The following is a 72089-nucleotide window of genomic DNA, read 5'->3' as shown; positions in this document are numbered from 1 at the left end:
TCCAGTCTTCTATCTGAGAGTTTTAATAATTTTAATTAATTCATCAAGCGGTTGTAATTTATGGTTTCTATAGGTAGAACATTGAAATCGGATTGGACTTTAAAGTGAAAGAACCAGATAGAAGAATTATGTTACATTATTATTATGTGTAAAATCCTAAAGGCATTACTGATATTGATAAATACACAAATCACATAATACTATACTAAAAGAAACCAAACACTATAAGCGAATACTCAGAAAAAGATCAGGTATTCCGGAATACATTAAAAAAATAAATAAATTGGATACCAAATCTCCTTTGGCACGGCTATTTGTATAAAAATTGCTACAAGTCCTATACAATAGTCCTAATACACCGCTTCCACGTGATTTATGTTCGGTATATTTCATGGAGCGTTTTTTTATTCATTTTGATAAATAACACATGACAACTTTTTTGACGTCACCTTTCTTTGCTGTTTCCACTCCCCGCACTCGTGCCTACTCGGGAACGAAAATCCTACTTTTTCGTTTTAAATTCGGGGGTGAGTCCGGGGGAGTGAAATGGAACGCATATATCATTTTAAATGAAAGATTAAGGGTAGTATTCGGTGCTGGCATTGGAGAAAAGGCAAAACGCTAACTGTGCATATGGGCATGATAGATTGTTTGGGATGTTCTCTTGTTCGGGGTACTTTATTTCTACTGTTCTTCTGGGGAAAGATAGTTTGTAAATCGAATTTGTAAGATGTTGTGTTTAGAATTTATTACCACATTTTTTTGGTTTTATACGGATATCTTGATATTGTTGACGTAGGTAAGTTGTTTTTGCATTATATTGATTTATAGTTCTACTGTGCAATTATTGCTAAGCGTAACAGCAGTTTTGCGTTCTAATGCCTTCGCCTATGTTGCTTTTTGTGCTATTGCCAAATAAACTACGAGTTACACATTCGTGGGTGTTCTTTTCAGTAAAAACTTACATAGGTACGTTCATTAATCACCAAATTTGAATCGTTAAATTCTTGCTAAATATAACAGAAATTATATATTATTCTATATTATCACTAATTTTGGTACCATAAAGATAAATTATACGAACTGATAGGTAAACAAAAAGATTGTATCCAAAAAATATCAATTATTTTTAAAATCTGTTAAATTACGCTAAGAATTCTGAATCGCATGCATTCTCTCATTCTTTTATAATCATCTTGAGTTATTTTACTATCCATTATTATGATACGCCCCGACCTATGATAAACTATTACTGTCAAATCAATTCCGGCGAATCCATCTTGTGTTCCGCCAGAGTCACTTCCATTTAGACCACCTATCTCAGTTCACAGTGGAACCGCGTGGAACGGAACGGAGCAGTGTGGAACGGAATGAAATACTGTGGAATTTTAGAATAGTGTGATCTAAGAGGGTGAAGCACACGTGAAACATGATATTATGAATCCAGCTACAGGCATGATTCATTTTCACAGAGCTTTATACCAACCAGGGGATCATATTTCACAATCGGCTTTGAAAGCTCGGCTTGTTACCGACACAGAAGCTGCCAGCCTGCTCCAAAGTGAATCGTGAACTAATCGCTATAGACATATCACGTTGAACGTAGTCGAGCTTCAAGCTTCGAGCTTTCGCAGAGACAGGCTTTGACGAGTTTATTAGTGAAGGATCAGTACCTATCGGTCAAGGAGAGGCTTCTGATTGAAGGCACAAAGGATATTGTAACCTAAGTAGTTTTGTTGTTTTTTATTATCTTATTTTATGTGGAATACGGGAGGCGTGACATTCAAAACAACAAATACAAATAAACAAGTTCTTAACAGAGTCAGCAATTCTTTGTAGCCGTCTTCATCGAACAGAGTTAGTTGTAATATAAAGTAAGTATTTTTATTTTTGACAAAGATGGTTAACTAAATGCTGACTTGATAATCTTGATATGGCTCTTGATATCTACAAAATATATTTATCCTTTAGAATCATTAGTTATAATTAAATTTCTAATAATTGTAAACATATGTAAATGGTTAATTAATTTACATTTATTTTTTTAGTACAAGGTGGATTTCACATTCACTATGCTTATATATGTAATACCTGAACTTTAATGGAATTTTTGAGACACTATCTCTTATTTTTCTCGTGCATTAATTTAAATCCTACTCACCTCAAATCTTTTGTTCTTTATTTTGGTAAGTTTTCAAAGAGATGAACGCAATTAATAACCCTGAAAAGTCGGCATGAAGGTGGTTGGTTATCTACAGTAGGTTCAGAACCTGAGAGCTTATTTCGTTCCCAGCCAAAGCAAAGGAGTTCACAAAGCCTTCAAAACTTTGGCTTTATTATTAAAATATCTATATATTTCAAGAAGATGTTATCGTAATATTTTACATACGAGTACAGTAATGGGGCAAGGAATATCTAAAAACAAACAGCATTTATGAAATAACTGCAAAAATTGGAAAAATAACAATAATATTTGATTGTAATATAATTGAACGCTTCGATAACGTTTGTCAAAGTTTACCCAAATCTCTGTTCTGAAATAAACAAGGTTAGGTTGTGTCTTCTTCTTTTTATGGTGCCCTCCTCACCTATCCGAAGGTTTGCTATCATCAGGGCAATCTTCACACTGCAGAATGAATCCAGAAACACCTCAAAATTCTCTTGTACCAAAAGTATAGGAAACGACGAAGTCTTTATAACGTCATCCATCAATCTTTCTCCGAATTTTCAGATAAGTATTCTTATTATCGTCGCTTCTCTTTTTTAAGTGCAACACACTCATTTATGTATTTACTATAAGCCCGCAGAGTTTTGTTAGAACCAAGATATTAAGGGCCAGTTGTTTCACAGATTTTTTCTTTATTCAGTGAAATGGTTATTACAGATATAAGGAATGTTTAGACCACCAAACTAAATTCGTGCCCGTGTTGCATTGGTTGATTATATATAAAGTACATTAAAAAATATATCAAGTATGAAATATAGAAGAAATTGAACAATTCAAACTAAACAAATCGTCAATTCATCAAATTTCAAAGTTAATATTCAAGTCCTGTGAATGTTCTATTCAAGTTCTATTATTATTTCAGTTACATGAAACAACTCAAAAATTAATATACCTAATAACAGAACTTGAATAGAGCAGTTACCCAAGTTGAATAGAACTTAGAGTTTTTTGTATTCAAATACAGTGGCGTATATAAATTTTGCTTTTACTTGCATTTTTTGATTTTTATTTCGTTCATACAAAGTTCTACCAAGTATGTCACTTAAATTGCGCGCCGCCAAACAGGAGGGTTTGTCAGTTAACCGCCAGCTTCCCAACATTTGTATACGGGGATATGAAATATGGCCCATGTATTATTCAGAGGAATTGCCGCATATTTCATCTGTGAAATAACAGAAAGTCGAAATGAGTGCGGGCATGCCATTCCTCAGCGGATTATAAGATAGATGTACCCTTTCAGGGAGGGTGGCTTTTATTATTTTCTCCTAGTCTTGTAATACATGAAATCTTGCACTATTCGAGTACGTTGGAACAGACTACCACATTTTACATACCCTTCTTTTAAGAAACGATCTCCTGTATGTATGTCGTAATGATTCAAAGAGACTTCTTCGTAGCCCCCTTTCCGCCCAACGTCAAACCATTAAGATATATTTATGTATGCGACATAAAAATAATAATGTCTCCGAAATTTTTTCAATGAGAAATATTTGCTAAGCCAAGTATTTTGGAATGTTATCACTTGACATACATTTTCATTGGTTCTCATTGTTTATGAGTTTTGGTCTCAATATTATTAGCTCATAGTGGGGAGTATTTTCTTTCAATTATTTACAGAATAAGAAAAAAGTAGAATATACAAGCTACAGATTATGTTTAACAATAATTACACATTTGTATTGCTTGAGGATAAATTGCCCGTAGAAGGGACAGCCTGATGTCTCAAAGAGAATTGCCGGTTTCAGGTGGTTTGAAAACTGGACACATTTTGACGGCGTTTTGTGTTCGAAAGTGGATGCCGAGGAAAATGAAAAAGAAGAAGAAATGTTTATCATCATTTATTTTATACTAGGCATCTGGGGGTAAAGTTCACTAACTTGGGTAGAAGAATCTACATAGTAGTACCTACCTACAAATATATAAGAATAACAATTATAAGGTAGTTTTCAGGATGAAAAATTGAATTGTTTGCGCGGAAAAAAATTCTGGCGGTAAAAAAAACAATAAATTTATAAAAAAGAAATACTTTTTCACTTCTACCATAATGTAAAAACCTTCCGATTTTAGTATGCACCCTACTAGGTATAGGTACGGTGCGTTATACGTACCCTACTACGTTAGTGAAATTAGTAATAAGATGGTAGCAGAAGTCGGGGACGCCCGGGGAAGACATGGCACGACCAAGTGAATCAAATACTGAGTCGGGCCATGTCAAGAGTCAGAACAATAGAAGAGTATGTATGAGACGATGTATGAATGTGAATGAGGCAAGGAGTGTGTGCCAAGACCGAGTTGTTTGGCGGTCCGTCCTCTCTGCCTACCCCTGCAGGGAAACGGCGTGATGGTTAGTTAGTTAGTTAGTAATAAGACCGCAGAGGTGGCGGATCTATTTAACTGCATAGAAGGTAGGTAAAAGAATACTGTACTATCATATATTTTAAATCATTATTATTTTACCCTATTTTCTGTTGTCACCGTACGATAATATAAAACAACATCAAATTATTTTTTCTAAACCATTTTCAGAATTTTTTTATGCCATCATTGTTTATGGTACGTTTATTCCATTCACAATATAACCAAATAATTAGGTGAACAGTTCAAACAAAATAAACTTCCTTTAATGTTTATTGTGTCAGGTATCCTTCCAAAATATATTCACGAACCCCAAATTCAATAATTAATAAAAATCAACCCAACAAGTCATGCAAGAATCATGCTCCATAAAAGCATGCAGACAATTCGAGAATCTCACAGTAAAATAATATCGAAACTCGTGACGCCCAAAGTTCAAAATTCCATCCAAAAATTTATTACTTGGAATAAATAAAGCTCGCCGCTAACAGCGCGGACAACCTTATAATTTTGTGATATAAACTCGGCAGTATTTCAATGGAATTATTGGGAGCTTTAAGCTACATTCTGCCGCCATTTGTAAGAATGGCGAAGCCTCAAATTTATTGGCGAGAATAAATTTTATTCGCCTTCACGAGTCCGGACGTTTACGGCGAAATATGATGTTCGGAAAGTAAGGTACGCTTTATTATTAGGTGCTATTAAAAATCTTGAAAGCATATTGTGTCTCGAATTGTGAGCTTTCATTTCATAATTTGTATGGGAATTGGTTTCGATGAAATTTTAATGAAAGTTTCGAATGTATTCGGATAGCTACTTATGTGTACATTATATACCCATGCTGTTGTCCTACCGCCAAGTGTTACATTGTAATCTCTTTCTTTTCACGCGTTGTTTGTGAGAAAGAGGTACAGGTTTCATCTAAATTGTACATCTATATGATATTTTTGATTACACAACATAATACATTTTCGGCGGAATGCTTTTATAGTATAAGAGTTTGAATCTGTGGGAGAGTTATTTTTCTTCTGGTTCCGTCCTGAGGATTGCAATTGTGAGCAAGCCAAAACGTCCGTCGATATGTCGGGTACACTAAAACCCCGTAAATAAATTCAGCTTATGTGAGAATATGAACTTTCGAAATACTGTTTAAATTCACCTGTGGCTTGCGAAAAGAGCAGAAACCAGACTAGGTACTTAGACTACCTAATCAAAAAATTCAACCATATCGAAAAATGTTCTCTTTATTTGGTATATACCTAACTCAGTCAGTAAAAAAAATATAAAATCGCAATAGCTTTGGGTGAGCTATGGCGACATGGATTTAATAAGCGCTTCATTTTAATTCATCCTACTAACTTCATTTTTGAACACCATTTCCATCATGAGTTATGATATTATTAATTTAACATTCAATAAATATTATTATTCCTCTTTCATATATATCAATAAATTATCCAACAACAAATAGACTCCAGACTATAAAACTGATGCAGTGGATTTTATGTAAATTTAACTTGCATGCCCAATGGCGAACTAAAGGTGATTTTTTTTTTCAAAAACGGCGCAATACAAGTAATCTAATTATTATTATAACGTAAACTACTATGGAAACAATTTTTAATAGCCAGTACGAAGGCAACGATATAATCAAAACAAAAAAGGGTTTATCTTTTTAGAATTTTGACTCCCCTAACATTAACCGCTGGATCTCCACGTGATAAATTAATTCATATGACATATCCATCCACTTTCCTTCCAATCGAAAACAATAAAGTCATTTCCCGACCCTGATTCGACGTGCGGGCATTACTGCCACTTCCGAGCCGTGTCAGCTAGGTGGGAAGGGGAGCGGTGCGCCGGGGGGCGGTAAGGCTGTACGAAGAAGGAGTGCGGCGGTGGATGGCAGGGGTAGGGGGTGGGGGCTCGCGTGATAAATCCGCCAGCTGTCAAAAGTGGTTGAACGTTACTTTCCGTGTCAGATGCTGTCATGGCGGCGGGCGGGGGGCGCACCCGGAGACGTGTGTTGCGCCATGACAAAAAGATGCTCCACTGTATTATGATAATTACCAATTTTTAATAATGAATTCTTAGTAAATACTTTGAGAACCCTTTGCTGACCGAAATTCAACAATTATTCCGTGAAATCTTTAGTCTTACAGAACAAATTTGGAATACAAAATGGCGTTGAATCTAATTTTGCCTTTAACGGCAATATAAAGTTAAGTAAAAATGATACAATATTAAATAAAAAATATATAAAGTGATGTAGTTTGTTCTCAGTCCTTCTCACTGGGTATTTCTGTTCCGAGGCGGACTGTAGTTTGTTGTATTTGTGTTGATCATGATTTCCTCATCTTCTAATTTGTTGGTTCCCACCAAATATAAAATAAATTAAGCAAAAAGTATTTATGTTTGTTGACTGTAAGTTGTGTTGGGGTTACTTCATAAATTTAATGATTTCCTCTCTTCATGTTTAGTTAGCCATAATTTGATGTCTTTTTTAAACTTTTCTATATCCATGGTGTTTTTAATTTCAATAGGAAGGACATTATATAATTGTATAGCATGGAAATAATGATTATTCTGGCCAAAAGATGTATTTAATTTTGGAATGTTTAGTAGATTTGAGAATTTCGTTCTTGTAGTGTAGGTGTTTTGTTCAGCAAGGTGTTCATATTTTTCTTTAAAATTGATTAGTGCATTTTTTTAGTACAGTTTTATAATGCTGAACACGTTAAATTTTTTAAAAATTTCTTTTGATGAAGTCCTTATGGGTAATTTTAGGATTATTTTTATTATTACTTTTTGTGTTTTAACGAGCTCCTTCATGTGAATGTTTGAGGCAGATCCCCATCCAATAATTCCATATTCTAAGCGTTATTGGTAAAGAACATAGTAGACTTTATAAAGATCATTTTTATTTAGTATATTGCTTACGTTTCTAAAGTAGTAGGTACATGAGCTTTGTAAGTTTCTTTGTAATGCTATTTATGTGAGTGTTCTATTGAAGATTTTCATCGATTTCAATTCGAAGTTTCGATGATCTTTAAATTTCTCACAGTATGCATTTTTTCATATTGTTTTGAAAGTGTTTTCTGCTTCAGAAAACAGATTTCGAACGTACACGAGAACTTGACTAACTACGAATACATGAGACCGCAGCCTGGATCGTTCAATCCATTTGGGATCTGTCTTTTACCCCAGAATTATTTTACTTTTATATTACAGAGATTATATATTGAATGACCTCCCTGTAACTAAAAATCTTGTATTAAATAACCACAATAATAATGAAACGAAAATAATCGAGATATTCGCATTATTTTCATATCACCTCTCGATTTGATTCTCTACACAAAGCTGTATATTTTAAAACCTAATAAGTTTTGTTTTTGGAGAAAAAATATTATAATGTACTAATGCAGAGCCGTGAAGAATCACGGGATAGATTGAACTCTTGCCAAATCAGCTCCATTTTTGAAAATGACCATTAAAATCATTATATCGTAGGTGCCTAAAGTACTGGTTAAATAGGTTTGATAAATGAAAAAATTCTTTCATTTTATTTATACTGTTAAGATGAATTTTAGACCAAAGTTATATAAATTAACGATTTTCCATTTATTTTTTGCATTTTGATACTATTTTACCTGTACTGTGAGGTACTTTATTGCTTTCATGTAACCAGTTCCAATTTAGAAAACGATACTTAAATTGAAAGCAAATCCGTTTTCCAGAGTTCATCAAAACAGAATTACACAAAACACACAAAAAACCTAAATAATAAGTATTTTTGTGATAGAATATATAATTGTGCACAATCCATTTTCATATTTAACTTGATCTGGAATCGCGGCACTTATTTATCCAAGAGTCAATTATCACATAGAACTTATATTGCCAATTTAAAAATTGATAATAATTAAATACCTTTTTCAGGCAGTCTGACTGTACATGTATCCACCTTTCAGTGAAAACATTTAGAGTCACTGTGCCGAGTGATAACCGTTCCTGACGTTGACTTATTATATTCATTATCAAACTTGAGAACTTATGACATGTTACCTCTATTTATTGCACGAATCATTATTTGTTCATACTTAGAAGTCTCCCGTAGAGTTCTACTCGTATATCTGTATTCCGCTGCCTTCGTGTGGAGGAAATGATAGAATAATATTATAATCGATTCGTTAGGAAGATACGAAAGGATAAAATTCTAAAAGGAAGGGGCGTATTAATATGGATTGATTCTGGGAGAAGAATTTAAAATGGATAAGAATCGTTGAAAAATGTTTTGACAGTTAAACAAGTTCTTTTTTTCGTCTTATTTATAGTAAGTTTGCAGAAAGGAGTGTTTGGAGAACTAAATATAGGTATCTGGACGTTGTGGAGTGAACATCGCATCCTTAGAAACTGGTGGATATCGGCAGGAGACCGTCCGGAGTGAACGGAGAAAAATCTCTTGGTAATCCGGTTGAAAACAGATATTATTGAAAACGTTGTAGATAGATATTTAATTTTCTAGTAATCGTCAAGATTTTATTCAGATTCTAATTACTTGCTACAACAACAAAATGAATACAACGAAAATCCCACTCTCAGGTCCAGAGAAGGGGAAGTAAGAAATAATATATAAACCGAGTCTTAATAAATTTATCTTCAAAAGAGAAAGGGCAATAAGTGCGGACAATCAAGCAATATAACGGATAAATTATCTGCGTTATGGCGCGTCATTTGTAAAGAAAAGTATGATATTAAGTACGGCGCTAAGACCACAGCGCCTGTTAATCTTTACTCTGCCACAATGGACCACTGATTTATGATAATCTCCCTCGCACTCGGTTCAAAAAATATATAGCCATATCCCATTCTGTAAACGTCTGGCCATTACTCAGTGGAGGGGGTGGATGGTTGGATGGTCGGGGAAGGAGTGAAGCGAAAGAGAAACCTTGTGAGAGACTGCGAGGCTGCGAGACGAGGTATCATAATGACAGATGAAGAGACAGAGAAGAATGAAGCGGAGATAAAAGATTCAGGGTGATTTATAAGCAATGTTAATTAAGGTGATTTCATTTATGAAATATGGCGATCTACGTGATTGAGAGTGAAGCTGGGATGGTGGTTGGTGTGATTTGCTCTGAAAGTGTTGGAATTTTTTCAATCTGTTGGTGAAAGTAAGGAGCGTTAATAATTTTGTTATTAAGTATTTTATTTTGCAATGAAAAGTTCATTCAACAGTTAAAAGTAGTAAGTGATGTACAAGGATTCATATTTTGACGACTGCAAAATATTGAAAAAAACTTATTAAAATGGCTTTCATATAAATGATTCAATTATTTAGGTTAGGACATTGCAAATCTCGCCAACCAGCGATAAGATTTGAAATAACTTAATGAATAAAACCTCAGATTCTAATATTTATTCATTAAAATAATAAACTATCGGTCTTATCGACAAATTGAACCCAGGACCTTAGCCTTGCCGGGGCTTTGCTCTACAAATCCCTGGCAAGTCTGAGGTCCTGGGCTCAATTCCAACATGCGACTGAATCTTTTTTTGATTTTTCTGTTTCCAATTTTTGTTTGGAAATTTCATTTAAAATATTCAATTATCAAGTAAAAAAAACGCTGCGTAGCTTGACATAATATTGAGAGAGAAAATAAGTTTTTATCCATTCTATATAACTTTTGTACATTCAATGTTTCGTGATTAGTTCTATTCAATGTAAAATATTCCTTTATATATATCCTGCGATTGGGATGCATTCAAATCATAAGTAATTATCTGTACTGATTTAAGAGCGATCATTTATCATTATGGAAATGTTTAATCTAGTAGACAGATATTAACTAACTAACTAACCATCACGCCATTTCCCCGCTGTTGTGGGCAGAGATGAAGGACCGACAAACAACTCGGTCTTACACACACTCCTTGCTTCATTCACATTCATACACCGTCTCATACATACTCTTCTATCATTCCGACTCTTGAAATGGCCCGAAGCATATATCTGATTCACTTCATCGTGTCATGTCTTTCTCGGGCGTCCCCGACTTCTGCTACCATTCGCATGTGCGTCTAATATTAAATATTATACATAAACGAGTGATGTAGATAAAAAATCTTACTTTATCCGTGTATCAGCCGTAAAAACATATTTTGCAGTGCGTTGTAACGTCACCTAAAGAAATATATTAATTATTGGTGTCGATTTAACAAATATCACAATCGCAAATTACCGTCGATTCATCGCAGTGATACAAATCTCCGTCATCAAACATCCACACTAACCTCAAATACTCGATTTATATCCTCCGCTTCCTTTCAGGGTGGGCGATTAGGGGTGAGATGGATTTACGGTAGGTCCTACTTTACCACCCCCACTCCTCACGCACACACCCTTCTCCGTGTGTGAGTGTGTAGGTATAACAATATATCATCCTGAGTGACAGGGTTTACCCAACACCTATCGCGTTTCTACGGCAAACTTTTATCCCAAACTTCTGATGTGTGTGAAGTAGTAGTTATGATGTTTAACCGTCTGATTGCCAGCCGTGAACTTCGTACTGACAATTTTACTATAAAATGGAAATATTTCAAATAACAATACCTATATACTTAATGGATGTAATGAACTCTTGAAAAGAAAACCTACTCTGTTATCCATATATTGATAATGAATTAACAGGTTTCTTGATAAACTTTTTGTGAAAATGTATTCGAAATGTACTCAAAGTTTATCAGGAAACCCAAAATCCCGTTTTTGAACGGTTTACCAAAAATTTGAAGAGATTCTTATGATGTATTGGGAAAGCCTTTTCGGACCAAAACATTATTTTTCTCAACCTAAGATAATAATGTTCAGTATGTGGTTGATAGGAAAAAGGGGTTAAGTCAAAAAAGTTTTAGCTAATGAAACACTTCTTTCTAAATTCAGAGTCATATTTTGTAATTCAATGTCCTATAGGATATATATTATATATTTGTATTTTGACCTGACCCGACTAGGATTTCCTATCGAGACAGGCAGTGTAGGTACAACACAGTAATGTAAGCATCTACTCTATAAAGTTGAAAAATTAAAAAAAATTATTCTGGAAAATCGATTTCTTACTGCAATATCCTGGGGCGTCACTGATTTCTTCTTACAACCACCTGTATTTTAATCTTGCTTTTTTAAATTATTTCAGCTTTTTATTTCTATTTTCTTTGAAATGTCATGTTTTGAAAGTTTTGATGATTACATATATTTTTTTTAAATATTTTTTTTATTAGACTATTTATAATTATTGTTATTACATTGTAATATAGCCTATATATGACATGATCCTAGAATGGTGGTCGATGAAAATGAATTGTAATGTAATTTTTTTATTATTATTATATTTTTACTCATTTCGCTATCCATAACTACGCCCTACATATCGAACCCATAAATATACTATATTCAAACCCTTCTTGAAAAAAATGTATGGTACCTACTTTAGACAAGACACCATTCAGAAAAATATATTATAAAGCGTTAAAAGCTACGAAATGAATAACTATATGTAAGTTTTTGAGGTTTCTCTACCACCTAAACAAGTTTTATCGCTGATTAGTAGTTAATATACATACATACAATATGACAGTCAGTTACTAATCTCTGATTAGTGTTTTGTAGGTTCCTCTAACAGGCAGTGACAAATCTCTAATTAAAAAGCATACCCATCGCATTTGAGCACACTTAATAAAAGTTTTTTAAAAAAGTCGAGGTTGTAGCAAGTAGCAAAAGTAGCAACAATGCGAGTCGTGTTCGCACTTCACTGGCCTGGCCCTCCTCTAACAATGAATTATTACGGCAATTAATACTCACAAAACGCGGGGCCCCCCACCGCCCGCGCCGCCACTGCGCGCCCTCATACCCGGCTAATGGCGGTGATTCGACAAATACAAATGGCACCGGTGACAAATGGGCCGATTCCCTTGGGAGACGCGCAGGGGCGTAACGAGAAGAGGTCAATGTTATTTGTTGTATCATTACTATTGTTTCGTTTTTTCAAAACAATAACCATATTTATATTTTTCTTCGATACTTTATAAACAAAATAGGCACGGGTAGGTACATTGTATTGCATATTTATAACTCCGATAGAAAAAAAATCACCTGCACCTATCAACATATTTTATAGATTTTCCTCATTTTAGAACGAATAATCAGTTATTTTTTTTAAATAATTGTGAGTAAGTACCTCATAAGACCCAACTATACGAACCGTCTGAAGCCAGTGAGAAATCGCATCACTAATTGGAGTATGTTGTGTAGTGGGGAGAGGATGGGGATAGAAAAGGAAGGTTGGCAAGTACCTGGTATAATATCTGATCACCAAATACGGCTAAAGCCATTTTAATCAAAGTCTCAATCAAATATGCATACTAGGTTCATACACGTTATTTCTAATTAATATGTTATGAAGTTACACAAATTAATCAAATAAAATCTTCTTGAATATTTAAATCGTGGCCTAACACTGCTTGTTGACAGTGCATCCTGAAAGATTATAAATATTTTAAAAGAATTTTATTTCATCTTTTACAAGAATCACTTTAAGGCGAAGCTTAATGCCAAACCACTATTTTGATTGATCTTAATAACGAATTGGTGTACATTTTTAATATAAAAAAAAAGTTTTAGATAAATTGAAGGTTTTTCTATCGTTTCGCTTGAGTAGAATACAAATTAAAAACAAATTACTCAATAAAAAATATAAATGTAAACTACTAAAAAAAAATATTTGAAAAGTATGAACGCACAAAGGAAACAACTTAAAAAAAGAGCTAAGATTATCTGTGACAGTTTCACTTTATTAACTTTTTTGGTTTCTTCTAAAATTATTTACAAAATAAATAAAAACCAGTTTTGTGTTTGAAATCGAACGTTTCTAGACTCCGTTTGTCAAGTGATTTTAATGCCTATTACCTACGATATAAGGTATACAAAGAATATATACATTTTTGCTTGTAGCTTCCTCTTAATAAATAGTTGATTCTTCGAGTGTCTACCCATTTCAATACTTGTTGTTATATGCATCCCCACTTGAGATCAATTAAATTCACTGCAATAAATTATAAATTCACATTAAAATGAACATCTAAACATCCCGTCAGCGCCGAATATAATATTCATGTCAAAGTGTACATCCGGCCAACAATAAACGGTGATAAATAATACTGATTTACATGTCACCGAGGGGTAGGTAGCCGAAAACAAATGTGCTACCCCAATCAATGCTAGATTTATGTGCACACATTTTGACGAGGGTTCTGTCGGGGGTAAGGGTCCCCGTTTTGTACAATTTCATCGGGCGGAGTGAACACGAAAACTGGTGACACGACCCTTTGGCCGGGTGACGTTACTGACGTATGTACCGCCTGGGGAGAGGGTCGAAGGTGACGCGCGGCACAGTTCTCAAGACAAATTGGATGGGAAATTGAGAAGAGCTTTTCTAAATCTCGGTGTAAAGAGTATTGAAAGGTCTGCTTAGTTTCAACACTTCAAATTGCTGTCCAAATTATTTATTTTCTCTAAATATAGGTATAAAAAATTAGAATCGAATGCCGGTGTGACAAAGAGAGAATGAACAAAATACCAGTGAAGAAGAAGATAAAACTGATAAATCTAAGCAAAAAATGAAAACAGAACAAGACACAGAAAATAAAAAAGATAGTGGTCACAACTAGGAATCAAACCCAGTATCTCTTTTCTTCTGGGCTCGATTTTTAGTTGTGACCGTATTCTGTGTCCTGTTGTGTTTCATGTTTCGTTTAGGTTTATCAGTATTTATCTTCAATGATATATTACATTATTTATTATATTTGGATTATTTTTATTGCGCCGTTTTTGTGCAAAATCACCTCAAGGGCGGTGTAGAAATATATTGTATATATCTATACTAATCTTACTTATTACTAACTATAGACAGTCAAACTATTATCAATTTATGGCAACAGATTGCATCCACCGGTCCGTTGTTAACAAATACAAAATTCTATGTACTTACAATGCGTTTTACTAATGAACGTAATGCTGCGTAAGAATATATACAATTATTGGTGGGTTTAACCTTCAACAAAAGCTAGACAGCGTTTAAAAAACGTCATATGTTTTTTTGGAAACTAGAATAGAAACGTAGGTTTTGTTCAGGTAAATTATTCGTAGGTACCTACCTATTTGAATGCGAAATGAACGAAAATGATTTTTTTTCAATTCCATTGCCTACAACCGATCAATATGTTCACATATATTTTTTCACCGATTCTTCAACTTACATCATAACCCAGTATTTTTCAAATTTAGTTTGTTTTGCTGGAAAACTTGACTAAGCGAAAAATAAATGATTGTGTTTCCCGAGTACAAGATAATGTATTCAAATAATAAATTAATTTTACTCACGGAAATGGCACACAAACTGAGCAGCATTCACCAAACGCAAATTGATCATGCCAAAAATTAAGCAAATATACAAAATAATATATCGTGTAAATTCGAAATAAATTACGATCCCCTACGCCGCCCGTCCCGCCATCTTGACACATGGCGGCGGTAAGCATCTGTCAGATATCCTGTTACAGAAACAAATGCCCTCAGTATACTTATACGACGTCGTTAATGGCCCACGCCCTCCCACCCGCCCTTCACCTACCTCCTCTCCGCTGGCGGGGAAAGATGTGATGTCGTGTTTGTTGTTGCTTTCAAAACAGTCAAACTGTGGCGTTGAATGATCGACTGTGGTGATTGTCGATCAGTTGTTGCACGGTACATTAACTAAATACTGAATAACCGCTACACGATTCTCTCTTGGCAAACACTCCTTGCTTCATTCACATCCATACGTCATCTCATACATACTTCTCCGTGATTCTGACTTAACATGACCCTACTTCTATAGGCGCCCCAGACTTCTTCTCACATTCACTTTCGTGTTATTATGACATAAAAAGTAAAAGTAAAAGTATACAGCGCCCTTGAGGTGTTTTTGCACAAAAACGGCGCTATAAAAGTCATCCAGGTATTATTATTAATGGCGCAATCGGGGAATGAGTAGGTATAACCCTGTCATAGTGGGAATGAGTTGGTATACCTCCCCTGTCAGCATACTTTTCAAATTGTTTGTTTTTTAGTTGTTTTTAAAACATTCATCCTGTGGCGTTGAATGATTGACGGTGTTGATCGTCGATCAGTTATAGTACGGTACAATACTGGATTACAATATTATTTTCTGTCAATCAGGAATCTACTCCGATTCCCGAAGGGGTCTTTTTTACGGTAGTTTTGACGGTAATGTGAACAAACAAAAATAAAATACGTATATATCAAATATGTATTCTGTAAAATTTTCTAAATAAAGTCACTTTTCAAAGTGCCTTTGCCATTCATTTGTATTAACTATAATACACTCTAGATGGTGTCTCTTAACAAATAAATATATATTAGAAATGACGGTTCGTGCTAAAACCACCTTGCAAATTTTATGAAGGCAGAAGGTCAATGCTCGTCAATCTTTTTCTGCTTGACAGAAACGTGCAGATTTCTGTTTTAGATTCAACTAATACTAAGCCAACCCGATAAAGCTTGCCGATTGATGACCAGCAAAGAAAATGTTTAATTTACTAAAAACTTTTTTATACCAAAGACAAATTGGACGCCCTAGACAAGGTTAAGGAAAGCAACTCAAAGGCTGTGAAAGAGGGTCTGAACGAACGGAAGCCGTTGAAGTGCACAGGACAGGAACATCTTTTAAGGCGCCTTGAAGCGATAGAGATATAAACAGAGAAACAACTAGTAGATAGGTACCAAGGTATTTACTAATATTTACAAAAAATTAAATATAATAATATTTATGGTTATCGCCATACATAACACATATTATTCGATTAATATTATTCGAAGCCTTACACATCAATCTGTTTCTTTTAGAGGGATGAATCACATTTAGGACGATAAATTCTAATCAAATCCTTGTACTCTTGTACCGCCCATTATAAATTTTGCTTTTCCTTTCCTAAACACTAACATTAAAGAACATAATATAAAGCTCCATTATTATTATGCTCCATTGAAAATAGTGAAATATTTGCTAAAAAACAGATTTATACGACATAAAACGCTATTAACAGTGACAGTGCAAAGCTGTAGTAAGCTGAAGAAAGGAATGTGTACAAAATCCATGCAAGTGGCCTAAAACGCTCTTACGATAATCAACCGAAAGTGTGTAAAAAAGTGAATTCGAACATACAAATTTGAAAATAAGTGCAGTTTTGTGCGGGCTATAACGGTGTTCTTTTATCCTCTCGGTATTCCACCGGAAAATATTACAAGTGCAATTTTTACAAGTGATATTCTAGCGAATAACAATAATATTATTAAAACCGGGTAGTTTAAGTAGCTGCCTGACGATTGGTTGAAAGTGAGCTCACTTTGTTTACCTTCTACCAGATTTGCGGAAAACAGGCGTATCTTTGCCAATTCCCATTATAAAAATAAAGTGCTAGTCCGATTGCAGACAAATAGGCGTTATCTATTCCAAAAGCGAAAATTACATTCAGTGAACCCGAAAACGACAAGATACTCCCTGAAGAGAGGATAAAGAATGCTCGAGGTATACAAAAGGATATCAATAATTTATTGGCGTCTAACATCCTAACAAAAGATCAACGGAGAACCATAAAGAACGGCGTAAGTTGCTTAATAGATTACGTAGTGGAAATGGCAGATCATTTCTCCCAAATTCACTCCGAAACACCTTTAAAAAATGTTATGAGAAGCATCGAATTGCTCTCCAATGATATTAATAAAATCAATAAAAAGCTGGATCAAACCCCTCAAGCTACAACGTGCGCGACTATTGCAGCTAGGCAGAAGACAACCCTTCAGAATCATGCCCTAGTAATAAGCTCCGACAACCCACAGAAAAAATCAGCCGACATGTAAAAACTCATCAAAAAGCACGTAGATGTTCGCACTCTGGGGATCGGTGTTGCACGCATGCGAAAATCTAATAACAGCGACAAATTAATCTTCAATATGGCCTCCCTGGAAGATAAAAATAAATTTAAAGAAGAATTAAATAAAGGGCTACAAGGCAAAATAAATATAGCAGAAGGAAAAAAATTGAATCCTATGGTTATAATTAGAGGCCTTATCAAGGGAGCTACTAATGATGACCTAATGCATTCCCTGGAGAAACAAAATAATGGGATAGGTATAGATTTCTCGCAAAAAATATCCATTAAATACAAAAAAAAAATCATAGGAATGCACTTCTTTGCAATACAGTATTAGAATTATCGCCAGAAAACTAGAAAAGCTTGATAGAAGCTGGCCATATCAATGTGGGATACCAACGTTTAAAAGTGGAGGATCAGTCACCATTGGTCCAATGCTATAAATGTATGAGTTTCGGACACACCCAATTCGAGGCCTGCCCTAACAAAAAAGAGCAGCCTACATGTACCAACTGTAATAATGTAAGTCATAACGATCACAGAGCCACCAGCTCAGAATGTCTAATCTGGAAGATGATGGATAAACGTGTTAGGGAAAAAGTAGACTACGCCGGAATTTGTTGAAAAAAGCTGCTGACCAATCAATCATACAAAGGAAGTACCAATCGGTGGATGACTATATACCTATAAAAAATAGCTTGAGAGTCCTGTACATTAATGCCAGAAGAATTCGAAACAAAGTAGACGAAATAGAAGAAACGCTCAAAAGAATACCGGATACTGTGCACGTCTTAGTTGTCACCGAAACTTGGCTGGGAGATGGAGAAGGATTTTTGCTCAACATCGATGGCTACCAGGGTACTTTTGCTTCCCGGACTACTGGAAGAGGAGGAGTGGCGATATATACTCACAAAACATTTAACTGTGAAGTTATTGAAAAGTGGTCAAATGAAAACTCTTTTTTAGGAGTTAGGGTTCAATATAAACATTTTAAACCATTAAATATATATGGTATATACAGGAAACCTAACAACAATATAAATGATTTTCTAGTATCTCTTGAATCTATATTACAAAAAAGTAGCCTAGATCCACTCATCTTCGGGGATTTCAACATTAACGTTCTTAAAAAAAATGATACAACAAAAAAATATATCAACACTTTATTTTCATATAATTATTTCATATGTAATAATACACATCCCACAAGAGTTACGGAAACCAGCAGTTCTCTTTTAGACCATATTATATCAAATAGAGAAAACATATCTTCAACGACATCCAATATTGATAACCAGATAAGTGATCACAGTATAATGATCTTAGACTACCAACACTCTTTGAAACACCACTCTAACAACAGAATATCACCAAACATAAACATCAGTATCAATAAGAAGACTTTGAGAACATATTTTTAAACCCAACCGTTTTCTCACAACACTACCAATATAACCGAAAATTTTAATCAATTTTTTAAATATATCAAAACAGCGATTGACACTTGCAAATTTAAGCCAAGGTTGCGAATAAGAAACCCTAAGCAAGATAATACACCATGGTTTGACAAAAAACTAGATCTTCTTATTAGAGAAAGAAATACTATTTACAAACAGTGGTAAAAAGATCCGCTAAACAGTCTTCTTATATCACTTAAAAATAAGTCAAGAAATTCGGTAACTAATTACAGACGTTTCGCCAAAACAAAATATTACACAAATATGTTTAAAGAAAACATAGATAATCCAAGACAAACTTGGAAAACAATAAATTCAATCATAACTAACAGTCCAAAGAACTTGACAAATAAAATTGAAACTTTTACCATCAATAACATAGACATAAATGACCCGAAGCAGATATGTACAGCGTTTAATGACTTCTTTACATCGGTTGGTGAAAATTTTGCTGCGAGCATCCCATCACATTCAGATGACGTAAATACAATAAACATGGAACCAAAGCCATTACAGTCCCTCTACATGGCCAATACAAACAAACTAGAAGTTTTAAAAATTATATCAAAACTAAAAACTAATGCCTCTCCAGGGGTCGATGGTATGACAACTAACTTACTCGGATTCTGTAAAGAAAAATTAGCGGATCATCTTGTTATTCTCATTAATCAATCATTAGCGAGTGGACTATTTCAGGATCAATTAAAGCTAGCAAAAATCGTTCCAATTCACAAAGAAGACTGCAAAAAAAATCCATCTAATTATCGTTCAATATCAATACTCCCAGTCTTCTCCAAAGTATTTGAACATGTAATCAAAAATAGACTAACAAAATATCTCACAACTAATAATATTCTCACGCCTCAACAATATGGGTTCAGAAAATTCTCCAACACGAAATGTGCTGCCTTTGATTTTATACTAACTAACTCTTCAAAAACACAGATCAAGGAAAATATGAAGCGGGCATTTTCATAGACCTCAAAAAAGCGTTCGATACGGTTGATTATAAGATTCTGTTAGAAAAGCTTGAATATCTGGGCATCGTGGGCAAAAATCTAAAACTTTTATCTAGTTATCTTACGGGTAGGTGCTCTTCGGTTGAAAAGAATCAAGTGATCATAGAAATATAACATGTGGTGTACCACAGGGCTCGATTCTCGGGCCTTTATTATTTTTGATTTATATAAATGATATTGCAAAATGGGGATTGAAAGGTACCCTTCTACTTTATGCTGATGACACAATATTATTCTATCATAATACTAATTTGAACGAAATGGAAAAAGACATGGAAAGGGATTAGGGTCATCTAGCCGAGTGGTTGAGAATCAATAAACTTAGCCTTAACATTAAAAAGACTCACTATGTGCTATTCGGGAATAGGAAAGGACAACGCCTTAACATTTCCCTGGGAATAAACAAACTGGAACAAACAGATGTCGCGAAGTATCTAGGACTTTTAATTGACTCACGGCTTACATGGAAAAACCATTTTGACCATGTTAAATCAAAGATTGCTCCGGTGACCGGTGTAATGTACAGACTACGTAGATTGCTTCCCACAGCCATACTGCGATCATTGTACTATGCTATGATTCACTCCCACTTGGCATATCTTTCGAGTATCTGGGGCTTTGCTACCAAAAAAATGATATCGGAGGTGCAAATAATCCAAAATAGAGCCATGCGTAACATTTTTGGCTTGCCTTGGGATATACCTGTTAAAGATATTTACCGTCACGCACTTGTTTTTCCATTTAAGATGGTTCCTAGCTTTGAAATAACAAACACCATTTTAAATATTATTTAGTGTAACACCCACACAAATATAAAACTGAACTATAACAACGATGTTCACCAATATAATACACGACAACACAACAAACTACATATATCTAAAATACACTCAACAAAGTTCGGACTGAAATCATTAGAATATATTGCCTACACTAACTATAACAAATTGCCTGAAGAATTAAGACAGGTATATGCCTCTAACAAATCTCGAAACGATATATTGAAATCCTATTTTTTCAAATGTTATTTGGAAAACGAGTCATAAGTAGGTACAAACTCTGTTCTGATAGCCGTCCTAATTATCTCCAAATACCAAACTTTGTAGATCCAGAGATGATGGGCTTTTTTAATCTTCTCGTGTATTTTGAATGTAAAACATCTTGTATTAGGTCTGTTTATTTTTGAGCCCGTACTTTTTAATGTATTTTCCTGATTTTGTTTTTATGCATTTCTATAGTCCATCATTGAGGATACTTTTTCAACTTTTGACACCAACTGTACATAAATCAAATGAGTGATTATAATAATTCATAAAGTCTTATAAGACAATTTTTTTGTGACATATCTGTTAAGTGATTCTTCATATGTTGTGTCTGTATGTTGCTTCTGTGAAATGTTTTGTAATTTTTTTCTTCATACATTGTGTCTGCACATTGGGTTGGGTTGGGTCTAATTTTTCTGTACAAAACTCTTTTTTTATTTTTTTACTCTTCTATTTCAAAACTACCAATTGGCGATCCCTTAATGAGTTTAATAACTCATGGGAATACAACATCGTTTGTTGTATGTTTTAAAAAAATAAAAAATAATAATAATATGTGTGTAATGGTGACCGGATAAATCATCACAATGATAACTCATCACATCTTTAAAAAGTTATATAAAGTCATGGAAAGTGATGGAACAAAAACATTATTAACTGGGTTAAGTGGGTTAGGTTAGGTTAGGTTAAAAAAAAAAATCATCTTTTCTAATGACTTTATATCACTTTTTAAAAGTGTGTTGAATTGTCACTGTGTTGAGTTATCATGGAACCGTATGTAATATTATATTATTACCAAGCCCATATTGAAAGAATAAAAAAAAAATTAAAAACATAAAATATAAACTTAGCTTACACTTTAAAAGTTAAAGTAAATCCGGCCGGCGTGGTCTAGTGGTATACGCTTTTGACTACAGATCCGAAGGTCGCGGGTTCGAACCCGGCGTGCGCAAATAAATTTTATTTGATTAATTTGTGTTATTTCACAATTAATTAATTTAAAATAATATAGTATATTTGCGGCACGTTCCAGAGTGGAAGATACTCTCAGTATCGCCCTGGTGTAAGACCACCATTCAGAATTGAAACGTTGCTTGAAATGGCTTTAGCCGTGTTTGGTGACCAGATCTGAATAGCCAGGTACTTCCCCACCTTCCTCTTCCCCATCTCCCTCCCCTCCCCAATACCCTCAGCCTCACAACATACCCCAATTGGGGATGCCATAGTCTCACTGGCTCCAGACGGGAGCAGTTGGGACTCTTGTGCGGTAATACTGTAAAAAAAAAAAAAAAAATTAAATTTCACAACTCCCTTCGCACATGACGCTTAATTTTTTTATTAATTGATATTGTTTACAATTTCAAATAATGACCTGGACTCACCAGAGCTGATATTAAAAAAATCATATTCTGTCATAACACGATAAACCATTTTATTCCACTTGCTGGAATGTAGAACCAACATTGAAAAAAATTTCACTAACCCACGTATATATGGGCAATGTAAGACAAAATTTCACAATATAGTCATTTTTGCAATAATCTTCAGAGATGTCGATTAAAAATAACACTTACGATCTTAAGTTAATACGTGAGTATCGAATGGCGTGAGTATCTCCGATCCTTATCCGATATTTTTCTTCCTCTTCCCCTTACCTAAAATTATTTTTAATATCCATTAAAACTTCATCTCCAAGCAACTTTAGCATAAGAATTTTTTTTGTAACTTTAATTAATTTAATATTATAACTTAAATATCAGGTTAAAAAAATAGCATCTCCAATAATACATGTTTCCAATGATGTCCTGTATGTATATAATATAAATAATATGTAAATTTTACGTTCATTGGTCAAATGCATTATACTACTTTTGTATTGTTTATCGAGGAATCGGTGGATGCAATCTGTTAGCTATAAGTTGAATAGATTGTCTAGTCTATAGTTACTAATAGACTGTAAAATATATATATATATGTGTACAACACCGTTGGGGTGAATTAAAAATTGTAAAATGAAAGCTTAATTTTAAAACAGTCTTTCAATGTATGTATGGTGCAAAAAAAATTCTCTCGTAGAGCTTTTTTATAATACTCCTAATGTCCCAACGTTCATCTATCAAATTCCTCCCACTGATATCAAAAACATCCCAAATATCATATGAAAGGAGACAGATCTAAAATGAAGCTGTTCACGGATGGCCGGGTACAGATGCACCGGAGATAAGCCACCATGATGAGTCCGGAGATTTAATGTAATTGGGTACTTGTCAGAGATTATATTGCCCTTTGAAGAGATGCTGGGATCAGCTGTTTCAACTCCGGGACAACTCTGATTGGAAGGTCTGGCGTCACTTTATATCGGATTACATCGGATCAACATTTTAATGGCAGGTGTTGAATTGAATAAAACATGTTTGGCGAGGTTTGTATTCTGGGAACGAGGGATACAGAATTCAGTGGCGATATTATAATACACGTTTAAAACATAATAATATTCATATGAATGATTGTTTATGCAATGCTAGCTCCTTACTTATGAATTGAGATAACATCAGATATATTCTCAGAACTTCTGTTTTAGTGAGACCTTATTCATACAAATTTAACACGCACACTTTATTCGCGCAAACATAGTAGAAAATAAACCTTTTGCACAATTATTTTAAGCTGTTTAACTCTTGAACGGTGAACTCTAGCGTTATGAATTTAGAACCGGTTTTCGGTTCGACAATGTACAATAGAGCTTTAAACGTGGATAAAACTGGCAAAAATTGATTGTATGTTTTATATTTTTCAATCGTAAATCTCGTGTGAAGCCTGGTAGTTTAGCAAGGACGGGTGTAGCAGAATTTGAACAATTTATCAACATAAAATTCAAGTTCTGCGTAAGTCCTATTCTTGTTAGGTTATTTCACCATTGGCCGGTTGTTTCAAAGTACTTGAATACTTACAGACTAGAATAAAACTTTCACAGTATTTTGGTGAATTATTGAAATTCTGTGAAACAACTTGTCCTAAGTATCCTTCGAAAGCATAACAGATATATAAAGCGAAAACTTTAAGTCTTATCATCAGCAAAACCTCTCGAATGGAGAGCAGTGGCGTAGTCAAAACTGGACACCTTATATTTTGCAGGTTCAGGTTACCTACGTAGGTTTTTATTACCTACCTGCAATTTCTAGGTCGAATAAACTATTTTCTGCTATTTTCCATTAACAGCTCTAGAGCTTTGAATATATTCCATATTTTTGAACCAAATCAAGGGCGAAACCGGATAGTAAGCTGTTTTTTTTTTATGTGAGACCTCACAAAAGCGTCCCTGCCTGTACAGTGTACAAACAGGGGAACTATGTCACCACCCGGTTGGGTGGCGTTGTGAAGCGGAATAAGGTAGGGGCTGTAGGAAGGGATTTGTTAATGCGGGCCTTGAAGAGGCTCGGATTATAGGAGGGAGGAAAAACAGATGCCGGTAGCTCGTTCCACATACGAGCCGACTTACACAAAAACGAGTGGTAAAAAATCCAACCCAACGGCTTAAGTTTCACCGAATCGCTCCATGTACCGCCCCCAAATATGCGTCACATATCCGAGTAGATCGCCACACGATCGGTTTCGACGAAATCCATATTGCCGATTGCTTGAGATATTGTTATTCTCGAGATATGTGAGCAATTTGTTGTTAACCACCCTTTCTAATACCTTTGAGAGTATGGAAGCGATAGCAATGGGGCGGTAGTTAGAAGGGTTGGAGCAGTTCCCTTTTTTTGGGATTGGGTGGACGATTTCCTTTTTCCAAAGATCAGGCACCTTTCCACCTTTGAGAGAGAGCCTAAATAATTTCGCGAGCACTGGAGTCACTTCAGCAGAACACCTCTTGAGGACCAGGGCAGGTATTCCGTCCGGCCCGCTGGCTTTGTCGACTTTCAGCTCGTTTAAGACTCGGAGAACCTCTCTGTTCCGGATCTTTGGTTCCTCCATTTGAAAACCGCAGTGCGGAATGGAAGGGGGAGTCTCTCCGTTATCTTGAAGAGTTGAGTTTTCCGCGAAAATTTTGCCTAATAATTCAGCTTTCTCGCGGGCCGAGTTAGCCAGCCGACCATCAGGCTTGGTCAGAGGTGGGAAAGTGGTTCTGCGGAAATTTCTTCCGATCGAGCTAGCGAGTGACCAGAAAGCACGGCTACCAGTGGGGCAGTCAGCCAGCTTTTTCGCAATTCTCTGGTTGTGATCGCTTTTAGCTCTATTTAGAACTCTCTTACAATCCCTTGCCCATTTTCGGTATTCCGAAAGGTTATTCATGGAGCTAATCTTCCGGAGTGCATTAAAAGCCGTATTTTTGAGTCTGACAGCTTCAGCACAGCGATGGTCAAACCACGGTTTTCTGCCCGCTCCAGAGGATTTGACGGACAAGGGAATGTAGCAATCCATTGCTGATGTGATTACTTCTCCTACCTCGCGTGCACAAATTGATGGGTCCTCGGAGCTAAAGCATACAATACTCCAAGGAAAGGCGCCGAAGAAAAACCGCATGCCGTCCCATTTTGCTGCCTTGTAGTGCCATACCTTCCTCTTTACATGTTTGTCAGGTTGACGGTTCATGGAAGTTGGGACAGAGGTGGTAATAAGGCAGTGGTCAGAGGATCCTAAGGGCGCTGTCACTTCCACCCTGTACCCGAGTGGCTCACTAGTGAGAAACAGATCGAGTAGGTTGGCTCGATGTGATGGGATGTCTGGTATTCTGGTCGGGATTCTATGAGTTGGCTTAGTCCATGGATAAGAGCAAAGGATTCCGCTGATCTACCGGCAGAGTTCGTTGGGCCCGAGAACTTCAGCCATTGTTCATTATGAACATTGAAGTCCCCCAGGATTACAAACTCGGCCGATGGGTAACGGGGCAAGAGAATATCTACAGTGTCACTCAAGTATTACAACTCAACAGTGTCTGATTCGGTAAGGTTTGGTGAGCGATATAGGCACGCATAGATTCTCATCATACCGGTGAGATCCACACGTACCCATAACACTTCGTGTTTTGCGCTCTCGATATTTGCAAGACGAGCGCAGCTGATGTCAGCACGGCTATAAAGGCAGACATCTCCTTTTGGCCTGAAAAGGCTTTCCAGATGATATCCTGGGCAGTTCAGATAGGAGGTATCTGGGGGCTCGGCAATCTGAGTTTCCGTAAGGAAGAGGAGATGGGGATTTTGTGAGAGAAGGTGGTAGTGGATGGGAGTATGTTTTTTGTTATGGATGATTCCTATTAGTGAGGTAAAACAAATCTCAGTATCGCCCTGGTGAAAGACCACCATTCAGAATAGCCAGTTATCTCAATAGCCAGTCATTAATCGCCAGATACAACCGGGGATGCAATAGTCTTACTGGATTCAGACAGCTTGAAGCTATTGGAATTCGTGTAAAAGTATTCAAAAAAATATTTAAAAAGGAATAAATTCAACACTACTGATGTTGCAAAGCTGTAAGAGTCGGTGTTAGAAGGTGATGCTAGGATAAGCCAATTACACTCGAAGGACTAGTCCCAAAACTAAGTCAACTGCCATTATGTTATATGGGACAATTAAATCCTATACATCCGCTAAACTCGATGGACAGTTTTCCTCAATATTTAATATCTAAACTTCTGGAACATAAGATAAGCCCGGATTTGAGTATAGGAGAAAAGGGACTCGCCCGTCGCAGGTGGGGCCACTAAGTCTGCCAGCTTCACTAGTAATATGAATGTTAAATTTGCAAAATTTATATTCCTCGGTCTCCTTTACGTTAAACATCAATCCTTCCTGTCTGAGCTATTAATTTACACCATTTAAACTAAGCTGCACTGAGCATACTGTGCGTTTGCAAGGTAGGTTTCGACATCTTCTTCTTCTTGCAACAATTATTCCAATCGTGGTGACCTTTTAGGATAGGTACATTGGGTAGGTAGGAAAATTGCAGGATTTAAGACTGAGGATTCCTATCCACCAAATCTTTGCGAATACATACCTACCTACTCCTATATATACCTGCTGTGCAAACAAGTACCTACCTACCAGGATAATTTGTTTATCTTATGGTACATATACATTTGCGAATATAAACGCGGACCGAGCCACGAATTCCGAGAAAGGAATGAACCAACTACAAGCCAAATACAAGTACTACAAAAAAGAAATAAAATCCGCCAAAAATGATCCCAAAAAAATCTGGAAAATCGTCAAAGATATTACTTTCTCCAATCCGAAAAAAGACTCGAAGATCAAAGTACTGTTAATAAATGGAAACAAAACCCTTACAAAAAATGAACCTGGTAAAATAGCTAATTTTATTAACTCCCAATTTGCAAAAGTCGGATCTAACTTGGCTGAAAAAATTCTTCTAAAAAACGGCACAACAGAAGACTCTTTAACCAAACTATCCTCTACCATACAACCAAATCATTCGTTTTATGCTCACAAAATAAGTACAAAGGAAATCTCGGATTTAATTATTTCTCTCAAACCAAATTGCGCTGTGGGCCCAGATAACCTCTCCAATCATATACTGATTAGTCTCCGAGAACATATACTTATACCACTTCAACATATTTTCAACCAAAGTCTCAGCCTCGGCATTGTCCCCGATCACCTAAAAATAGGTTGTATTACTCCAATACATAAATCGGGAGACAAAACGCTGATCTTAAATTACAGACCAATCACTCTGCTAAATTCGCTATCGAAACTACTAGAAAAAACTATGAAAAAAAGACTGCTCGCATACCTTGATAAACACAAACTGATCTCCACCCGTCAATTCGGGTTTCGAGCGAAAATGGGAACAGAAGACGCCTTATCGGAACTAACCACCTACATAGTGAAAAACCTAGATGGCGGTTCAAAGGTGTTAGGAGTGTTCTTAGACCTAGCAAAAGCTTTCGACACCATCTCACACAAATTACTCCAACAAAAACTCAAAAACATTGGCATAACAGGTCCACCACTAAAATGGTTCATTAGCTACATTGAAAATAGACAACAAATTGTAAAAATAAATAATCAAGAAAGTGACAAAGTAGGCAACAGGTATGGAGTACCCCAAGGCAGCGTCTTGGGTCCCATACTGTTTCTCATCTACATTAACAGTCTAACTGAGATAAGCCTAGGGAACATAGAGTACAAAGTAATCAGTTATGCAGATGACACTGTAATTTTATTCAAAGCCCAATCATGGGAAAACGTCTTCAAACACACGGAAACAGGGATGACTGAAGTAAATAGATGGCTAATAAATAATCTACTGACACTAAATATTTCTAAAACTAAATACTTAACTTTCAGTAAAACATTAGCTGGTCAGCCAGATAGTCGCCCACAACTTCATCTTCACCCCTGCACAGTTACCTCATTAACTAACTCACGCTGTGTTTGTGACAAAATTGATTATGCGCAAAATATTAAATATCTCGGTTTAACTGTTGACAATAACTTAAAATGGGATCTCCAAATCAACCTAATTACAAAAAAAATACGGAAACTCTCTTACATCTTCAAAACAATTCGAAACATTATGTCACTACCTCAGCTAAAAAATATATATTTTGCACTCTGTCAAAGTATTCTTATGTATGGTATTTCAGTATGGGGAGCAGCAGCAGAGACTCATCTCAAATCACTTAAAATCAATCATAAAACAATAATCAGAATTATGTTTAGAAAGCCTTATCAACATCCGACAGAACAGCTAATGATCAACAATAACCTATTAGACATAAATAAACTATTCATAAAGAAGATCATCTACAAAAACTGCATAAAAATATCACCACACTTCATAACTCACTCGCAAAACACAAGAGCAAACACACACAATCAATTACAAGTACCATATATCAAATCAAATTTTGCAAAAAAACATGAATCTTACTTGGCACCACATATATTCAATAAGTTTGTAGCCCAAACAAAGACCTACGTCGCATCTAATAATTTGAATTGGGTATTCAAAAGATTTTTAAACTGGTTGAATGTCAAAGAAAGAAGAGAGATAAGTAATATTCTTAATATCTAAAATTATATATTTTCTTTTTTCTACTCTGTTTTTAAATTCTGATTTTCCTCTTATTTTATTATTATTATTTTTACTATAATATATATATTTCCTTTTTTTTTACCACTTATTTGTTTTTATGTAATTAGAAATTGTTAGTTACCAGCCTCAGAACAGACTTTGTCTAGTGAGGAGGGTAAGGAGAAAAATCATGTATGTACATAACTAATAATAAATAAACGCCCGGGTTGCCGGCACTGAAATTGAAATTGAAAACTGAAAGCGGCGTTTCGCGCCATTTATGGTTGATTTGATCCTTTCCCATAAGTTGAGGTTCAGTTCAGCAGTTCGGCTCGCGTATGTATACGTAGTATTAAGCTGGGTCCAGACATGTTCTTTTGTCCGTACCGTACCTCCGTTTCGTACCAGCGTCGCGATCCAAAAACTCTGGACGCATCATCTTTTGTCCGTACCGTACCTCCGTTTCGTATCCGCGTCGCGATCAAGAGCCCGTATCTCCGCACTCCATTTCGAAAGACAGTTCCTCCCATGCATCTTGCTTTATATTTTTATTATAATAATTCCTGTTTCCGGGATCCCACAGAACTTCCCTGGCCCTATATCCATCGATAAGCTTCACAATATTATAGTTATCCCACTGCATTTTTCACGCTGATTCGGGTAGTGACAGAGAACACGACCAATGCACGCCACGAACACGTCCAGACTGGCGCAGACCCGTACCGTATCGCCTTTGAACGGGTCGAAAAACCGACTCGCGATGGATCGGAGCGTACCTCTATCCGTATCGAGACGCCGTACCACCGTACCGTACCGAACGGGCGTCCAAACTAGCGTTTTTGATCGCGACGCTGATACGAAACGGAGGTACGGTACGGACAAAAGAACATGTCTGGACCCAGCTTTAGGCGGCTAGTTCGCCAACTCGCCAACTCATGAACGCCGTCGCCAACGTTGGGGCATACATTGGCCGGTTAAAAACGGTCTTTTATGCGGCAAATCGAAAATAATACATTTTAAATCGTTAAGTACAGAAAATTTATTATTGTGTACTATCGTTTTTTTGGAAAATATTTAAAAAGAAAAAATTAAAATACCTTACCCATTGGCATTTTGATTAATGTGAATAGAGAGTCCCAACTGCTCCCAACCGTCTCGAGCTAGTAAGACTACGGCATCCCAACCTGGGTATGTTGTGGGGATCTAGGTAGTGGAGAGAGAACCCGTGACCTTCGGGTTGCTAGTCGAGAGCCTTTCCCCTCGACCACGAAGGCGTCAAATCTAGATGGACGTGGAAGTTATCTCAGACGCGACTATTTATTAGTACAGCACGTTTAATTATTAATCATCGTAAATAATTGCTCACGCAATACTCAACACGACCGTCTCCGCTGAACGCGTATTGCGAAATGAAGACAGAGCCAACGTGTGAACGCTGTAGGTGGATTGGCGGCAAAATCCTTCAATGTGTGCAAGAAAACCGACAAAAATAAGGTTGACCGGCCAACATTGGCGACCAACGCATGTAACGGCCAAGTCGTCCTGTACACGTTGGGCCAACGTGGACTAGCCGCATTACATGTGTTTTGAAAAACTTTTTCCTTCTTCCGATATCATTTATTAGAAAAAATATAAAGTAAATTTGTGCGGTGGAGTGTGTCATGAAATATTTATGTTTTACGTAAATTACGCCGATTAGGGTTATTTTTTATATAATTTATGAACTTTTACTTTCTCCATCAGCCTGAGTTATTGGCAATGGCTTTAGTTGTGGCCTTACCGGATTGCTTCTCTCACGGTCTGAAATTTATGTGCCATCTGTTTTGTGAAATTTCTCCTCTCCGAGTGCATCGATTGACCACAATTCGCAAACCCTCGTTGCCTTTGCGCGTATTCTGTTACAAGTGATATGTGATTCAGTGACGCTGCATTTACGATTTGCAATGTTTTGAAACACCGGACAGATTAATTGTTTTCAACTGTGACGTATTTCCATTCAATACAATATAGGGGCTAAAACTCTAAAAGAGAAATGTTGGGTACTAAATGAGGGCTAAAAAGCAATAAACGTTTTATTTTCCTCAATTTAATGTGGCTTTTAAGGTTTCAGTATAAAATGTGTTTCATTATTGTTACTAACGCAGTTAATAGTCTGAATTCCACTTATAATTAGAGAATTAAAATAATTTTCTGTTAAAATATTATATTACATGTAGGTTTTTTTTAATATTAACTCCGCACAAGAGGCCCTGAAGAAAATAATTTCCCTCAGGGCCTATGTCATCTTTGGGGATGCTGTGTGGAGGGTCTTTTTGTGGAGAGGAAGGAGTGAACATGGGTCTTGAAGAGTCCCAAGTTGTAGGAGGGAGGAAACACAGAGGCCGGCAGTCCGTTCCACAGCCGAGCTGTTGAACCTAAGAACAAATCGTAGAAGCGACCCGTTCTCATGTAACAAATGTCAACCGTGTACAAATGTTGGGCGCGCGTTTGGCGTGTATCCCGACTACGCACCGGTGCCGAAGGGATCAATGACGCTAGTTCCTCAGAGCATCTTCCATTGTAATACCCATAGAACAAGGACAGCATACCTACCTGACGCCTGTGCTCTAAAGATTGCAGTCCGTTTGTTAAGATTGGGGAATCTATCAAACGGACCGCCCGTTTCTGCACAGAGTCAAGGGTTTTTTTTCAGGTATTTTGGGGCTCCGGACCAGAGATGGCTGCCAAATTCGACAGTAGGGCGCACTTGCGATTTGTACAGGGTCAGCAGTTGTGTACTATTAAAATATATAGGTAGGTACCATATCGTTTGTATGATTCACAGAATCAGTTCTGATTTTTAAAATGACAAATAAATACAAAAAATGAGTTCATTGAACCAGAGTTAAGCTGGACTCACAGACATCCTAAATTAATACATTTAATTATAATTATTTTGTAATACAGTAATTAAGAGGAAGCTACAAGCCAAAAATGTGTATATTCTTGGTATACCTTATATTGTAGGTAATAGGCATTATAATCGTTTGAAAAATTTAGTCTAGAAACGTTTGATTTCAAGCAAAAAACTGCTATTTATTATTTGTAAATAATTTTATAAGAAAGCCAAAAAGTTAATCAACTAAAACTGTCACAGATAATCTTAGCTATAATACTGTATTTTTAAAAGCTGTTTCCTTTACGCGTTCATACATTACAATTGAGAAAAAAAATAGTAGTTAGTATTTATATTTTTTATTGAGTAATTTTTTTATTTGTATTCTACTCCAGCGAAACGATAGAAACACCTTCAATTTATCTAAAGCATATTTTTTGGTATTCGTAATTCACACCAATTCGTTATAAAGATTAATCAAAATAGGGATTCAGCATTAAGCTTAGCCTTGGAAATGTTATATCACATTTTTTATTAATTTGTGCCGTTTCATTGTCAATTCATTTAAAATAATACATTCAGGGTGTAATAGCATATACCCAAAGGATTTTAACCAGCGATTCCTAAGCAAATTTTAATTTTAATACGTCATTTTGAACCTACTTGGCTATTTCAATTATAATGATATTGTACTGCAAAATACTATAAACGAATCGGTTTAAAAGAAATGTCTGTGTGTATAGGTGTATGTATATATATACATATAAACACAGACGTTTGTATTAATCCGCTTTATTTAACAGATAATATTAAAATAGTTGAGATTTTCATGGTTAAAAGTATTATAGTGATGATTAGTGACGCGTTTTGCTACCTCCTTCTTTATCCAACATTTCGGACAGCATTGCAGTGTCCCCAAAAGATACCCCAAAAATAAATGACTTTGGTAATGTAATAGTTGTAATATTTTCCTGATGAAAGGGCGCTTCTGAAATCTGGTAACGCAATTTGTTAAAAAAAGAGTGGCTTAAAATAAACGTATGTATTTATATTAAATTTAAAAAAAACGAAATAAGAAGACATGTACCTACGTAATAAACAACATTTAATAGGTAACCAGTTACTTCCATATATGTAAGATTGTATCGAACGTGATGCCAATATACTATCTAACGAATACTCAAAAAAATTTACTGTTAGTATCTTCCAATGAAATTCTATTTTTTTTGGATATATATAAACTTTTGCACTGACGGTTGTACCGAAATCAGATGTTTTAATTGAGAACATTCCATAGCAAAGCTACCAATATCGAAACGAATATTTTTATTTACGTGGTAGGTTAGGTGCATATTTATTTACAACAACTGTTAATTATTTATTAAGTGTAATATCCATTCAAACCCAAAGCCAGTTGTGTAAAATGGCTGTGGAAATAATATTTATTTAGTCTCTCTGGCAGTTCTGCAGCTCTGCACGTTCGGCGGTGATTTAGTATTCATTCGGTCGACTGAGCACAAAATCGAAGGAGGATTCTGGAAACTGCATCATTTAGAATCCATTCAGTGAACTTCTTGCTGCTCCTCCGGCAGGGGAAGTGAAACTTTTAATAATTCTCGTTAAACTAAAAATAAATAGTGTAATTATTATTGCGACCGCAGCAAGCCAGTAGGTACATTAATGAGGTAGGACTTGGAAATTTTGTTAATCGTCAACTATCTTCTACTAGCAGAGATTCTGAGTGAAAAATGAGAAAGAAAACAATATAAATATACTCGTAATGCATTACTTATAATAATCGTAGACATATTTACACAGAGAAACTTATTGCTGAATGAACTAACTGTATAGATTTACAGGGATCGTACAGGAGGTTTTGTACGATCAAATTGATAACTTAAAAATTCCGAATCAATAGACTTAACTGCCGACGATTTGTATCAATATTCCGAGTAAAGTTACGCTGTCGATACCTGCACCGATATTGTCGGGAAACAAATTTAAAAAAAATCGTTTTACAATGGCAACACTGGCGCATTTGTCTATGAATTAACATCCCTGAAAGTCAAGCAAATTAAAACTACTAATAAATTGACAATATCCAAATAAAATATGAGATTAAATACACATTAGCACTATTGGCAGTCCGCAAATATTTTTTGACATCAAAAAGGGAGTTAATTAGTTAATGAGGTCTTCAAATATAACTAAAAAAATTCGTTTCTTCAAGCTGGAACGTAATAAATTAATCGCGTTTTATATGAATTAGTTAAGTCTATGAATTGTGTTTACAAATTCTTTCAATTCTAAGAGCTACGTTAGTTCACTTCCATCCATTGAAAAGCTAGTTATTTTGTATAACGAACGAAATTATTCGGAAAGTTGTGTATATTTACAGCTTATCTGGGAGGCCGCTTTTGCCTACCGACTATCGGAATCATATTCTGAACGAGCTCGCAAAAATCGCTTACTGACAATAGATGACGGATTTTTTCAATTTTGTCTTGATATAGGGTTTTATCGATCGAACTTGCTAGATAACTTCAATTCTGTAGAATACAAAAACTGTTAGTTTTAATCCGCGGAAAACCTACGTAAACTCAAAATGTAATCGATCATTCAAAACACCGATGTATACCTAACGGTTACAGTTGTAACTACAACTGAGCACAGAAGATAAAGCTAAATAGAGTTTTGTGTTATTTTCTATATTTGTTTTCTGTATTTCTGAGAGAATATCTGTTAGCCCAGGTAAGGTACGTACGTATATGATTTGAGATTTTCACAGCCAAAAGTATTACAGTGATTTTTGTTATGCTACCTACTTCTTTAGCCAAAGTTTTGGACAGCATTACAGTGTCTAAAATATATTATTTAAATGCTCACCCCTGACTTTCTGGACATGTTCATAACATTCACACACAGTGAACACTTGCGCAGATGGAAAAGGATTTATCTACCGCGGGTGATAAATAATAGCGCAAATCACATCTTATACATATTGAGACATGCAGCATCGGATGAGCAATACGCGCAGTCTGCAGCTGCCGGGAAAGCTGGGATAAAATATGACAGGTTTCCTTCGACTTGTTATTATCTTCATCATTTATCTTCCGAGATGCGAGATGCTGTGTGCAGTGCATTTACCTACGTCTTCTTGTGTTTGAACGGCGGCTTCGTGCCTCAAGACTTCAAGAGCTGGTGTTGGAGATCTCAGATAATCCCAGGAACTAGAAATGAGTAATGAGGGTATTAATAGTGCTGCAACTGAAGAAATTTAATTACATAGTACGAATATTTCCAGATAAATATAGATATTATGTTGGAATCGCAAGTGACTTGAGTTGATTGTAGATTTGTTCATCGTTTAATCATTGGACTTAGGTTTATGACGCGTTTTAAGAAAATTATTTACTTCAAAGGCGACCCAACGTACATTTGAACCAACATTAAAATTTGCAGTAGTAATTAATCTTAATATTGCAAATTGATTCAATGCGTCAGATCCCGCATATGAGACAAGTATCGCGTCAACAAAAAACAACTCCTAATGATACGAGATGGGAAAATAATTACAGAAAAATTATACATTCCTTACTCGGTAATAAATACCTTATTAACCAACATAAAAAGAATAAATTTAGAAATTAATTTTATATTTAGGTACTATAATTGTTTAAATTGAATTTCTTTGCGTCGCACTGTTAAGGCGCCATTAATAAAACCCCTTACGTAGATGGCGATAAGGTTTAAATTCCCGCTTAACACCATCCGCCTGTTTTGATTTATGCAAGAAAAAAACATGGCCAAAAAGGGCCTTTTATTTTATTTTGTGGATGTTCAGGCATAAATATTTAATTTTTTCCGATCATTTTATAAATAACTTAATTTGCCACATTATACAATAAAATCATAACCGAAAATGGGTTCGTAAGTAGAAGATTTTGAACTTTAAAGCAGTTTTCATGGGCCCTATACATTATTTTTTTCGGGGCTTATAAAAAGACTTATCTAAAAAATACTCGATTATTTCAAAGCCCAAGATGTATTCTACTCGCAGGATTGAATTAAAGCATCTGAAACATTTCTAGGCGACCAAATTTTCAAACCAAAAACACATGATTTTGCATTACTGCATATGGCATTGCCTTAAGCGTATTTTTATGTGATTAATCAATTTTAGATAAATTATTATTTTATCACCGAGGAAAACCTTTATGGTTCATACTCGAGTATCGGGTACCTAATGGGTTGATTGTTCGGCTAGTAGTCGGGAAAATTGTGTTCAAATCTCACATTGGCTAACAATTTAAACCGTTTTCAATCGGTGCTCATTAAGATCAGAATCATAATTTAGTAAGTAGGTATTATAAGCGAGAAGGTTAAAATTTCATACGTTTAATACTTTATGTTTACTTGCACGGAGAAAAATGAGTATCACTAAATTATTAAGAATCTTTTTAAATTATTGGTAATCCGGCTATTACCAATAATTTAAAAAGTATTGCAAGCCTTAACAAATGCTAATTAATAAATTAACAGGTTTCCTGATATTTGTTTAGAAATTTACTAATGCAAATAATATATTCTTAATTTACAAAAAGATTATCGGGAAACCTGTTTATTCATTCGTCTAGGCCTGCAATCCCGGTTTTAACCGGATTACCAATAATTTGAAGTGTTTGGCATGTGCATTTGCCTTGATAATATATCATGACGACTTGCGAAAATAGATTCTTAATAAATTAGCAATACTGAATTTGTGAAAAATATCATGCAATTATTTCAATTATTAGTAATATCAAGAGTACCATTCAATCGATTCTTCACTTAATCAATCAAAGTAACTCACTGCGAACTCCCGCAGAGGTATAAGGTTTCGACATTCTGTCACAACACGTGTCAGATCTCACAGCTGGCGACCATAGCCGCTGTCGACCCCGACTTCTTGCACCATCCTTCATCCAGCCATCGCCGGGTAACCCGATATGACCGCCCCGGTTGACAGGGATTTCTTAGCCTGCTTACCCGCAGTTACAAGGTGGATATAATTAAATTGATTGTGATGATTGGTCGTTTAATCGTTAAATGAAATTAATATCAATATCAAATTTATGTTCCGTATTTTAAAATTTATCATGGTACCTACATCTCGCTAGTAAAACTGTGTATTTAACGTGCGGTTCCAACAAATCAAACTGTCCATAATATTAGTGGTATTCTTACTCCTATGCTAGGTGTTAGCCTTCGCTGGCTTCGAGTAACACAAACCGTCAAAAGGTCTATTCACATCTACCGGCACGTAACGTGCCAGACACGTAGCATAACAGACATGGCTCAATTAGTTTCATACATTGTGTGTGAAGACGTTCACATCATAGCGTAGCGTACCGGCACAGACACGGGCCGGCACCCACAATATAATGTTTTGTCTTTACTGTCGCATACCTGCGCCTGCGCAGTTTAGTACAAAATGGCGCCGCATCCACAGCTGATCGTGACACTGCATGGGCTAAACCATCCGAATTCGATTTAGGTTCATACAAGAGAATTCGCTTTAATTTGAAATGGAACAAATTTAAATCGGGTTCGCACGGGTTCACCCACATAATCATTTGCCCAGTATCAATAATCAGCTGTTGATGCACCGCGATTGTACTCACTGTCGCCATTATGCCGTTTTTGCCAGTCACAGTGTCGGTATATTGTACCCATGGAAGGGCAAGGTTTTATCTGCCACTTTTATTAAACTGAGATATTGAGGTTCAAAGTTCGAATTTCGAATACACTTGAAATTATTTTAAGTTTTATGAAACTTTGCGTTAAGTCAATTTTGGACAAAATGTCAGAGAGAACCTGACAATCCCAAGGGAACGATAGTAAATACTCGCGTCTGTACCGTGACGGCCACGCAACGTTTTCTGTTCACATCTACCGGCACAGACACGTAGCGTGACAGACAACGGCTCATCATACATTATCTATGAAAACGTTTACATCATAGCGCAGCTAATGGAAGGCGTGTTGGGAAGATTACTTTCATTGAAGAAGTCTAGATTGTCATTTCAATCTCTTTTAAACGTTATCAGACGTGATTGAGTCTTTGAAACATTAAACTCGACTAGGTTATTCTTACCCCAAGATGAACGATGACTACGTTTATTCTTCCACTGGAAAAAATCTGAAACATCTAGCGCGGACGCTCAGAATAGTTGATTTGTGTGCCTGATTTTAGATTTAAAAAAATGCCCTTGACTTGCCTGCAGTTTACTGCAAAATTCAGTTTTCTTTGATTCGTGTTTCCACGACGACAGTTTGTTATTCTCGCGCGTCGGGTTGCCATGGCGGCAGTTTGTTGATATCGCGTTAAACCCCTTGACAGAGCTATTCGAAAATAATTTGAAGCCGCAGGGTGAGGAAAAAGAGAGAAAATATTTGGAAAATGCCTTTAGCTTCTTAATTTTATCCTGACATGTCCCATTGCTCGTTTTCTCAAATACCTAGCCCGAAAAATCATGAGCACTCAATGCATAGGCGATATGAAAGTATAAAATAAATATTAATTTAAATAGTTCATTATATACTACTTTGCAAGCAAATCATTTAAAAATTGTGTCAAACAAGATGGCTGAAATGCAATTTCCCCTCGCCCTAGATTTGACTTCAATGTCTTTCATACTAAATCGCATATGTCCAGGGCTTTTTAGGTTCATGTGGTGTATGTGGTGTGCTGGTAGATGTGAATGCTTGCGTTTATTTTCACCCTCACGCCCCGCGCTCATCTTTAAAGTGTCCCGATTTAAGGCTTGATAATCTGGTCACCTTACTTATAAATTTTTTGAAGTGAAACTTCTTTACGCGCGTCATGCAATTTCGAGGAGTAAAACCAACTCATGACCGAAACGAAAATGCGGGACCGATTAAAGTTCATTTGATGTAGTAAAAGTTTTGAAGTAAAATATAAATGCTTCTTAGCTCATCTCGACAACTGGCGTTGGTGGTGTAATGGTCAGCATAGTTGCTTTCGAAGCAGTTGATCCGAGTTCGATTCTCGGCCATGGAATATTATTTTTTTGTTTTTAAGGAATTTTTTTTTTTTAATGGTTGACCATAATATCAATCCACTAAGTAATATTTTAGGCCTGTAGCATAATTGAAAAGTTAAAGAATGATATAAAATTTTTTATGATGTTAACGATAAAAAAATGAAAAAAAACATAAAATTAAAATAAAAAATGGGCCAACGGCACGCGGTGTTCCCAAGCGGTCACCCATCCAAGTACTGACCGCGCCCAATGTTGCTTAACTTCGGTGATCGGACGAGAACCGGTGTGTTCAAAATGGTATGGTCGTTGGCAAAAGTTAAACAATATTAATTTCTATTCTACCTGCCAATAAATATATGAAAATTAGTATAAAAAAGCCCTAATAATATTGAAAAAATTAGCAAGGTGTGTGCGAGGTTGATAAAAATAATCATTACATACGCGCTTGAAAAAGATCGTAATTACATTAATAAGTTTGTAGGAATTTTTTTTTTCAATGGTTGACCATAATATCAATCCACTAAGTAATATTTTAGGCCTGTAGCATACTTGAAAAGTTAAAGAATTTTATGATATTATTAATTATAGTAATGATAAAAAAATAAAAAAAACATGAAATTAAAATAAAAAATAGGCCAACGGCACGCGGTGTTCCCAAGCGGTCACCCATCCAAGTACTGACCGCGCCCAATGTTGCTTAACTTCGGTGATCGGACGAGAACCGGTGTGTTCAACATGGTATGGTCGTTGGCAAACGCTAAACAATATTAATTTCTACTCTACCTGCCAATAAATATATGAAAATTAGTATAAAAAAGCCCTAATAATACTGAAAACATTAGCAAGGTGTAAATATTATATACCTAGTTTAACTCACTCTCCTAACTCATCTTCGCTGTCTACAGGCAGAGCGCACGACTGTGGTCGTGAAGAACCGAGGTTCGATCCCCGCTTTAACTAATTTTTTTTTTCTTTTTTTATAACTTTTAATTTTTTTTATCACATGCTACTTATAAATATGTCAATAGACAGAAAAAAAGAGAGAATGAAATGAAAAGAGAGAGAGAGAAGAATACTAGAAGTTTCACTTCTGTCTTGCGTAGGCTTGACACACCCATTTATTATTTTTTTTCGACCGGTCATTGGCTGAGTTGACTAGGTCCCACCGAGGCGTCCGTCGTTTATTAAATTTTTTGGCTGGCTAAGTCCTCCATCACAACACAATCAACATTTTCCACTTACTGTGGTGATAGTAGGAGATTAGCAATATTGTCAGGTTATTCGTAACCCGGGAATGTTTGTCTTTCTTTAAAAATAAATAACAGGACTTTTCGTATAAATCTAACCAATTAAGTGTTCTCGATTGATATTGTACGACCCTTCTGAAAATACACAAAACAAATGTTTTGTTAAATAAATACACAGCACAATCTGCAGACCTGACGATTTTCCAAATCAACATCATTATCAATCGTTAAATCAATAAATAAACGCCATTTTGTTTATTTGATGCAGTTTCTGAACTAACGAATCACTTATATTGCACAGGTATGTTTCTTAACACAAAGAGCGTCCAAATGAGCATAACATCATTCAAATGTTGTGCTGATCGCAAGACGGAAAGTAGTAGATTTATCTTTGTTAGGAATAGTACAATAAATAAATTAAATAAGTCGAAACAGGGTTATGCAGTTTATATATTGAGATTTATTTTTCTGCTTGCCGATTAAATTCTACTTAGACCGGTAAATATTTAGTGATTGATTTGATAATAATAATAGTGGAATAATCAAAAAATCACCTGAAGGGTTAAATATATCAATAACATCCTTACGATCCCCTAATATATTATATAATTACCCAAATTCTGTATACGGCGAACGGGAGTAAGCAATTAATTCTGATTCCGTGTTGGAGTTTACGCAATAATACGTAGACACTGCTTCGATATTGGTTTGCGAGGTATATGAGAGGAAATCAAGTATGATAGTTCAGGGCTATCAATTATTGAATTTATTATTTTATATGAACAAGTTGAGTCATTATTATGTTGAACAATTAATTTTAATGGTTTACGATACACATATATATTATAAAATATTATGTACCATTTTTCATCATTATGCATACTCTGTCGTAGCTACAGATTATTTTATATAAATTGATTAATCTAACGAAAGATACCTAAGCTAGTTATGCTTATGTTTTGGAAGCTACTATTCCTTATTGACATGTTCGAATATTCAATTTTTAGGAATCTTGAGTATAAATACTACTTATGTATTCACATTATTTTTGTTGCGTTATCTTAGCTTCTTGCGCAAATTCCGTATACGAGCTTTTATATTTAAAAATGCCTTTATAGTAAGTACTAACCTAAGTAAGATAAACCTCTACACGTCTAAAGATCTTAATTAACGTTGATGTACAAAATTTGACTGTATTCGTTCAGCCCTCCTCTATATATAATTGTGTATTCTATTGAATGCAGACCGTTCCAATAGATATATAAGTTATAGTCCCCACCTCCCCCGACACCTCACCCGGCCCCTGCCCAGGCCATATTTGGCCTAGTTGCACTCTGAGGAAATATAGTCTAACCTCCTCCGACACCTCACCCGGCCCCTGCCTGGGCCAAATTTTGCCCAGTTGCACTCTGAGGAAATATAGTCTAACCTCCTTCGACATCTCACCCTGCCCCTGCCCCTGCCCAAGCCATGCTTTGCCCAGTTTCACTCTGAGGAAATGTAGTCCAACCTCCTCCGACACCTCACTCCTGCCCATGCTATATTTTACCCAGTTGCACTCTGAGGACATATAGTCCAACCTCCCCCGACCCCTCACCCTACCCTACCCTTGCCCAGGCCAAATTTTGCTCAATTGCACTCTGAACTGCAACTAGTTCAACCTCCCCTGACACCTTACCCTGCCCCTGCCCAAGCCATATTTTGCCCAATTGCACACTGAGGAAACATAATACCCACTTCCCCAAACATTTCACCTTAATTAACAATAATTCTGCAATAAAAATAAAAATAAAATATTTATAATTTTTTTTAATATTCCGAATTTTTGGCAACGATGGACAAAAAACGCCGCTAATAAATTACTATTTCTAATAATTAATATAATATGTATTATTGTAATAATGGCGTTACGAACTAATAATAGCTAATATAATTTAATGTCAAGACAATAAAAATACATTTATTATCTTTTTAATGAGAACAATAATTTCCAACTTAATCCTATTATTTACCGTTGACAATTTCACATTTGTAATTGATTTTAAATGGTTATTTAAATAAATTAGCTTCATATGTTTAAATAAGAATACAAAGATTATTGTTTTGCATAATATAGTAAAACCGGTAAATTAATATTATATACTTAACGAAATTATTATTATAATCTTTAATGGATTTCATCATGACAAACCAGTCTCTATCTAATGGCCAATAAATAATAACCATAAATATCTATTACAAACATAAAATCACAGTAACATTTTATAGATTATTACAAATTAATAAATGCACAATAATTTAGCACAAATGTACCTACGACATTCAATATTTATTTTTGAATTATGGGTAGTTCAACAGATTAGTAGAAAAAACTTTTTATCAACATTAACTGCTAATAATTAAATCCACTGTGTTCTGAATTTAAAAAAATATGTTTTTGAGTAGGTAAGCTATGTTATTTACTATTTCATATGTTTACTTGTAATAGTAATCATATTGTAGGTACCTACTTACCAGTGGCAGTCCGTGACTTTTCAGTCAGCTAGAGTGGTAAGATTGAAAAATACGACATTAATGATGTCGTTGAAGCTTTTGGAAAATTGATTTAGCTTTTTGATATTTATTGCGATCGGAATTAATTCGTTTGCCGTTAATTGTGAGTTGAAATTATAATAATAACAAGTAGACGAATTTCGGCACTACTATCTACTTGTTATGGAAATGCAGATAATAATTTCGTATAGATTCATCATGTCATTTAAATTAAATAAGCAGATAGGTAGGAACTGTAGGTAGGTATACCTACATATTTATTAAAAATAAAACAATTAAATGTTCACAAAATATTTCATTATATAAATACGTCGACGAAGTTCTCCTCGTTTATTACAACAATTTTAACTCGTAATTAACGGCGTACGAATTACGTCCGATCGCAATAAATATCAAGAAGCTAAATCAATTTTCCTGAAACCTCCCCCGAAAGCCACTCTCAGGATTGTTTATGCCCCCGTCCCGACTTCCGGTCACGTGACAGTCCGATCCGGTGGCGGCGGCCGGAAATGCCAGACGGTTGGGCACTTCCGAACTCTGTTTGCTTTATTGTACTGGAGAGAGGCAACAATTCACTCGCTGAAAAAATGGCGGAAGGAAAACATAATTTACAGTGATAAACTCCCGTAATTGCGTTTAGACTTGTGGCCTGTTACTTGCTAAAAAGATATTTCCTCGACCGTTTTTCACAAGGACGGGGAAAATCAGGAATCTGAAGACTTACGTTTGGAAGTGATCAAGTTTCTTTATATAAGCTGAAGGGTGTTTTCTCTTTAGCAGCTTAGAAAAAAAAATACTTGAGGTATGGACAATTGTAAATTGGTAAGTTGTAAATGGTAAATTGTACTGTAATTGGAATAAATATTCTGTTGCAAAATAATAAAAGAAGGATATTTTGTCAATAGGTATTATTGTTTTCTAGACTTTCACAATCATGGTTAATTGTAAAATATCATAATTACTAGCATGTCGGTACTGTATCTAATAGCAGAACACAATTCTTGTTTTTTAAAATAAAACTTGTTTAATGAAGAGTTTTTTTAACGATTTTCTAAATGTGAATCACGTTAAAATCAACACGATTTTATAATTTTGTAGTACCTAGGTGGGTATCTACCTTGTTAATAATAAAGTTCATAATGTGGAGATTTGGTGACAAGCACAATGATGGGGTGTCAAAGTAAGAGGTCAGGAATAAATACCTTGAAAAAGCTGAAATATAGGCGTGTCATTAATTCACCGATGATTTGTTATAGATATGTTAATTGTGTTCAAATTTTGGAATCCCTTTTGCGTGCGTGATGGCTGTGAACCAGTGTCGGGGGATCAATGATATCAGTACTTTGGAACAGTGTTCATTCAAGTATCGGTAGAACAAACTTATAAGTTTAAAAGATTTTTTAGGTCTTGTAATATTTTTCTTACAGTAAAAACGATAGCTATGATTGTATTACGATTAATGATTTTTTGCGTTATTTACTACGTTACGGTAGATACCTCGAGGAATATTATATGTTTTCACTGAATATTTATAGCCGAAAGACATTCTAAATTTATGGTGCGCTAAGCCTTGTAGAAGGTATCTAAATAAATCTTCCGTGTCCAAATGTAAAACCCCGTTCATTATTATTAATTCAAGAGGTTGGCGACAGATGGCAGCACCACACTTAACTCGCGCTAAGCTCCAGACAGCTTAGCGGGGATCACAACCCCCGGCGCATCAAATGGCTGAATAAAATATAAAGCTCAAAAAGTTTGTTTACTTACTTGGAATTTCGGCAGCAATGTTTAAAATATGTAGAATTATAAAGGATTCTTATCGAAGTCAGTGTAATAATTGACGCCTTACATTCCAAGTAGATTTACGAAGACGCTGAAAATCTGGTTGTATGTCTCTATCAAAGTCTCTAACAGAGAAAATTGCAGGATTTTCTCTTTAACTTTTAGATCATCTATCGAGAACTATGAGACAAAGATATACTGTTGGCTTTATCTAATGTATTTTATTCATTGAGAAAATACACTTGGAATGACATAGTGATGAAACTCAATTGTAGACGGATAAGAAATATGTAAGAGAAATTGATCGATGAGTTCAAAAAGGAAAAATCTTTCATTCGTAAAGTGGTTCAAAACAAAATCATGTTTGTATATTATAAACAAATATTCATTTTATATACACATAAAAATTAGTTTGATATTAATATTTATATGATCAGAAATTAATTAGTTAATTTGTATAGCGCCGCTTTTGTAAAATATCACCTCAGGGGCGCTTTACATTTGATGCAGGTATTACAAAAAAATATAAATATTACAAAAATAAAGTGAAGTTAAGTTAAGTAAAATGAAGAACAGGAACAGGTGACACGAAGATAGAAGATGGAGACTCTGCAGCAAGAATCCTAGGTGGTAAAGAAACTGGACCGGTTGCTGCAGCGAGAGAGTCCACTGCGTCCACCAACAGTGCCAGCACGTATGCAAATATCCAGTTGCTTTAAAATAAAAGCTTTTGTCAAAAAATCATATTGACTTTCGAAACCCAATTTTTTTTACACTGAACATGCTACCAGTACGCCCAAACCAAACGCTGATAATTATTAATACCAGAGTCATGTAAATACGTTTTTCATTAACATGTTAATGCGTGACGGGAGAAGTAGACATTATTTCAATAGCCGACGTCTGCATTTGACTGAATCAATTTTGACAAAGGTTCCACCATGATTAATTTCACATCAGCCCGCATAACTTTATTCAATGTTTGATAATGTATTTCACAGTTTGTGTTCGGAATTGGTAACGAATATTATTAAAATTGAATTTACTGCGATTGTGAGTCGTTATTGATATTATTTTTATTTATTAATTTATTTAATCATTCATACAGTTTACAGGTAAACAAATGATAAGTGCAAGTAAAACAAAAAAGGTACTTAGTTTAAAATATAGTAATAGAGTGTAAAATAATCAGTAACTGTATGTGTAGTAATGTTTTGTGAACACCTCACTAAGAGAACCTGTGCTGAGGTGTTCGCATGATTAGATCAAATTAATGTTATTGTATATTATGTATAACTAGAAAATATTTTGGCTTTTGTTACACATTGTATAAATAAAGTAAAAGTTAAGATTCGAGATGGAACTAATAAAAAAATATCCTCAACTCTGTTTTTTTTAAATTTGGCCACAATGGTTTTTGCGACTTCATTCATGCGCAATATGGTATATTTAAAGTGCGGAAACCGCGGTTGACAGCGGTTTAAGGTATTCGTGAAATATCTTCACAAATCGTGTTTTGTTCATAAAATGCTCACATTGCTACTATATTCGTGTAATTCAACATATTTACAACTTATTTGTGTTATTTTTCGTCAGTTTTAGACATGTAATTATATAATAATAGCATGTGTACAATCTACTTTCATGTTATGTCATAAAGTTAGGTTAAAAGGTTATGTCAGTATTGAATTGAATTTTATAGTCTATATTATACAAGAAATTTTTTAAAATGATGTGTTTTTTATAACATAAATAGAAGACATAAACGTTTCAAAATGTGCAAGCAATGTGTTTAACATTTCAGTTTTTGGTTGTTATTTCCGGGAAATTAAAAGAAATTTCAAATTATTATTTTTTTTATACGAACTAGATAAAAAATGAGATGATAGTTTTCTTGCAAACACCTCAAATAAAACGACTGTATTTTAAAAATATATTGATTTAACACTGAAATTGTGCGAGTTTTTGATCAAAAATGTTTGTGGTAAGCTTTTTTCCAATTTTTTTTTTAAATAACAAAATTAAATAAATTATTCTAGTTTCTAAAACGGTATTAGTTTTTACGACATCTTCAAAATAAAGAAATACCTATAGAGGACATTTAAAAAACGTTGGAAAAATTCCGAAATCCGATTAGAAATTATTATAATTTTAAGTTTACACAACAGGTAAACAACCCTCTTTGACTGGATAAGCAATGTATACATCTTATTCATCTTTCCATTAGTTATTATTTTATGTCAGTTTCTATTTCACGTTTCAATTAGTAAAGTTCACATACACGGTCGTTTATTAAATGAATAAAATGTTCACCACTTTTTTAGTAAGACCGTTAGTCTATAAAACAAAGTATAAATATGTATATTAAGTAACAATTAAATCCAATAAAATGGAAATCATGAAACATAAAATCTGTAGAACGGTGTGTCATGAAAATCGAGAACACTTTTTTTTGTTCGGAATTTATAGTTTAACGAACATATATTTAGCTTAAAAGGTCGTTTAAATATGAACGATATTCTGTTTTACCTGTTCATGTTATTAACAATAAATAAGTCTAGATAACATCTGTTATTTTGATTATTGAAATAGTAGAAATTGGAGACGGATAAAAATATTTAAACAACTTTCTAAAATTAAAAATCATTAGTAGTTATACGTCCAAAAGAATCAGTAGTTGTTAAAAGTGTTGGGATTCTCAGTGGGTTTTGGTGCTATTATAAAATTACACTTCAAAAGTCAATAAATAATTAACAAAATTTAAGTAAAAACTAATACGGTGAAAAGTAAAACATTAGTTAGGTTAGGTTAGGTTCTGTGCATTGAAAGCTCATGACGCGCTGACAGTTTTCAAACGTCAAAAAACTGTTACCGTGGACGAGGTTACTTTATCATTATCTCGTATTCCATTTTCAAATTCCCGCCACCATTGTGAGCCGGCAATTCCCGCGCGCGGCAAAATAAATAAATAAAATAAACGCGAGGGGCTTAATCGGCCTCCCGTCACCGCCATTTCGGCTGGCCAATTATGACCGTGACAGGCCAAATTTACATGACAAGTCGGGGGCTAATCAAAATAACATTTGAAAGCCTATGTCAAAAATCTTGACAGCTCAAGGCCCCGGAAAGCCGGGCTCGGGCGGACACAATGATGGGTAAGATTAATGATGTATGCGATAGGCTACAAGCTATATACAAGCTACGAATATAACCGGTGATTTTTAATGCAATGGATAGAGAGCGTAGTTAAGTGTATAAATGTATCAAGCATTATATGACTAATTAATTATATCTGCATAGTTTTTCGGGAGGTGGTGACGATGCGATCGATGTGATAATTGATTCGCATCGAATCTTTCTGTAATCCTTCTAAGAGTACTGCGCAGTGATATTTAGTTAGCAACTTGTTTTGTAATACCTGCGGCACAAGAATTCCAATAGCTTAAAGCCAATGGGTCTATGCTATCTCCATTTTGGATACGTTCTGGGGTTTAATTTGAATGGTAGGTAATGGAAAGATTGGGATATCCCATATTATTTGAAAATATAAAAACAAAAACTTAACTTTAGAAAAGAGTTTGCTTTATGCCCAAATTCACAGCGATAAACAAAAAGTCGTGTTTGATAAAGTTGTTGGTATTGTTTGAACTAAGATGTGGCATAATGTAATAGATTAAATACCTAGGGTACCTATCTAAACAAATGGCATTTTAAAAAACCTTGTCACATAAAAAATACTTACAGAAAACCACTTTTTATTGATGAAGGTTTTAATTGACTGAATAAGGAAATCAGGTACACTTACTATGCAGCGCGATTTGGGTGACAAATCATCCATTTTAATTAAGATAATAAAATTGAAATGGTTATTTCTTTCTCAATGTTCGCTGTTACAGTTAAAATAATGTTCGAGGATTTAAATGTTCTAAGCCCGCCTAAATGCACGAAATCTATAGCAGGTCAGGTGAGACGTCGTGTGAAAAATCGAGACGTTTTTTTCTCGAAATTTAATCGATTTCAATCGAAGGACACACTGTGTCAAAATTTCAGCATCTCGTCACTATTGTTGTAATGTGCCAAAGTGTAAAATATAATAACATTTTTTGTTGAATATTTAACAACAATATATTATAGAGGTTCAAGTCGCCCAAATTACGTTTCAATTTTGCCAATAATTGTTTTCATATTTAAGTAATATCAAAACAAAATAGGCATATAAAAATTATGTTTTAAAACAGATTGAATCTACTTGAGAATACTCTATATAATTAAAGGTTCCATGATAACTCAACACAGTGACAATTCAACACACTTACAAAAAGTGATATAAAGTCATTAGAAACGATGAAATTTTTTTTTTAACCTAACCTAACCTAACCTACTGAACCCAATTAATAATGTTTTTGTTTCATCACTTTCCATGACTTCTTATAACTTTTTAAAGATGTGATGAATTATCATTGTGATGATTTATCCGGTCACCATAATTAAACGCCAGAAGCCACCGATACAATGATACGAAATAAAAAAATAGTTTTAATACCCTCGGCACTGTCCCCGATCACCTAAAAATAGGTTGTATTACTCCAATACACAAATCCGGAGACAAAACTATGATTTTAAATTACAGACCTATGACTTTGCTAAATTCACTATCCAAACTACTTGAAAAAACTATGAAAAAAAGATTGCTCGCATACCTTGATAAACACAAACTGATCTCAAACAGCCAATTTGGGTTTCGAGCAAAAATGGGAACAGAAGACGCCTTATCGGAACTAACTACTTACATAGTCAAAAACTTAGATGGCGGGTCAAAGGTGGTAGGGGCTTTCTTAGACCTAGCAAAAGCTTTCGACACCATTTCACATAAATTACTACAACAAAAACTCAAAAATATCGGCATAACCGGTCCACCACTAAAATGGTTCATCAACTACATTGAAAATAGACAACAAATAGAAAAATCAATAAACACGAAAGTGACAAGGTAGGTAACAGGTATGGAGTACCGCAAGGCAGCGTCTTGGGTCCCATACTTTTTCTCATCTACATAAATAGTCTAATTGAGATAAACCTTGGAAAAATAGAGTACCTACAAAGTAATCAGTTACGCAGATGACACTGTAATTTTATTCAAAGCACAATCACGGGAAAAGGTCTACAAAAACACAGAAGCAGGGATGACTGAAATAAATAAATGGCTAATGAATAATCTTCTTGCCCACAATTACATCTTCACCCCTGCACCAATACTTCCACAAATAACACACGCTGTACTAGTGACAAAATAGATTATGCAGATAATATCAAATATCACGGCTAAATTGTTGACCATAATCTAAAATGGGATCTCCAAATTAACCTAATAACAAAAAAAATCCGGAAACTATCATACATCTTCAAAACAATACGAAACATTATGTCATTAAATCAGCTAAAAAATATATACTTTGCGCTTTGTCAAAGTATTCTAATGTATGGTATTTCAGTATGGGGAGTAGCAGCAGACACTCTTCTCAAATCCCTTAAAATTAATCATAAATCAATAATTCGAATTATGTTTAGAAAGCCTTATCAACATCCGACAGAACAGCTAATGATTGAAAATAACTTATTAGACATAAATAAACTGTTCATAAAGAAGATCATCTACAAAAACTGCATAAAAAATTACCACAGCACATAACTCACTCGCAAAACACGAGAGCAATTACACACAAACAATTACAAGTACCGTACATCAAATCAAATTTCGCTAAAAGACATGAATCTTACCTGGCTCCTCGCATATTCAACATGTTCCTAACCCAAACTAAAACTTACGTCCTACCAAATAATTTGAATTGGGTGTTCAAAAGATTTGTAAACTGGTTGACGGTAAAAGAAAGAACAGATATTAGAAATATTCTAAACATCTAATGCATTTTACAAAACATACTGCACACAAATTCTATCAAAATTACAAAATTTTACAATTAATTATAATACGAAATACTCATTCCATATTTTTGTACATAATTTTTCAACACATATAGTACTACCCTTATTTTTCTTTTACTCATTTTTTTACTACTATTTTTTCTTATTATTTTTATTTTACTATTTTTTACTAAAAATTTGGTTTATATATAAATTGTTAATTACCAGCCTCAGAACCGACTTTGTCTAGTGAGGAGGGTAATGAAAAAAAAACATCTGTACAGAACCAACCTTAAATAAACGCCCGGGTTGCCGGCACTGAAACTGAACTGAATGTGATAGTGTTTAAATCATATTAAAATGATTATTCACATTTTCAATTTGGTAGGCAAGTTTGGGTACCGCCGCCCCGAGAACGATTTGTTGGATAACCAACACCTCTGCCATAGGTCACCCCAAGTGGTTCGCTACGTTTGGTTATTTAGCAGGGGTTCCAGGGTTCATCGGGTGAGGTGTGTTCAGGATGCTCCTGCCCACCAACCGCGTAACATATCAGATGGGGAAAGCCTGTCCTACCCAACCCTCATACTTTTTACGTTCCCAGAACTTTCTCTCATTCCCTTTCTTAAAAAAGACCGTTCATCAAACCCAAAAGATGGCATAGGCCCTGAAGAAAATAATTTCCTTTTTTGGGGTAAATGTTAAAAAGACTTTTTAAATCTGTCTGTAAAATTCATTTATTCAGAATCAGCGTGCATACATATATTTATTTTACATATTTTTTTAAACCATAATATAATTCCCTGAAGTTGCTTATTTGCCCCAAATTAGTTTAGATTTTTAAAATCGAATGTAAAGCTATAATAATTATTAATCTATCCAGAGTACAAGTTATCCACGGATAATATTTGTACGGCTACGTGTTGGGTGAATTTGAGTTTTTGTAGCGTGTTGCTCGTTCCATGTTCAGTGTGTTAACATTGGTGATGGGCTGACATGACGTACCTATCGGGAGGCAGACAGGCCAGGGTGTTCGACATTACAGCTATAATAATTATATGAAGTTATTAACTATTTGGGGTGGAGGGTTTTAAAAGACAAGATAATTTTTTCATCACTTTTAAACTGGGAGACCACGTATGATCTTAGCGTGTAGGTATTTTCACATGTTCATTACTAGAAAAAAAATGCAAATCATAAGAAGTTTTTATTTTTTATAAACCAGACTCATTAAAAAAGGAGGTAGATATGTCACGTTTTCTATTCAACTTAATTTGCCTGGTGTGTGTCATAAGTAACGTAGCAGTAATATAAAACCTGTTAAGCCCCCGTTATTAAATGATATTAATAAACGTTATTATATGAAATTCTCTCTATAGAAAAAAATCGCAAAGTAAGCTCTGAAAATAACTTTAAACGTGTTTTGTTTTGTTATTTCATATGTTATAGGCATGAAAAAATTCACAGTGCATCTTCAAATGTAACTTAAGTATTTGTCAAAAATTTTTTGCTCTATTTCAAATGAGTCGTTTTTTAATATTAGCGCGCTCCCTTTAACATTCGTATTTACATATCTCGCTTTCGAACCATCTTTGAACGCTTACTACGGGGTCTTAATCAATTGAACCAATAAACATATTAGCAGTTTTACAATTTGGTATCCACCTATGGTAGGTTTTGTGCAATGGTTTTTTAGTTATTGCGATGTATGTAATTATTTTCTCGGCCTTTTTCGGTTATTTTAATATGTACATTACGTACCTACCTACATATTTTAAAGCTAAAACCCTTCCATTTTCTCCAGGTATGTAGCTATATACCGAAGAATGAACATTGCATGAGGAAAATAAGTGACGATTCTTTTCAGAAATATCTGCTTAGTATAAACAGGGAAAAATTTCCTCTTGTCGCAGTTAAACTATTATGGATATACCTAAAATTTAACATTATTTAGAATATACAACATAAATCTATTATCCAATAATAACACAGTACAACGCGTAAAATACGAAGTGAATTAGAGTAGCAATGAACGAATAGAATGTTAGGTACTTATCTACAAATTAGTTACCTAAAATTTTATTCGTTCTTTCTTAGTGAAATACAGTAGCAACGAACGAATAGAATGTTAGATACCTAGCTACAAATTAGGTACCTAACATTATATTCGTTCATTGCCACTGTATTTTAACGAATTGAACGTTAGATACATAGCTACAAATTAGGTACTTAACATTCTATTCGTTCATTACCACTGTATTTGCTGTATTTTAACGAATTGAATGTTAGATACCTAGAAATTAGGTACCTAACATTCTATTCGTTCATTGCCACTGTATTTGCTGTATTTTAACGAATAGAATGTTAGATACCTAGCTACAAATTAGGTATTTAACATTTTATTCGTTCATTGCCACTGTATTTGCTGTATTTTAACGAATAGAATGTCAGATACCTACAAATTAGCTACACTTGAATCCTGAATAAAGCAATGACAGATTGCACCAAAACATACATAGTGTATTTTAATTTCTGAGCAAGGTTTTTACAATATACGCGACTTATGTAGTTTCGTAAGTTGTTCAAGTTTCAATGTAGTCCATAACTGATGAATGTATGGCTATGTACAGAAGTAATGATCTATTAATCATTCTAATTTTTCAATCCAATGCAACTATTTTTCAATGTCGTGTAAAAAGTATTTTATTTTATTTTAATTAAAGGTGTACAGGTGTTATTGTGTCTTGTCAGGTCGAAATTAGTTCATAGCTAGGGAGATTGCCTGTTCTAAAGAATCAAAATAATAAAAATCCCAATAAACTTTTATTAAATTTCTGATACATCGGAACACGTGTTCATGAACCTGCATTTGGTTTGATAATATTTAATGACAGAATGACGAAAATATTTTTGTTTTTATGAACATATGTTCTGACGTCGTGATTAATACATTAGCATTTCACTAAGAAAGCCTATCAATTCATTCGTTAAGGGCATGCAATCCCATTTTTAACCGGATTACAAATAATTTGAAGAGATATATAAATAATCTGAATATACTAGCAATATTCAATATTAGAAAATTTTCTTCGTGTACCTAAATACCTACATAATATATGATGTTTTACGGGCTTAAAAATATTAAAGTTAAGTCTTCCAATCATTTTTTACTATCACCAAAATCAAATGCTAAAAATACCTAATTATATAGAAACGTGAGTTGAGTAAGGTTTTTAGGTGTTCTCCTTCACATCGTGGTGCCCTTAGGCCCCCTTATCCACCCCTCTTACTTACCTTTCCCGTCCCTACTCAGTTTCCATAAGGTATCACGATCGTGTCAGACTGTATGAAAGCTCTTACGGTTTGTAATTTGCAGACATCTAAAGATAAAGCTCTCAATTTAATATTAATGCGTCCTCATACTTGGTCTAAAAGTTTCATCCTCGCTGTGGCATATGAAATATAATTATTATGTTATATGGAGGTGTATTATTACGAATTATATAAAGCCATATCTATAACTTACATGTCAGTATAAAACTTAATCGTAAAAACCCACACTTCTCCGTAGTAAAGTTCTTGTTATACATTTTTATAAAATACCTCTTAGCAGTTACCTAGATAGATATAGTTTTCTATGTGCGTTACAATTACAACCTACATATAACAAATAAGTAATACTTTAAAAAGGTACTAGTGTCTCAATTTTAAATGATTTGTTTCACTAGTAGATAACTACAAGTAGTATAAGTACTTATCTACTACCAGGTTTGTTTAGAGTTTCAACTCTATGTTTTTGAGGAGCATTAAAAATTCTATATGAAGGGCGGATTGTTTCACAGAATTTGAACAATTCATCAAGTTGAAATTCAAGTTGTTCTGTTAATATTTCACCATCGTTAATTTACAGTACCTACTTGGATGACTCCGAATGTTTAACATTGAAATTTTATTTACTGTTCAAATTCTGTGAAACAACCTATCCTAATTAATTGGTGCATTGCTTTTTTCTTTTATTTACGAATTACAGAAACTTAGATATTTTGACCGTCTATAATAACCCTAGGTGGAAATTATGCTAAGTTCTTATAATAACCGACTACCAAATTTTACACAACTTCATTATTGCAAATATATTTTACCTACTTATGGGTAGTTTAATGTGTATGATTGATAAGCTGGTGAACGTAATCCGTTTTCGTTACAATAAATCAATTGGATTATAATTAGTAGTGGGATTGAGCTATGCAAAAAAAATTTTGTACAGCGCCATAGACTAATACATCAATGTACAGCGCCCTTTGGGGGATTTTCACAAAAAGGGCGCTGGTCAAATCATCCGAACATTATTATTATTTCAAACCTAGACTTCAAGATTTCTCACGTCGAATGTTGCCTTTCAGGAAATCCGTGTTTCATGCTGAATATATTATGCTACAAGGGAATAATAATTGTACCTGTTCCAATGCTATTTTTTTGTAATATTAGCACTCTAGTACACTCAAAAGTCATGAGCCGCTACTGCTCATACATACCTATCCGGCGTTTTAAAATTAATATGTACCTAATGACTTTTTTCAGACATGTTCTAACACAAGGTAATACACCATTATGTCTGTTGAATAATGTAGGTAAGTATCTGCCACACAATTCTTTAAAAATGTTCAAACAAGATATTTCATATCTACCGATATTTGATAATCGCATACCTACGTACTTTAAGCCCCGCGTTCCAAATTTCTACCGATTTATAACATACAATTTATGTTGAACAAACAAAAAATATATATGTTACTTTTGAAAATAATATCTATACATTTGAAGAGCCGAAACTGTAATTATATGAAATTCCCTTCATTCAAAAAAATGAACGAAAATTATTAAAAAACTGTTCTATTATTTAACCTGTTGTATGTAGGTATGAAAAAATCACAGTTTGTCTTTAAATGCAACTTCTTTACAGACATTTTTGCTCTATTTTTTTCACAATGTTCGCTTAGTTATTATTTTTTTATATTAGCGCGCTCCCTCTGATACATGATTGTACATTACATTTAATTCTTTGCACGTTCATTGTGCTGGAAAGTAGGTATTAATAATCTAAGAGTTATATTATACGTGAATTGAATTTTGTTGATAACTAACTTCACGTAATATTGCTACGGAAGTGGTTTAATAAAAAAACAATATTGTGGAGGTATATGGGAAGGCAATCGAATAAAATTTCAGTGATTAAATCGCAATATGGTAATTATATTTCACAATATAACTAAGGTTTTAACATTAAATAATAATATTCATACAAGTCCGACCTGTTGAGTCGAATATCATCTATGTAGATACATTTTTATTCATAAAAATTAAATTAAATTTTGAAAGAAAAATTTAATTATAAATTGCACATTTCAGAAATAAATATTTGAATGGAAGTACAAACAATTCAAAATGCATTGAAAATAAATATAATTTATTAAAGAGATAATTTTTTTAAAGGTACCTAATTATTGTATGTTTCTGTTTAGAAAAATCTATGAAAGGGATTCAAAGAATTTAAATTAATTAAAAAAATATATATTGACTGATTTAACTTTTTTGGTTTAACTCGAGGATCACTCTTCGTTTTTTTCCCACTTTGTAATAATATTAGATGCTTAACTGGTCTTATATTATTTGAGAAGACTTAAAATGAGATAAATTCACTGGTTTATTAGTTATAATACGTCGGTGATAGCGGAAACACAATTAGCGGTATTTGAATACTATGTTAGGTACACAAAATGTCCTGCGTATGCCAAAGATACCAAAATGAACTCGCATACATATAAATAGATTTAATCTTAAAAATGTTTTTCATAACAAGTTTATATCACAGTAGCAAATTGGACAATCACCCACCGACCACCGACGGCAATGTAAGTACCGTATGTTGGTCAGCCGGGAGCACTTCCAAGTCATCACAAGAATCTGTCGTTTCACTATTTGGCAAAAGTACCGAACATCCAGCGTGAGCAGGAGCAGGAGCAGACACAGACGCAGACCGGAGGAAGTTACTGGTGGGCGGCCCCGAGGCGCTGGCCGTAGAGGGCATAAGGGGAGTAATACGCGCCAAGGGCGGGGTTGAAGCCGTACGGAGAGCTCATGGGGATGCCGGGCTTGGCGTAGGGATGGTATCTTGCGGCGGATAGGGGGCTCAGTGGAGCTCCGGGATACCTGCCCAGCATGCCGGGGAATCCGGGACTGAGAGGGCTACCTCCTGGTGCCGCCCCTTCTGCGGTGTGACTCCTGAGGTGCTGGAGCAACTCTTCGGATGTTCCAAATCTCTTGCCGCAATATGATTCGCCAGCTATCCAGTTGCACACGTACGGTCTGCCCAGTTGGGCGTAGGGGTGGGCCGACGGCGGCATACCTCCGGGTTGGGAGAGAGCCATCGCCATTGCCAAGCTGTACTTGTGATGGTCGCATTGCGTGCAGCCTGCGGGACATGATCCCAATCCTCCCATCAGCATTTGCTGGCTGTGTAGGGATACTTGGCATCCGGTGCAGTAGGGGTCCTTGCAAACCGGCACAAGTGTTTCTCCTCCGGAAGGCGTTTTCACTCGCGCGTATCCTAGGTATGGTCCTGGCGCTCCGGGAAAACCTCCGAGGGCGTGTTGATGGGAGAATGGAGCACCCGCGAACGGAGGGCGAAATGCTGGGTTATGCTGTTCCAAGCCGGGAGGGCAGCAAAGCGCACTTAAACCCATACCCTGTTTGTAAGATCCTAGGGGGAGATCTTTAGGATGTCCCTGAAGAACTTCGAGCCCGGATCTGATGATAGGACTGGCTCCACGCCCGGAAGAGCCGGCTGGAGAAGACGTTTTCCTATCATATCCCGACGGAGATGATTTGCCTCCGTCCATTCCGGGGCTGGTAGCATGAGGAGTTGAAGATTTTCTGCCCGGTGTTAACTTTCCGGATTTCCTATCATCAGAACTATCCGTGCTGGCTTTTGAAGACGGCCTAGGTTCCTCGGGCTTCTTGGTAAGGACGTTGGTCTCGTAGGGTTTGAAAGCGAGGTGCCTGATTTCAGGGGTGGTCCTCGGCTTTTCCTGCTTGACAGGAGGAGTCCTGGTGGTCTCCAGAGCATTGTTGGCTTTTTTCTTTTCCTGGGAAGACACTAACGGTTTGCTAGCAGGAGTGTCGGAACCGATCTGGCTGCAAGTCTGCGCCAGAAGGGCGAGGGGACTCTTTTTGGCATCCAGCTGAGAACAAAAATATTGTTAAAATTAGTTAAAAGTCTAACGAAAAAGAATCATTAAAATATACAAGAAAGAAAAAATAAATATTTCTAAAATTGATTCGACCTGAGAAAAGTTTTCAGTAAATATTTAAAATTAATTTGTTCAGAAAAAAACTATTGAGTAAAAAAAAATTAAATAAAAGAAAATTATTTTTAATTTAAAAATGAAAAAAAAAAGTTCAATAAAAAAAATAATTACCGTGGTAGGAAGAGGCGACAGGTAGTCGGGCTGCAGATATTGGTTTCCACCGGTAGACAACATTCCGCCACCTTCGAGCACAACCATTTGTCACAGAAAAAATGTTCTAATAAAACTTGTCACAAAAAAAACAATTTTCAAAAAATTCACAATTTTTTAATTCAAAGTATTTAGGCAAAATTCACTTTCCGTCGGTAACACACGATTTATCAACAGAGCGAACACGAACAAGGCAAAGAGACGACCTCACTGAACGAAGTTTGGAGAAGTTCTGAAGAGGGGACGGACCCCACTCGTTTCGTTGCGAGCGACCCCTCTCCCCGCAGACACGAGCGAGAGAGGGATACCATTATCCAAGGCAGGTAATTGATGTAAAAGGGAGACGCCAGCAAGTTCGGAGAGGCTTTTCATCGCGGGAGAGAGAAACAAAATTCAGTGTATTGGTTCTGTGTAAGCGTGAGCGGGAGAGAGGTGTTTTATTATGGTGGCCGTTTTGACTAAAATAAATTGGAATGGGTAGAAGGTAGGTAGAAGGTAGGTAGATGGTTGGTAGATGACTAGATGGCGGTGTTGCCACCCATGACGGGCTGGTGACAGCAGCTTTGAGGATGCCGCCGACCGGCGGTCACGACCGCGGACTATTATATTGTGGAGGCGCAACTAATAGGGCGAACTTAGACGCCGGAACCCACAGATGTCACTGCTATCGCCAATTGACACTGGAATTTCTGAAAAGCTTTCAGCGGCTACTGAAAACTTGTTCTTTTGGTATAAAATACGAATGTTGATAAATTAATACAAGTATTTTTGTGTTATTTTAATATCGTTATGACAATACTCACAAAAATCTCTTCAAAAGTGGCGGACGGATGAGGGAAACAACCCTTTTTATTGATTTCGGCATTTTATTTACACAAAGCCATTGGTACGTACATTGGTATTGGTATCTTGTAGATTGAAATAAATATATTTTTATTTTTTAATGTAGAAAATATTAAACATTTTTTTTTAATTAGTCAACTGTGAAGCTAATCAACAATAGGAGAGTAGATTTCTGAAGTTATTTATTAGTAGGTAGTGTAGGTAAATAGGTATATCATAGATTTTGATCAGAAACGTATGACGTGTTTTTAATTGTTTAGGAATTCATTTATAATAATAATAATAATAAAAACGTTTATTTGACAATAATTTTTTACATGTTTGCATATAGTTTGTACACATACATTTAGATGATTATCTTAATGTATGTGTACAAACTGTTTCGGTGTTGTTTTTATATAACGTAAGATTTATAGCTATAAACATTTTATAATATTATGTGAGAGCCTAGGTTTATTACGGTGAAAGAGAATGTTAGAAGAAGTCCGGGACACCCGATGAAGATATGCCACGATCAAGTGAAACAAATCTTCAGAAAAAGAGAATAGCGTGTATGAAACGATGTATGAAAGTGAATGAAACCAAGAGTGTGTGCCAAGGCAGTTATTTGATGATCTATCCTCTCTTCCTATCCCTGTAGCGAAATGGAGTGATGTGTCGTTTTCAGTGCAATGAAAAGTCTAAATTTTCAAACATTACAATGTATCAATTATGTAGAAACATTTTTTCGTAAAAGGTCTTAAAGTCAATGTGAAAGCCCAGATGGGCGTAAAATCAAATGAAATAAAATATGACTGATTACTATTTACTAATAATTATTATTATAATGTTAAAATAATTTCTAAAGCGCCTTTCTAGAGATAAAATACCATTACAACGCTTTACAACTAAATTCATGCAGTTAGGGCAATACTAATAAACACGTTTTAAATTTTACAAAACTGATAAGCAATCATTTGCCGTGAACAATTACTGTCGTTTCTCAAGTGTGTAAAATTTAAAACACTTTTATTAGAAAGGGGGGTAACCTTAATAGGTTAGGGTAATCCCTAGTGTGACTTACATTGTATGTTTGTAAGTAATATAATGTATTGTAAGTTAGAATTTTTAACCTCACTAGGACAAGCCTGATAAATTATTATATTCAATAAGTAATTTATATTATTATTATATTTTAACAGAACAATATTTTTACATTGACTTTTCTAAGAATTAGTCACTAATAACTTAATAATGAATAACTTCGATTTATTATTAGTGGCTTACAACTAACATAGAGAGAAAACTGAAATAATTATGTCTTACGACAGCACTGCTGTCAGAGTGTTACATATTGTGATATTACTTAGGTATATTATAATTTATGGTTTCTTAAAATCGCCTGTTTGAGTGTATTTTAATGTAACCATAGGTTGTAGGCAGGTACATAAGTATATTACGCTTCCATCATCAAAGCCCAACAAACACGGATTAAATTATCATTGCCGAAGATTGATTACATACCTACCTACGTCTCATAATAATAATTATTGAATATGATTGATGAAACGACGAGAATAGGAACAAAAAACTTCGTAAGATGTTTTTCTGAAATCCTCCATTGAGCCGTCCATCAATCATGAGATTGAACAACCTTAATGTTGCCATTGATAAATTACAAATCAATACCTCTAGCAGACTGAGAACTGAGCATAATGCGATTAACAACTTATTTTTATAAACTTCTTCATTTTCAGCTTACCTACATAAAATAATAATATTATTTTTGTAAGTTTCGTTTTCACTATTTAAAATATTTGTTTATTTATCCCTGTTTATAATGACAGCTATTTCGTTACTTTGCAAGATAGGTACTTACACTGAACTTAATAGTTAGGGTGATCTAATTCTAAAAATTCAAACCAAATCACGCAGTCCTTACGCAAGTCGCAATAAGGGTGAAATTTCCGCTTAACAAAGATCGCCCGTTTCAATTATTCCAAAATATTAATAGCCCAAATGAAGGTTTTATTATATTTTCTGATGTTCAGACACAAATATTTACATGTTTTCCGGACAGAATTTAATAAATATAATTTTCCACCTCACACAATAAAATTTAATTCGAATTAAGTTTCATAAGTAGGAGATTTTATATCTTAAAGATTTTTTTATAAGCTTGATGCTTTATTTTTTATGGACTTAGGTATATGTTTAGACTAACTAACATATTTAGGAATAAAGCAAAGGCCACTTATATGTTTAGACATACTAACATATGTAGGAATAAAGCAAAGGCCACTTATATGTTTAGACATACTAACATATGTAGGAATAAAGCAAAGGCCACTTATATGTTTAGACATACTAACATATGTAGGAATAAAGCAAAGGTCAATATGAATTCTACTGGCAGTATTTAATTGAAACTTATATATTGTTTCTAGGTGACCAAATTGCAGAACTATGAATTTTATTGCCATCTCGTGCTACCAGCAACCAGCATACGTAACTATCAGAAAGCGGGAAGCGTACGCGTAGACCGGATTCGATAGTTTTAGTTGGAAGCGTTGGAGGTCTATTGGAGGAAAAATGTAGAAAAAATTTTCCGTTTCACATCTCATCTATATTTAATACATCATTCATTGTAGGCCAGAGTGATAAAAATATTGATATATCTTGAAAATTTACAAATATATTATAAACAACAAAAGTATTTATGAAAATCCAGAACATTGCGCCATGGTCAGCCTTTCTGGAGCTAGATGCTAGGGCTATTAATTTATATTCGTCGCAATATTCGCATAATTATCCATAATAATTAGTATTTCGTATGTCAGTGGAGTAGAGTGGACAACAAACCAGTGAAATCTAAACAACCATCAACAATGGTTACTAGATGCCTTTGAAGCTTCTCAGATGTAGGTAGCCACGCACCGCTTCTATTATTCATATTGGTCCCAACGGGGACATTGTTGAAACCAACAGAACGTTTAATTATTTACAGTCAAGAGCGAATGAGCGAAGAAAGGAGTGTAAGGAAGTAATTCGGGGACACCCGAGGAAGACATTGCACTATAAAGTGAATCATAAACTCGAGTGTCAAGAGTATGTACGAGACGATGTATGAATGTGAATGAGGCAAGAAATGTGTGCCAAGACAGAGTTGTTTGGCGGTCCGTCCTCTCTAACTGCGGGGAAACGGCGTGATGGTTAGTTAGTTAGTTAACGTAAGAATCATCATTTGTCAGTCATAACTACGAAACGAGTTCGGCAGCAGCTGTTGTCTGTTAAGGTGAACAATAATTTAACGCATGTGCCTCATACTTTTAATTTTATATTACCTACCTACTTACGTTGAGAAATGTTAATAACTTCAAAAATATTATCAATAACTTTCCAAATATTTTAAATTAATTTTCCTGAAATTCCATAAATTAATATGAATGCCAAAGTATTCAATAAATTAATTTTATTCTGTGTAGCAATAGTTACTATATAATTTTATTTAAGTAAGCCAAGTAATGTAGGTACACGAATCATCAACACAAATTATTTTCAAAGTTTCACTATCGGGGTGATCTATAAGTGGTGATCCCGCTGATGATCATTGATAAACTACGGAGATTATAAACTTGATGATGAGATTCGTGGGTATTATAGATAGTTGGATAAAAGAATCAGATCAATCAAAGAACTGTTTTGCAAGAAACTAAGTTCTTCTCACAACCTTTTATAATACATACTATCCATAAGGTAGGTAACTCCATTAATGGAGGACTGAACGCAGTTGGCGCTAACAAAAAATTGTCCAAAGAAGCGAAGTTAGCAGTCCACAATGGAGTGCTGGTACCTACCCTGATGTATGGAAGTGAGGCATGGAACTGGCAAAGAAAGGATGAAAGTAGATTGAATGCTGTTGAAATGAGATCCCTGAGGCGTATGTGTGGTAAAACCATGTATGATCGTGTGAGGAATGTGGATATCCGCAAAGAGTGCAAGGCTGATGTAAGCGTAATGAGTAAGATCAAGAAAGGGACGCTTAGATGGTTTGGGCATGTAGAGCGAATGAGCGAAGAAAGGAGTGTAAGGAGAATATACGATGCAAATGTGAATGGTAGCAGAAGTCGGGGACGCCCGAGGAAGACATGGCATGACCAAGTGAATCAGATACTTGAGTCGGGCCATGTCAAGAGTCAGAACAGTAGAAGAGTATGTATGAGACGATGTATGAATGTGAATGAGGCAAGGAGTGTGTGCCAAGACCGTGTTGTTTGGCGGTCCGTCCTCTCTGCCTACCCCTGCGGGGAAACGGCGTGATGGTTAGTTAGTTAGTTAGTTACTATCCATAATGTAAAGACACTTCCTTAAGCCCCTGCATACCCAATTTATACCGTTTTATAGTAAATTTCTTGTTAACTCTTTATGTTTTTAATTTCCAAGAAAAATATATGTTTATTTTAAGATAATATCTATAGATTTTTTAATGCCGAAACGTTAATTATATGAAATTTCTTCGATAAAAAAAAATTGTTGAGTAAGCTCAGAAATTTAATTGAAAAACGTTTTGTTCTGTTATTTAATATGTTATAGGCATGAAAAAAATCACAGTGTATCTTTAAATGCAACTAGAGAATTTGTCGAGTGATTTTTGCTCTATTTCAAACGACTCGTGTTTTATTAAATATTTTCACCATTTTCGCTTAATTATTATCGTTTTTAATATTAGCGCGCTCCCTTAACATTTGTATTTACATATCTCCCTTTCAAACCATCTTTGAACGCTTACAACGGGGCCTTAAAGATTCTGTTCATTATAAAACCATATTATTTCTAAATCCTGAATGGGCATTGTTTTCCTATTCCTGAGAAAGGCATGCATTTCAGTTTTTTTACACCGGTGTGCTTTCGAATCCATTGAATGGACAGCTTTCTTGCGAAGGTTTTTTTCTCGAACCTCCCGACCATACTACCAAGGAGAAAGAGGGCACGGCGCTAGTTATTTAAAAATGGCTTCCACTTCTACTCCGTCCATAACTCTTGTTTTGAAAGCTGTATAAAGGCACTGGCGGATGAGCTACGTTGCCACAGGATATTGTAAACTTTATTGGCGTGTCTTCAGCCGTCAAATGTTATTATGGCCGTATTTACAGCCGGTGAATAGTGCCTCATCCGAAGGCTTCGTTTTAACCTCATCTTAGTCTGCTAGCGCCGGTTTCTTCGCCTTCATTCAATCCAGACAGCTTTAATTCTTCGAATTTTAAAATTAAAGTCGCACTTTACTACGAGTCATAAAAACTACGGCGGTAAATCTTACGCTACGAAATCATTTATGCTCGCAGATTGCTTTATTTCCATTAATTTATGTTGGCTGTATAACTCGATCCAATAAATTGTTACGAGTGTTGAATCCATATCATATGGACATGTGTACCTATTCAAATATCTCTCTTTATCAAATCAGACGCTCGGAGTTCTTTGATGATTCCCGTCTTTTGGTTGAGCTAGAGAGGGCATATTGTTACCGTTTATGTTTATATTAGGGTGGCTTGTTTATGGGTTTATTATTCTTATAATGGGGTGAGTTGTAAACCTGATTGGTTTTATGTCCCTTTTTATGGTAAAAAATAAGGTGTACGCCTAACTAATGGGAAATATGTGTCGGCGCTGCTATCTGTGGGCATAAAACACCATGATTTATATTTATACGGAGATGTTTAGATGCGGGGGTATAAGATAAAAGCAGAGCATGTGATTTTCACCCTTTAGTCGCATAAAGCATCGGGCGATAAGTTTATTTATATCATCGACGGCTCCATCGACGTTTGAAAGGTCTATTCAAGAATGGAGGGTCAACATGAGAAAGCACACCTAACCAAGATCCGAGCAAACATAAATATTTTATTTTGATACCTTATAGAAGCATTAACTCTTTGGTAGTACCTACCTTCCTTACTACATATTAAAAACTAATGAATGTCGATGATTAGCATAATTTTTTGCATTGTTTGAAAACTTTTAGAATTTTGTTTTATTACTGTTTATTGAGAAAGATCTGCATCTCAGACAAAGTAGCTTGCTTTATATTAAAAATCTTTTTACACTTAACTATACCTACGATACTAAGCCGGATGTAATAAAAAAATTCCGTTTCCACGTCAAACGAATATCAGATATTGTAATATATATTATCTATTGGCAGGAATAGTCATATAATTTTATAAGACATGAAATCAATAGACTCTCACGAAGAAATAAGTGACTTTAAATTACTTAGATATTTTAGATAAGAAAATAATATTTTTGTTTTGTATTTTTACAAAATATTGTTCATATTTCCGTAATAGATATTATTTATGATATCTGACTGAATTCATAAACGTGAGAAATTGACCGGACGAAAAGGGATAAAAGTTAGTAAGAAAGCTTTGTATCCAGTGATTAGTGGGTTGTGGTTTTGAATGTAACGAACTGAAGTTTTTTACTAATTTATATTCATATAACATTCCAATATATTGAAAGTTTTGAAAATTAGTGTCAGCAGGTACGTAAGTTAGGTACATAATAAACATAACTTGTTAAATTTACGATAACAATAATTGCGAACTATTTTTACTAATAACTGAAACTTCTATGGTAGGTACCTATCTATCTGGATATACATTTTTTGACACTAAAGATTTTTTTATGTGGCAGATCGGAATGATGATATTTCTAACATTTAAATCGGTTTGATTTGAGAAGATATTAGTAATATAAGTACGAAAAAAGGTACGTTTTAGGTGCATAATAAACACGGTTATTTTTTGTCTTACAATATACTTCCAAATTCAAAATTTAATGTCACCCAGAATTTTTGTATTTATTCAGCTGTAAGAAGAGCGAATTTTAACTATTAAGTTACCTTGGCTTTGTGCTTACGTGTATATTAATGTCTGTTTCTTTTTTTTTCTGCTTGTTTGTTTCAATTAACCTCCCTTTTTCTATTTGTGTACTGTTTTTTATATGAAACTTATAATTATGATATCATTCTATTTTTGTACTGTTTTGTATGTGAAACTTGTAATGTTGATATCAAAATACCATTGTTAAATTGTAACTATAATTATAACCTATTAACTCCCACCTATGTATTGTAAGTTCCTCTCGTCCTACAATTTGTTTTGTAACTCGTCGGGATTGCTCTAGCAAGAAATAATTTTTATTTTTTTATTTATCGTGGTGTTTGATACTATGAAATCATCTTTGCCAAGCATTAAGATACCTACATAATATTATATTTCCATGACGCCAAGTCATTGTGAGTTATAAATGTACCTTCAGAACAGTAATTCCTCAGTTCCGCCAACAATAGCCTCAATCAGCTATTATAGCCAGGACAAAGTGGCATGGTGAGTATACTGACATCTGACACCTGTTCAGATCAATTAACCTCTGTTTATAATGTATTGCAATCCTGTCCCCACGCACAACATTATGTCAAATGTCTCACTTGACACAATAGCTGAATTTGCATAGACATCTTGAACCTTGAGTACTGATTTGCGCACGTAAATAATGTGATTTATTAATTGAAGATTGGAAATTTTCATTTTCTTATTTGCACATTCACAGTATATTTTACTACAATTCATAAGGTACTAAATATTAAATTATACTTAGTAATATACCTTATACATTATGTAATTAAAATGTCTTGGTAATTTCATTTGGGAAGAAAATTATTGTTTTAATCCTTACTAATGATGTAGGTATGAGTAATAATAACAAAACAAGTAAGTTAATAAAGTTTTTGTTTCATCACTTTCCATGACTTTATATAACTTTTTAAAGATGTGATGAATTATCATTGTGATGATTTATCCGGTCACCAAAGAAAACACCTACTTACCTGGCATGTCACTCCAAATTAACACGTTGTGCTGATGAGAAAAAAATATGAATTACGGGAAAGGAATAAAGCAATAGCGAGTGGCGTTTCAACTCATTTGCGGTTGCTTCGTTCCTTTCCCATAAGTTGTGGTTCACGATATTGTAGTAAATATTTTATTGATATTGCATTTAAAATAACAGAACATTTCCGATTTGGTATATCTTTTAAAAACGTTTTTATTGATCAATTTTTGTATTGGAGAACATATTTTGTAAATGACCTTAAAAGGCTTCATAATTCCGCAAAATATTACCAATAATTATTTACACTTTATAAATTAAATACCAGTAGATCAAATCGTTTGCACCCTAGTGTCAAAAATACGTGAAATATTATTATGCATGTGACTTTAGGTAGTTATTAGGGCTAGCATTGCTGCTTAAACTAGATTTACTTGCAATTGTGCATTTCACTCCATAAAAATATGATATTTTGGAGAAGAGGTCGATTACTTATTTAATTGCTTTAGAACATGGATTTTCAATCAGCTGCCTACGTTCAGTGTTGCTTTAGAGAGAGACCCCAAATGAGATTACCTGGATATGTTGATTTAATTTACATTGGTAATATTTAGTAGGTATCCAGATTTCAATAACCTGGGTATCTTGCATGGTTGATCGACGAAACTCTGCATCAATACGATATTGACTAAATTTGTCGTTTATGGTCAGTTAGCGATATTTGCGAACACGTTCAGTGTATAATTCTGACAGTCGGTAGAGAAAGGCCGCTGCTTTTAGTGCGACCTCCAAGATATAAGATAAGCTGTCAATTTACTCAACTTTTTTAATAATATTGTTCGTCATGCAAGCCGGTTCATGAACGGAGATTGACTAACGATGCTCTTAGAATTTAAAGAAGTCGTAAGTATATAATCATAAAAATAATTTATGCGATTAATTGAATCCAATCAAGTTGGAGTAACGAAAGTAGTTCAAATATCACAAGTTAGTGATAAATACCTCAATAAATAATTAACTTCCTTTTTATTGCCAAAAAGTAAGTATTTCAATTCGTCATTGTCAAATAATAGTATTTTTAAGTAGCAGATTGGAGTTTAGGAATGTCAATTTAAAAACTGATCCGCCAGTGTTGCCATCGAAAAATCATTAAATTCGTGTCAATATCGGTTTGGTTATGACAGCGCAACCGTGCTCGGAATATCGAAAGTTAAGACTATCTGTCCGATATTGTTAAGCTACCGATTAGAATGTGCTAGCCCCCTAATAGACTAAACAGTCTTATGCACTTCAAAACGGAGGAACCCAAGAAAGTATTAAATGAATCCAAATATTAAAATTAAAGTTTTTATTCTTTCATTCAAATCCAATTCAAACTTCCATTTATAATAATATTTGGAAGCTTGAATATTGATGTCACCAAACAATATTGTGTATATTCGTCATTATTGCGCGCGATATTTTGTGTAATAGTTTTCTAAAATGTGTGAAACGAAATGTTTAAGATGAACGTGTTTGCTTATCGGGCCTATGGGGTCTGTTGGCGTCTGCATTGAATTTCGGTCCCATTCACTATTATTACTTCTGAATGTTTTATAATGACGTGTTCCCTTCTGTTTGTTATTTACGTTGGTAAATTTGGTGTTTGAAGTCGCCGAGCCGACAAAGGTCTACCATTAGGGAGGCCCTTTTAGAAAAAAAAATCAAATTCGTTTATGGGAGACATCCACTTTTTTGGTAGACACCATGCAGCAACGTCTAAACCTTTGTAGAAACTTTCACTGAGTCAGGTATGAATGGGTTATCTTTTTTTAACAAGTGCCGAGCGGTAACTTAAAAGGATGATGCTGAAAGGAATTGTAAATATTATTGACGGGGCGGAAACGACGAAGTTATAGTCCTGAATAGAATTTTAAAGAAATCTTCTTAACCTTGTGAGCAATTGAGAGGCTCTTCCTTAAAAAGCAGGTGTCATCAAATGTTCAGATAAATGAAAGGCTTCAATTGGAAAAACACTTTTAATGAATGCCTTTTTTTGTCACGAAACATCTTCAAAATTATTTGACAAGGAACCGTCATTATTTCTTGACATATTTCATACGGCGCGTTGGCACTCGGTCAATATTTTTCTTGTTTCAAAGCCCATTTTAAACAGAGTAAGACGATCCAATTACCCTTTTTACAAGAAAATAATCGGTGCGGGTGTTCTACGTCAAAGCTGTCATGTTTGTGTTCTTTATTTTTTTAGTCGTTTGCTAAGTTGATGGATTCTAAGACTTTTATCTCCAAATCCCGGTCTGTTTTCCCCAAAGTAATTAATGCACGGCTTTCGGGGAATATAAAACAATTTTAATGTATTGCAGTTTGAATACACACATATGATGCAATAATCTATTTATCTGCAAAATATTCCTCATTGTCTTGTGTTGTCGTAACAGGAAGCAACATCTGAGATAGTCACACAATATAAATTTTTATTTTATTTATTGAGTTTTTGACACACATGTTTAGGCAAAGTCCGTGCGTGAGTATTGTGGTAATATTATCACATTTCTGTGATTAAGATTTTTACGATTTCATTTAATATTATATACTCGTATGTTTCGGTTACCAAAAATGTGACTTTGGTGATTTATTTAAATAACACGTCACAATTTACGTTCCAATGCGGTGTTGAAATTCATCACTACATCATGTGAAAATAGCTCAGCTTTATCATTATGAAATTTCTTAACGCCTAACAAAAATGCCAGTGCACAATATCATTGTGAATGCGATCCAAAAAAGTCAATATCGCAAATTCCTTCTGTATTTTCCACAACAAAATTTAAAGGAATTCAACAACAATGTGTTTAAATTGATATTCTACAGCGGAAAATTATTTTCAAAATTGTCTGATAAGAGACTGACTGACTGACACTGAATGCTGTAGAAATGAGATCCCTGAGGCGTATGTATGTAAAAGCCATGTATGATCGTGTGAGAAATGTGGAGATCCGCAAAGAAAGCAAGGTTGATGAAAGCGTAATGTAACGAGTAAGATTGGTTTGGGCACGTAGAGCAAATGAACAAAGAAACTAGTCTAAGGAGAATATATGAAGCAAATTTGCATGGGTAGAATCAAGTGTATCAGATACATGAGTCAGGCCTTGTCAAGAGTTAGAATAAAACAAGACTATGTGAGACGATGTATGATTGTGAATGAGGCAAGGAGTATGTGCCCAGACCGAGTTGTTTGGCGGTCCGTCCTATCTGCCTACTGGCGTGAAGGTTAGTTAGTTAGTCTTAATCAGACATCTTATAATCTTATCGATTTGAAGAAATTATGGTTCGTGATCACCAAATACTTTCATTATTTTCTACAGAATTTGAAAAAATTACAAAACAAATCCAATTTGAAAGAAGATTTAATCTTTAGTAAATCAGGGCCATGAAAAAAATATTTTAACTCTTGCATTTTGATTTTATGACTTGTCTTACCGTAAACCTATTTAATTTAGGGTAAACAATATTCCAAAAGGCTCACAATATTTGGTGCTTCATTTCCTATAGGATAATCCATCTAGAACAATGCCTTTGACAGGATTAGTGAACTTGTTTTGGGTTTTTCTAAATGAGTTATTGTCCCTCTCCAATAAACAGGTAAGCAATAAATCATATTTATTGCAAGACAAGGTTTGTTCGAACCAACATTTGACCCTATTTACTCAGTTGACATTACAATTGTATTTTAATTTATTTGTTTACAGAGATTACAGAAAATAAAATTCATTGCAAAGTTAAAATTTTAGTAGGAGGGTTATAAGATAAAAACTAACCAATTTTGCATTGACTTGATCATAATATTCTGCTTATGGGTAATTCGTAAATCAATTTCAACCTTCCCGACTTCTTTTAAAAATACATTTGTTCTTATATGATCATTACGACAGTCGAAAAGATATTTAGATTGAATGCTGTTGAAATGAGATCCCTGAGGCGTATGTGTGGTAAAACCATGTTTGATCGTGTGAGGAATGTGGAGATCCGCAAAGAGTGCAAGGCTCATGTAAGCGTAATGAGTAAGATTAAGAAAGGGACGCTTAGATGGTTTGGGCATGTAGAGCGAATGAGCGAAGATAGGAGTGTAAGGAGGATATATGATGCAAATGCGAATGGTAGCAGAAGTCGGGGACGCCCGAGGAAGACATGGCACGATCAAGTGAATCAGATACTAGAGTCGGGCCATGTCAAGAGTCAGAATAATAGAAGAGTATGTATGAGACGATGTATGAATGTGAATGAGGCAAGAAGTGTGTGCCAAGACCGAGTTGTTTGGCGGTCCGTCCTCTCTGCCTACCCCTGCGGGGAAACGGCGTGATGGTTAGTTAGTTAGTTAGTTAGAAAAGATATTTAGATTTTAAAGTGTAGTAGAAGTTGGGTACTCTCGAGGAAGACATGACACGATCAAGTGACTTGAGTAGGGCCATGTGAAGAGTCAGAATAACATGATTGCATTTATAATATGATGTATGAATGTTATTTAAGGAGTCTTAAACATTCCATCTTGATTTATGCAAAAATTATATTGCCTTACAATGCTATGAGACTATGTAGAAATACAAACATTCTTCCATACTTCAAAACTTAAACCAAATTATACCTACATATGCACGCATAATTGAAATTTTTATATTTTTTCTTTCAATTCTTTATCTTATTTATTTATTTACTCCCTTAGGGCTTAATAAATTAAATTGGTTCATTAAAATTATGTAACTTGATAATAATAGCACTAATAACAGTAATATATTTAAACCCAGTTTTAATACCCGCCTAGAGTAAATAGCAAAAATCAACATTCAGAGAACAAAAAACTATAAATATGGTAAATATTAACATAAAAAAGTAAGTTGTGGATTATATAAAATAATGTTAGGGAAAAATTTTAGAATATTTCTGATTTAAATTTTAGGATGAAATAAATAAAAATATCAACGAAACTGAATTTATCTCCTAGCCTATGAATCGAGTTAGGAATGAAAGAAATAGTTCGTTGTCGATAAATCAACAAAGAACAACTCTGGAAGCCTTGTCTTACAATTTGGTACCTACTCAGGACATTCTTAGCTTAGTTGAGTCAGGTGCATCCATGTTCTTTTTCAAGATAAGTCGATTAAATCAAGTAATTTAATTAAATCATTATAATTCATTTGTTCAAGGGGTATGGATAGTTTGAAATCAATGAACCTTAAAAAATTGTGTCGATATTTTAAAGGTTCATAAATCTTAAAATTTCATTTTACGCTCGTTAATTAAGTT

The 72089-nt window shown here is 34.7% G+C and overlaps 1 protein-coding gene and 2 non-coding genes across 3 annotated transcripts; all 3 read right to left on the bottom strand.

Annotated features, from left to right (window-relative positions):
* Nucleotides 1-39244: 39244 nt before the first annotated feature.
* On the bottom strand, nucleotides 39245-39363 carry LOC149422938 (5S ribosomal RNA). The gene has a single exon (XR_016302330.1). It is a non-coding gene; the product is annotated as a 5S ribosomal RNA (ribosomal RNA).
* A 322-nt stretch (nucleotides 39364-39685) lies between these two features.
* Nucleotides 39686-39804, bottom strand: LOC149422937 (5S ribosomal RNA). Its single transcript, XR_016302343.1, has one exon. It is a non-coding gene; the product is annotated as a 5S ribosomal RNA (ribosomal RNA).
* A 16055-nt stretch (nucleotides 39805-55859) lies between these two features.
* noc (zinc finger protein no ocelli) lies at nucleotides 55860-58292 on the bottom strand. Its single transcript, XM_089632781.1, has 2 exons — nucleotides 58035-58292; nucleotides 55860-57797 (listed from the first exon to the last, which is right to left on the bottom strand). Exons 1-2 carry the CDS (start codon nucleotides 58119-58121, stop codon nucleotides 56604-56606), a joined length of 1281 nt encoding a protein of 426 aa, XP_089488907.1. The 5' UTR covers nucleotides 58122-58292; the 3' UTR covers nucleotides 55860-56603.
* Nucleotides 58293-72089: the final 13797 nt, after the last annotated feature.

The sequence above is a fragment of the Hesperophylax consimilis genome, chromosome 6 (genome assembly GCF_061612785.1).
Source record: "Hesperophylax consimilis isolate HC1 chromosome 6, BYU_Hcon_1.0, whole genome shotgun sequence".
Lineage (NCBI taxonomy): Eukaryota > Metazoa > Arthropoda > Insecta > Trichoptera > Limnephilidae > Hesperophylax > Hesperophylax consimilis.
Note: the sequence above shows the minus strand (reverse complement) of the source record. Positions and strands in the feature narration are given on the sequence as shown.

Bases quoted from the DNA above. Each gene is read 5' to 3' on its own strand.
- noc (XM_089632781.1), bottom strand. From the start codon at position 58,121: ATGGTTGTGCTCGAAGGTGGCGGAATGTTGTCTACCGGTGGAAACCAA. The intron at 57,798-58,034 runs GTAATTATTTTT...TTTTGTTCTCAG, and splicing joins TGTCGCCTCTTCCTACCACG to CTGGATGCCAAAAAGAGTCC.